Raw genomic sequence first — 62,981 nt, 5'->3', positions numbered from 1 at the left:
ATTACTATAATAATTATTGTGATATGATATATGCGAAATAACAAAGTAAATAATAAAATAAAGATGGTACCGAAAATGTATTTATGGTGTAATTAAATAATTTTTTTACAAAAAATTTCTTATATTATAAACAAGGTATCCATGGTATAAAAAAAATAAAGAAAAAAAATATCACGCACACAAATTACAGGACTATAATGCTGCAAAATGAAGCACGTTCAATATCTTTTTTAAAAAAAAAAATTTAATTGTCATCATTTATATCTATTCCTACTCTAACCTATTCTAAAGGGGTGACCCACGTAAAATCGATGGAGATTAAACCATCATCGTACTATACGACTACTCTAACCTATTCTAAAAGGATGACTCAATAGGATCACTGAGAACCGACGAGAACTGAATTACTATTGGATCATACTAGTGTATTACCAATGGAGACTGAACCATCATCGTATAGTACGACTACTCTAATCTATTATAAAGGGATGACCCAACAAGATCACAGAGAACTAACGAGAACTGAATTACTATTAAATTATACGAGTACATTATGCATTTATATGAATCTAAGAAAAACTACGGCCATGCTTGGATTGCTTGTTTCCGTCGGAAAATATTGTCGTTTTCCGTGATCACATTTCTCTATCATCTTTTTTCCTCACATATATCAAATCGCTACAGTAATTTTTTCATGAAAAATGACGAAAAATACAATTCAAACACAAGACGTAGAGGAAAACAAAGTTTGAACCTTGACTTCCCGTCCTACAAGACGGACGTGGTGGGGGACTAATCCAGAGGTAATTGGTTATTCATGGTCCAACGATGCACGGAATCCACGCCTCTCTCTCTCTCTCTGCACGCACTTGAATGTAAAAACAGAACTCAGAGAGTCGGCTGGGCCACCACTGACCGCACACTAATGCTCTGCTCCATTTATTTATGCGAATCTTCAGATTCATAGTGCTCGCGTAAGATTAGCCCACGTTGAGTAAAAGCTCCTTTATTGGTTGTTTCTATCCCCAAAGCCCTCGGCCCTCCAGAAATTTTTTTTTAAAAAAATGGAGATATAGTAAATTAAATCTCTTTATTCACTATAATGCCTATGAACAAATTACTCGAGCAATCACTAAATTTTTTCAATAGTTAAAATTTGGTCATTTAATTATTAATTATATATTTTTACTCACTGAACTATCTAAAGTATGAATTTTTTATCATTTCACCTGGTTCTACCTTCAACTTTGCCTTAATGCACCACTTGCTAATTTCTTGGCTTTACATCCAGAGGGTGTTTTAAGTGCACTCGTCTCATTCATGATCAGTCCCCTTTCATTGGTAGAGGACCAGTTATAATTATATTGTATTCTAAAAAAAAAAAAGAAATGCTAGTTATGATAGTTGGATTTTTTTTGGGATAAATTGATAGTTGGATGGATATACATATACGTGTGTGTGTGTACGCGGAGCACCCTACGAATGATTGAAGCTGCAACTCTGACGCAAATTGTCATGCAGGGCCTACTTGTATATGTTATTGGCGTGCAGTTTTTCACAGAGTTCGTCTTTTACCCGGAACCCCTCCACTTACTCCTGTACCAAACGTTTCCCAAGCCTCTCCCCCTGGCCCATATGGGTCCACTTCATCAATTTTGGGCTTATTTCTTTGTGAGAGGATCGACTACTTTTTATTTTTATTTTTTTCTATACGGTAGTTTCTATTTTATACGTACTCCTACTCTGTACTAAGAAGGAGGAGGTAGGTTCAAATAGATCAAGGGAGAACCTGAAGGTGACTGAATTATCATCGGATTAAACGAATGCCTCTGCACCCACTTGTGAAACTTTCAGAAAATCTTGAAAATGAATGCAAGTCAAGAAATTTGATTCCTTTGACCTGCACTTAAAGAAAGCCTTAAGATTCTCCTTGGCGGTCAACTACTCTAAAGGTAATTGATTTTTGGGGATCGATTACTTGCACCCGGTGAATGTGTCGGTATAATTTGTTTCCCAAATTCCAAAGAAATAATGCTTGTTTGCATTTAACTTTTACTCAAAAGTTATTTCTGTAATATCACCCAAATATTTTCATAAATACTTTCACGAAAGAAAATGCTAAATAATACTTAATGCGTTGGTAGGATGATTTTAATGTAATCATGGGTGATTTTCTGCATTATTGGAAAGGTAAAAAAAAAAAAAAATCACATAATGATGAAAGGAGTGAAACGCGTGGAGAAGGTAATGTACAGTATTATCTTCATTATGTCTAGACTTGGATGAAATGGCGAAAGTGTTCCCATAAAAATAGCCAATTGAGACGAATTCCGTCTAACTTGACCAATTTGTTTGAGTATGTGGTAAAATTGGAGCAATTCATGTGTTTAACGGGCCAATTGAGACGAGAAAATGTATAGTGAGTTGGATGAAACTTTAAAAAAGATGGGTGAACTGTGGTACACCTTAATCTAAAATTAACTCGTATCTACATCTTAGTCCAGTATTGACTGGATGGTCACTCAGAGTCCGTTGGATTTTTTTTTTTTTATTTTAGTCAAAACGCCAGAATTGTATTTAGTATATCATTTTTTTAGACCGTAACATATGTGTGAGGTAAAAAGAATGATTGAAAAACATATAAAAAAAATATTCACAAAAAACAAACGCAATATAGATTTTTCTTCGCAGGGATCGAATAATTAATTTGAATTGATTAAAGATTTGGGAAGCCGGCAGACGCATGAACTAAAAATAATGTGTAACTATGACTTAATTTGTCCTCTTCGTGGGGAGGAGTTGGTCAAGATTGAAAATCATTTATTACAAATGCCGTTTCTTCAGATGAGAAAACAAAATTGAAAATTCCTATAAGTTCATATGGTGGAACTCTGGATAACGATGCCGACCTCATAAGCATAAGCCGGAGGAAAACGGAAGGAGCACGACAACCGCGTTTTGGGTTTTGAGGACCCCGGCCCGAAAGTAATATCTGGAGGATTGAAACTGGGTGTCTGAATTTTCCGTTTTAGTAACCCTTTTTTTTTTAATTTTCTTTTAATTCTGGGATTGAATTATAAGTAGTGCTTCATTAATAAATATGTTCAAACTCAATGAAAGATTGCAATCTTATCATCAGAAGGCAAATCAATGGCATAATACGTTTCTGGAGAAGCAAAAAATGGATGTGGTTGCACTGCGCCCCCACATTCATTGTTGGCGAAGGACTCCTTTATGTGAAAAATATATATATAAATTACTAATTTGTCACTTTCCCTTTCGCCCAAGTCTCATCATTATCATTATAAATAGCAAACAAACAAAAGATCGGGAGCCCCCCAAATGCGTCGCTTAAAATTTGTCGTTTCGGCTCGTATTGGTAGCCCCCAGCCGGCCGGTTGTTGATTGGGGCCGCTATTTCAGGCTTCACTGATTTTCTGTCCAAGACCACAAACATATTTCGATCCACTAGAGTCCAGATCAGCAAACCCCACCATCCATCCATCCGTCTACGGCATTCATGACGGCTATGACGCACTTATTGACATGCTAGTTTAGGTGAGGTTTTGACAATTTCACTCCTTAAGTTTTATAAATTATAATTACCTCTTTTAATATAGTAAAATACTTGTAATGCCCTCCACTCAATAAATAATTTTAAGGTACAAAATTAATTGTCAACGAGACTTTGTGTATATATATATATATTTTTATCGTAACAGGTATTGATATTATTAAATATGCAATTTGAGATATTTTGAATGACTATTTGATTTTAAAACTTATACTTAGATAATTGTTAAGAATTTATTTTATTATTTTATACAAAATATGGAAGAAAATAATTGAATATATAATAATTTTCTTTCTTAGTTTTGTACAAAAGAGCAATTTAGAATTTTTGAAAAAAAATCTAAATTCTTGAACCTACATTATTACTAAACAATCAAAGTATAAAAGAAGTATATGTAATTTTCAACGCTTGAGGGGAGCTCTTTGTAATTGTGAGAAAGCTCGGGGGGATTGTGAACTTATCCCTTTATTTAATACCGGCACAGCGTTAAACTGATTTCTGACATACAAATACAGAAGGAAAGGATCCACAAAAAAATAGTAGATATCTCAGAACATTTGCATATTTAGCAATCATCCACACCACCGAATTCTCGACCCACATTTTGCCATTTAGTCATCTGTGCTTATTTTTTCTGTCATTTCTGCCTCTCTTTCTGTACTCTCGCTTTTCGACGGGATAGTGCTTCTTGATTAAAAGATTCCGCATGGCTGTCTTCACAGCCTCGGCAGCTGATGACAACACTTCTTTTTCGATTGAAAGAGTTCCCTGCAACTTTTGAAGGACCAACTCTCTTCCTGGGATGTCCTTATCATCTAAGAGCGAAGCCTTGTGCTCTTCTAGTGTTGCTATATTGCTTTTGCTGAAACCGGAGAGAACCCGAACCCTAGCTAAAGATGCTAAGTCAGAACCTTGTAAGCTCGATACACCCATCACCATCCATAAAAATTGTTTCAATGAGTCAGATCCTAAGCTTGTAGGTATGAAAGGGTCTTCACTAATGGAAACCACCTGTAATTTTATTGAAGAAACTTATATTAGGACATCACCTTCCCGGGATAAGCAGGAGAGGAGATGTATCACCATCATAGAGGAACCTAAGGTAAATGATATGCCACAGCTCAAATTATAATACCAAAGCGAATTCTTGCCAAAATGACGATACTCCTTTCAAGTCCACATGCATCCTTAGACTTGAGAAGATTAAGTTTGAAAACTACTTCAAATATTGCTTTAGCATCAAAATTTGAGCTCGGGCATTAACATCAGGCAGAACTTAAAAGAGTCGAGAAACTGTTTAGAAAGCTAACCAACTTTCAAAGTTAAAGGTACTCACTTTAAGAACTGAAAGAGTTCGAGCAGAAATATCACAGCTCAACAGCATAATCCCTGGCAAGCTACACAAAGAAGAAGAAATCGTTCAGAAAAAAGATTAGGTGAAAAAGGAATCAACTGAAGCTTCACATTTGTGGTAAGGAGAACTAACCTTTGTAGGGCGACTGCAACTAATGAACCGTCTTTGGTGGCACAAAGATCAGTTACTGCAGGTTGACACTCACCTTCTTTCCCATCAGTCTCTAAATATCCTGCCTTCACGAGCATAAAACAAAACAAAACTGAAACTTGAGAATGATATAACTCATCAGCGCCATGTACCTACTGAGGAACATTAGACTTGAAAATTCCATTAGATAACTCTACAACTCCTCAAGGGCAAAGAATCACAATAGTTAATCTTTTTCACTATGAGTGCTCAAACACAAAATTCGTTGGCATGATAAGCAAAAAAGGGCCATAAAAGGCAGTACACCACATAGAACAACTAAGTACTAGGTTTTTAATCGAAGCATGGGAAATGTGACAAGACAGGTGCACAAAATGTCATTTAGAAAGAGAAAGCAAGGCTACCTCTGTTCCAACAGCACAGGTATCAAGAAGAGCACCACAGGTGAAGTCCCATAAGCGAACCTAGAAATGTTAGCAATTATATGAGCATTTCAGGAAAAACTCTTATCAAGTACATTGCACAGAAAAGTTTTGAAGTATCAGTCTTCCAGTCAACTCACTGTTGAATCACCACTTCCAGATATTAACAACCCCTGAGGGTAGTCCTGACCAAAAACAAAGGCAAGACAGGACACAAACCTGAAAATAGACATTTAAACAAGTAAATTACTATTACATCTTTTGAATTAATAATCTCATAATACAACAAGCTCCAAACTGTGAAAGCAAAACAGAAAATAAAATTCAGAAGTGTCATTTCAAAGGCTATTATATGCTTACATTCAACTTTCGTGGAATAAGATCCACCTACCATGTTTCGCTAGTTTCCTATTGCAGTCAAGGTTGCAAAAATGACTAGCATTCAAGTTTCCTGTAATGGAATAAAGACAAACTACAGGCATAACTATTAAAAAAAAGGTAACTTTTGCTCAATACAACTCTTAATAATATCCTTAATTAAGAAGAAAAATTCTTGATTCAATTCTTAGAGGACAAAAAGCAACCGACTTTTAATGTTTACATCAAGAAACTCATTTTCCAGGCTCTAATAATCGGTATCTGAACATTAAGGCACTTACTCTGTATGACCTAGACAAAAGCTTTGTATCTCATGAGCTCCATCCAACGGATTCTTCGGAAACACAGAAACCTGTCATTAAGGAAATACCCGATCCTTCCTTTAAATACAAAATACAAACCTTTTGAACATTAACATCATATGTTGGCATCTTATAATCTAATTTCCTTCTAAGTGCTGGGAAAGTAATGTTACACGGATTTTGAAGTCCCGATCAGCACTAATGATGAACCGACCGTCTGGTGAAAATTCCTGCTAAATGAAAGTTCCATTAAAACAAACTCACCATGTTTCTAATAACAACAAAATATTGAGCATAGCGTTAATGTGATCTCAAAGATAATAGATTTTGCACTTATCCAGTTTTACAACGTGCAAAAATTTTAAAAGCATAACAATGATTAAAAAAATATAATGGTAGTAACAAGAAAGGAGGACCCCTTATGCCCTGTAATTGGATGTTGGTAGGACTCGAAACCGTGTAAAGAGAAAGCAACAACAATGTAAAATAATTGAAACATGACATACCAGGCTAGTTATGATGCTACAATAGTGAGAAAGAATCGGGATCCCTTTCTCATTCGTAGAACCCTGTTCTCCGCTAATCCCTTGAGTATCCACTACATATACAACGCCAAATTTGTCGGCAAAACATACAAACAAACCGTCACTGCTTATGGCAACAGCACTCACCTTCTTCTCCGACACCCTGAAATGCATACAGATAAAATTTATTTTACCGGAACAGACAAAATATCAAACACATCGACCACATATGACAGTAAATTTGGTGTTCCTGATTAAGGGGAAAAAAAAACCAAAAAATTTCCTCGAAAAACCATCATCCAAAGGCGTAACTTACACCGTAGAAATACAACGCCAAGTAGTAGTAGCCCAGATTTTAACAAGTTTGTCATCACCGGCCGATACAAAGAGCGTCCCATTGTTGGCCCCATAACGAATTGCTCTTATTGAATCTTTATGCACATTGGTACTCGATTTCCCATCCAGGTCGTCGCTATCACCTAACGTAACCGCGCAACCTTCTCTGCAATGAAATTTTTATGTGGTAAGCAGCCATCTCATGACTAACTTCAAATTTTACACCGATGTTTTTTTCAAGAAACTGAGCAAAACGAGAAAGGCGTAGTACTGGAGATTGAAGACGCGGAGGTCCGAGCCGACGGCTACGGCCACTGATTGGTGGGCCGGATGGACAGCTATTAGGGCTGGAGCTATCTCCGTCTCACGGTTCTGGTCGCCGTCGTCGATGTTGGGATCCTCCATTTTCACCGCAACTCAGGCGGCCTGGCGGGTGTTAGGGTTTAAACTTTCGCCGGGGTTTAAATTTTGTCTTTGCCTTACCTTTATCAAGTTATTAGGCCTATCGGACCATCAATTTCAGAATGGGTCGATTCTGTTATCAAGGGATTCCAATGGTGATACATGAGAGCCCAAGTTTACATGGGCCAAGTCTAAGAAAGAAATAATAGGAAAGCCCACACCTTGCGATTAAGAATAACAAAGGACAAAAATTTTCGAGGAAGCAAAAGAAAGAATCAGCTACAGAGCAACAAAAATTCATCTCGTTCCAACAACAGATAACAAAAGAAGTACCGAAGCTATGAAAAAACAAATATGAAAAGGGCGACCATATCCATATCCTTCTTGCTATCACTACTGGTCTAACACAGTAATTCCCAAAAGTAAGCATCACAATTGACTGACATTTGATCAGTTGCAAACCATAACAATGACACCTTCTAAATATTCAACCAGGGAGCACCATCAACACAAAGCAATACAGAGTCAAATACATTCACAAGAGGGTGACTGCCAAAGGAGCACACTTCCCTTCTTTGAAGCAAAGAATATCCAAAAGCCCCACATAGCAGGATCTCATCTAAATAGGACAACATCATAAAGTCATGATTTTGCTGGGAGCAGCCTAAATTCTCAGCTGTGTGCAGCCAAGGATGGTACCCCGACACCTAGTCATAGGAGCAACCTGACGCCACACTGGTCTGTCACCTCCGAGGCTCAGGACATCGACATCTGACATTAACTTAATGTCCCAATTCCACCTCTCCGGACCAATTACCCCTCCGATCACATAAATATCTCCCGCCACCCCAATCATTGCAAGCCCAATTCTTCTGCGGAACTCTGATGCTGAAACAACTATTTTTCTTGATTCTCCTTCCTGCTTGTAGATGAGGCCATGGCCATGGCTCATTACATAGAGCTTCCCCTTGACAACTGTCATGGGACCTTGAAGCCAGCCGTATTCATGTACTGTCCAACCTTGCTTTGCACTTTCTAAAACCTGCACAGTCGCCAACCCCTTGTGCAATACATGAACCTTGCCCCCAATAACCACTCCTGAGCAAGCAGAATTATGTGTATGGTGCAATTCAGGAATTGATGCCCAAACATCCTTTTCGGGATCATAAATCTCTGCTTTAGAGATTGATTTCCTGCAGCTGGTGAAACCACCTGCAACAACTATTTTTCCATCCAACACACCACATGCAAACATTGCACGCGGAACAATCATGGATGCACACAGGGCCCAGTGCCGGGTGACAGGATTATATGACCAGACTTCATCACTAGCAAAGCTTCCATCCTGATCACCAGTCAACGGATCCACTGCATCACTGCCACCACCAAGCACAAACAACTTTCCGGCAGTGGAGACAACACCGAAGTGGGCGAGATGCCTTATGTTTGATGGGAGAACCGGAAGAGTAATCCAAAGGTCACGTAGAGGATCGTAAAGCTGCCACAAATTGTCAGGCTCAAATGCACAGACACACAAAAACTCCTCAGTTGAGTTTACTTCTTCTCGAGCTTTGAATAGTTCGGTGCTACGAATGGCAGCTCGCCACGAGCGAGAAACAAGTTCTAGCCTTGGATGGAGGCAAAAAGGAACCCGTGCAAGACACCTTAGAGCAACAGCATCAGGGAGACCTTCAATTAGACCAGACATGACTACGACACTGGCATGTATTGAGTTCTTCTTGTAATAATCGTGACCTTTCTGCCTGAAAATGGAATATAAATCAGTGTCAGAAACAGGTTAATCAATACCATATTTGAACCAAAGTCGTCCCTGAACAACTGAAACTTTATGTGCAACTGTCAAATTGTTCCTGCCTGAAGTATGTAAGCATATATGCGAAGATATTTGGGAAAGAGGAGGCAATACATTTCCTCAGGGTATCAAAGATAAGCATAAGACATTCCAGACCAGAATCCTATTACTAGCAAGAAATACACAGATAGGCTGGCTTTGTTTAGTCGGTAAATTACTTTTCTAAGAAAACATGTCTTGATAGATGTACTTGGTCTCATGCATGAGACAAAGCAGAGCTAATGATCCTGTTCGCCAGAATCAGATATAATAGATACAACCACAATCTAGGCTAAAAGATGAGGAGAAAAGGAAAAGAAGAGGCAACCAGAATGCAGAGCCTTATTCAGTATCTCCAATGAAACAAGAGCATTCTAGGAAGAACATTGACGGAGTTTGCAAGTGTGTTAACAGCTAACATGTATTCAAGCAACCCATGAATCAACAACATCCAATACTCCAATATACACTTGTGCAATCATCATCCACCCAAAATAGCATGATTTTAACAAAGAATTACTTCTTTAGTCATGAAAGTTGGGCAAACTGTGCCTATACTTTATATAACTTACAAACAGGATCCAAAACTAAAAGCACATTTACTTGTTCATGACAAAGAAAACAGCAGCTTTAATTGTCATCTTCTATAACAGCTGCAAAAGCAGGAAAAAAGAAAAACCTTCCTTCTTGGAAAGGAAATAGCATCACAAGAATACATAAATGAACGACTTATCAGAACCATAATTTGACAGCACATGCTACTGTTTTAAGTTTAACTATCTTATATATACACACATTAAATTAATTTAATATTATAAAACAAACATAAAGGAGCAAATTAATCATCCATTCAAGAATGAAATCCAAGAAGTTCAGAAAAATTAGTGTGCTCTAGATATATGGCCAAACACAATCATCAAGGAGTAGACAAAGAAGACCGCAATCAGATAGTCATAAACACAGAACCTTCAAAGTAACTATCTACAACGGTTTAATCAATATCCTAACAGCAATGTTTTAAATAGGATTGTTTCTACCCAGTTCAACAAAATAAGTCTTCCGATTTGTGCATGGGTATGAAGAGTTGCACCATCAGCATGATTAGTTTTTATCCCTATCTGGAGAAATTGGGTCTTATAAGTTTGTTCTAGTTAAGAAGCAATAGAAAGTGCAATTTTATGAGATCAGTGCAAAGATTCTTCAGAGATATTTCACCAAATATTATTATGAAGGGAACCCAACTACATACTCTTGCTGTGATACTAAGTAATTCCCAAACTTCAAATCACAAGGTGCCTAAATGAAGTTTCTCTTTATGCTCCCCCAACTGAATCTACTTCAAGTATTGCATCTATAAGTTATCTATATACATCAAGTATTACATCACTTACTTTCACCTGAACTTGGATTGAAGGAATTGACCACAATTACATTGAATTCTGAATCAATAACAATACATAATTAGTTCTTCAGTTTCATGCAAGATTTCATACCTTTGGTAAACTAAAGTATAACCGTTAGATCTGCAGGAGCCGATCTGGAAAGCACCCTAATTTCTATCACTTTCCGAAACCAGAAATGATGAGTACTATATAGAGAAAATGGTTTACGTGACAAAATGAAAAAGTGAAAGGAGAAGCCACGCTGCACTGTTGCTAAGTAGACTTCACTGGTGCATCATTTGTCGGTCCTTTTGATAAAAGTTCACCAACATGTCGGCTTAACTACACAAGATAACAAATCCAAATGGGCATCCTATTCAAAATGTCGGCTTCAACACCGTTCCAGTTGCACTTTTTCTCAATATCCTGAATTTTCTAAAAGGAGCACGTCTGTATCCTACAGAAAATAGAGTAACACTTGGAGGCACAGAATCATCCCAAGATGCATGAACAGATTCATTTTTGCCCTTTGTATTCCTATGGAAACTATGTACCTAAACATGCATGGATATGTAATGAAAAGACATTAGAAGCTTAATTATGGAAAAATTACCAAGACAATAAAGGTTAGCTTTGAAAACCAATGAGATTTTTGAATAGGTTATCCATTCAAAAAATGGCTAAGTTTCTTGATTGGGGCTTCCTGGGAATACCAGATAAATCAAATCAAATAACAAGGCAAAAGAGTAATGCTTTACCACAAAACCATGTATCATCCACCTAGGAAATAAATCTTTGCTTCCAACGCTCTTTTAATCCCCGGATAACCATTCAGGAAATTTGTATGCGGTCCAATAAATGACTTGCCCATATTGCTTGCAAGTTAGAAGTCTAGGAACATTAAATTCTCCCTAAAGATAGCCTCGGATTGAAGGTTCAAGAAATCATGGACTTTAGTGAAGGAGAGCAATCTCAACAAGTAACTAACTACAAGTTGCAGGTGGGTTTGTTATTGTCAAGTGCAAATAACATATGATCAATTTTTAATCAGGAACAAGATGAGAATAGCTGTATCCTATGCTCTAAATATGCTAGGAAAGAAAAACAAAAACTTTCTAACTGAACAACAGAATAAGATTTCTACTTCTCATTTTCTGATTCAGGCCCTATTTTCTGAAACTGAGAGCTAAACCTTCAACTCAACAGAAAACCTAGTAGAAACAACTTCCAACAAATGTCAACAAAACAAACCTGCATAACCAGAATTCAATAGCAACACCTATCACGATAGAAGTGGTATAACATTAGGGTCAAATTTACGTGCTAATGATCAATCCACAGAAAGGCAGAACCTACCATCAAAAAAATTAGTCGACAATTTCGCACTCCAAAATCCAATTGATTCCTGATTCGACTCTCCACATCTTTTATCATTCAATCAAACCATACAATCCCAGAACCAAAATAATTAATCAGACGCATGCAATTGGCCCTAAACAACAAAGAAAGAAGTATGCTTCAACCAATTTCATTACAAGCAATAACCCACCTTCAATTCAACGTAATGACAATTCGGTTTAACAGAATTCCACAAGGAAACAGTAACAACAATACAAAAACCCAAATGGGCTGACGCAATTCATCTTAAATCCAATTTCAGATAGTCTGATTCCTTACAGAAATTGATTCCAAAAAAAAAAAAAGGAGTCCCTTCAGATGGAGAAAACGATTTACCTGAAGAACAGACGTCAAATTTATCACAGAAGAGATAGGGAAAAATGAAAATCGTGCGTTGGGAGGCTCTTGTTCCTTACTCTCTGACTTGAATTTTCGGTTGCTTTAATTTAATTCAAGAAGCAATAACAAAACTAGTAGTAATACGGAAAAGGGAAACGCAAGAAAATGCTCGTGGGTGTTGTATTTGTGTGTAGTTTATGTGTAAAAAGGATAAACTTTTTTATAGACTGATAGTATATATATCATCAGTATTGGATATAGGATAATTCATTTAAAATTAAAATTAAAATTAAAATTTTATTCATATATTATGTATTTAATTGAAAAAAATGTGAAAAATGTCATCCCCAATCCTAGAAGATTTTGGTTTATTTTACCCTAAACAGACAAAATTACCAGACTTTGAAAAAAAAAACTTTTTTTAACAACAGAATTTGAGTGCGCTATGCGGATATTCCATACCGTCTGTGCAAGTTATTTAGAATTTTGGACAACCCCGGATTGGAACTTTGTAAAACACGTTTCTTCCAGTTGACTGTTTACATGAATTTTTGCTCCTTATTTCTATTTTTCTTTTTGGCTTTTTTGTTTTGACCTCCCTCTCTCTTTTTTTTTTTTAATTGATAATTTTTCTACTCTACGAGTCTACGACTACTACTAATCCTCTTTGTATGTGTAGGATTAACAAATGTATTTATTTCTGTTGGATTTGGAGGGGAGGAATGCAAGCTGGTTCCAGTGAGGATTATGGGGCACTAAAGTTGTCACAATCAGCATTTATATAGTTGTACCATATAGTACAAGTGCAAACGTGACTTTTTATATCCCATGAAAAATTTGGCTTCCTATTAACCAAAAAGTTAAACACCAGTCTTTGATCAGTGGCCACCACTAAAGTATTAAAGCTTGGCAGGATGGGAGGTTCCTTGCCTTCCACTAATTACCACATTAAAAGTGGCTTTGCTTAACAAAATTCAGACGGGTGCGTAGTGCACCCGTTTGATTCAGTGGTGGTTCAATCCCCTCTGAATTATTCTTGGACCTCCTTAGATCCGTCTCCTCCCCGTAGTGTAGGATAGATTAGATTATACAATAGTTATCGGCTCTGGAAAAAAAATATATTAACCAAAAAGTTGTGATTCTAGACAATAAGAGCGTACACTACTAAGAGCGTACACTTGAATATGTTATAACTGCCATTAAAAAAAACCACTTCTCATATATTTTTATTGGATATTACCAGTTTCAATTCTATTAATCTGTACTTTTGTGGACAAATTGATGTCATCTTTTCTCCTTGTGCCGTGTTTCTAATGTCTAGCATCAATTGCACAAACTAGTAGAACTGTAGAAGCGTCTGTTTTTAGCAAGCCAGCCTGCACATTTGGTAAAAACATGAATTTGGTGATATCTTTCATCACATCCAAGAAGATGTGGTGGGGTCAGGGGTGGTGCGCTCACTGAAATCTGAAACAACAAAAATACAAGGGCCAAGGGGATAAACTATAAGGCAAGGTCTATTTGATTATATAATATATAGTATAAAATGCTATAAATTAACAACCACCATGACTCCATCTTACTTTTTTTTTTTTTTTTTTTTTCGACGGAGTGGGAGTCCATCTTACTTGTTTCCACAACTTTGAAGGTCAAATCTTCGGTCAACGGTAGTTCCTGTATGAAACATATATAAATATATGAGGCCTAGCATAGCATTCACGAGTGGAAAATCTTCTTCACGACTGTTATGTTATACACTAGCAAGGGGGAGGGCCGAGTCAATTAGCGATGTGGAGAAGGAGAAGCATCTGAGATGGAAGTAGACAAAACTCAGGCAATTGATGCCAGGACTCTTCAAATAGACTCCATTGTATAAGAGCTGAGGAGAGGACAGCTTGGTGCTCCTCCATCGCTTGATGAACTGGATCCGCCTGCGTACATACTCAAATTACAAACCCAAAGTCGATGAGAAATGGGATGGAATGATTGTCACTTGTCACTACTCAGGCGCAATAAATAAACTGAGGCATTTCGTGATCTCCATTGATCATTTAGTAGAGAAAACTCGTTACTGCAATCGAGAGTTGAGATGTACAACATTCTTATCAGTAGTTGAAACATTATGTCGAAATCCCCGCATCAAACGTTATGGTGATAAGCCACATGTTGTATCATCTATGCATTCAGATACGAAGAATTCGTACGGACAGAAAGATGACAGAAAATGGGAAAACACTCACTCACGTACCTTAGGGATTGTCGTTATAGTCTAGAGGCTGATGGTCCAGAAGGACTCTATGAATTTGGGGCAGGAACCGTATTCCTGGAAGGGTTAGGATTGGCCAAGAAAACAAAAAATTTTAAGTCGAACTTTGATTGAGCTGACTTGCGAGTGCTCAAGATTCGATTTGACGTACAGAGTACTGGTGTTTCAATGGTTATTGTGAGTGGTTAATACGAATTTGGAGACGGACTCTTAATGGGTTTTCGTACGTAATTGGAAATTTAATGGCTGCTACTTACCCTTCTGGGACGAACCGGGGCCGGAATTTGTAACCTAATATAAATACGTCTATACACATTTCAACAAGGGGTAAATAGGTTTATTCAGAATGTAAATCATTTTCTTAACAAAAAAAAAAAAGAGTGTAAATCATTTTAAACACAGTGTAAGTTTAGTATATATTTTTATGGAACCCAAACGTATTCTTAAAAATGATTTATAATTTAGAAATCAACATCGATATCGAGTTGAACTTAAGTTAGTTTGACGAGCTGAGTCGAGTGCGCAGATAGTCAACTTGTTAGCTCGTTCTGCCAACTCGAATTTGTATAGTTTTAATAGTGAAATTACAATCATATCCCCTATATTTTTATTATTTAATAGGGTAAAATGTCTATTTTATCCATTTTAAAAATATATATAAATTATTTTTATTTTATTTGAACTCAAATACACTCGAACGAGTTCGAGTACTCTTGAATTAAAGTTCTAGCTCGAACTCAAGTTTTAGAATGAGAGTTTGTCAAATTTGAATTTAAATTTAAACTTAGTCCAAATCAAGTCCCGCTCTCCTCATTTAAAGTAAAACTTGACTCAGTTTGATTCGTTTTTAATCCCATAATATATATACTATCACGGACAATGCTACAGTGCCTATAGTTATGATAACGATGTTAGGGAAACCTACTATTACAGGTTTCTATTACCTTTAGTGACAAATCGAATTTTTTAGTGACTTTTTAAATATTATATTAAATTAATTAATATTAACTTTAGTAAGTTTTTAATTAAAACTAGTAAATATATGCCTGAAAGATAAGTTTTAGTCAAAAATAGAAATTTACCCTTTCAGTAATTTAATTTACTTATTATTTGACAAATGTTACTTTTGTTTAATTTAAACTTACTAATACTAAAAGTAAAAAATTGACATATTAAAGTAAGAAAATAATCGGTTTCTGAAAACGGTTTGGGTTTCCACATCTCTCTAAAGTTGCTTCCCTTCTTTTTATTTTCTTCTCACCTCACGGAAGATTGTAGAAATTTTTTCCTGGATAAGGAAGGAGTACGATCATCATCTTATGGAACGGGATTAGCTTTTGCTAAAATTTAGAAAATTGATCAAGCGGGCTAAGCAATTCTATCATATCTTCAGGCTGAACTCTTCTGGTAGGTTTCATGCCTCAGTCTCTGTTTCTGCCTTCTACTAAGCATTGATTCTCATTTCGGTCAATCAATTGGCCTGCCTAGGCGCGGAGGAAAAGCTAAATATGCTTTATAGATAGCACAAGTTCAGGAGAAAGGTTTCCCCCCTATCAGACACAACAAAAGGGTTAACAACGGTGGTAGCCAACCAAAGAGCATATGAAAAATAGCGGTGACGAGGTTAGACCATCATGTTCTCTTGAAATCGTTTGATTATATTGCTGTAATTTATTTATATTTCATTTGTTTTGTTTGTCAAGATTTTCTTGCGAAATCAGGGCTGAGAATTTGAAGAATTTATTGCAATTTTGGGGCTGAAATTGTCCGTTGAAACATCTAGGAAATGGTTGTAGTTTTGATTGTCTACGGGTAAAATATTCTTAATAGCCATATGAAACATCTAGGAAAGGACTTGAGACAAGGTGTTTAAGTTAAATGTGATTAATTTGGGAATGCATATAAGATGTTCGGTGAAATGTCAAAGAGAAATTTGTATGTTATGATTGCTACTCTGTGCGGGTGAGAAAATTAAAAGTTCTAATTGCCAAATGGACTGTTACTATAGTTACTCAATTCCCAGTTTTACTTGGTCCTAGGAATCTTCACCGAAGAAAGAATGACATCTTACACTTCATCAATTATGAGAACTTAGCTTTAACAGATCTAACTCATTACACACCAATTGCATAATATATATAGGCTCAAGAAAATTTGTAGTGCAAGGAATAATGACATATTCATTTCATGCATTGAGTTTATATATATCTACGCCAAATGGGCAAAATATAAATCTCAAAGAAGTTATAACAAAGTTATGAGCATTTCAATCATAGAATTGTGTGGCAAACTCATTGGTTTTATATGAAGTTTAACGTTTTGGATATGAAAAAAGGTCGTAGTATGATAAGGTGTTGTCAATCGTGCTCGATATATTCTTTATTTAATATCGAATAATTTCTTCTCACTCAAATGTCGACTAACTTGATATAAATTATTTCTTTAATTGGACAGCATGGTCTGTACACGGATATTTAAATTCAGGATTACACTTCATGTTGCAACTACAAAGACATTTTGACATATAAAGCAGGGATTTTTGCTATTTTTGTGAGTGGTAAACATTCAAACTACATGCATGAACCTCAGTCTAAAGGCAATAGAGACATAAGCCGATGTAAGCATCAAATGATTGATTTTCCTTATGATGATATGCTCTGATTCTCTGCAGGCTGTTGCTTCTTTCAGATTAATCTAGTTGCTGCAAGTGCGGTTCATTATAATTAGGCTGGAATTCCGATATTTAAGGCCTGAGGTGGAAGAACACGTTGCATGGAAAATTTAAATCCAGCATTGCATTTCAATGTAAGGAGGTGAAATTTTATTTTCTAGTGACTTGTTGGCCAATTTGAATTAGATGGACCTTTGTTTAGTCCAAGTACTAAATAAATAGGTGAGTAGATTCATTCTGATGCTCAAAATGGGCCGTTTTCTCCTATTGTGAAATACCAATTTCATATCAAATGTCTTGTGCATGTGGATTTTGTTGTTTACTTCAAATTGGACTGGCTTACTTGATCAGCAGAACTCGAAAAGCAACTCAGATACTCATGTTATACAATACTCAACACACGGTTTTTTAGGCTTTAAACTGGATAGATCCCGGAAAACTTGAAGATGTGTTGTGGAAGTGTTGTGACTGCTATGCTATACTAATAGTCTGCAATTTCCTTCTACGAAATAAGCACGACATGAACTTTCCCGTGGAGTTTTTTGCTGTTTTAACCAAGTACCTGGGCGTTTATGTGCTTTGCTTGTATCCATAAAGCCGGAATTTCGAAACTCTGGAGCTTGCGCAATGAGTTTTTGAGTTTGAAACCAAGCATATGGTTTGTTTCTATTTGTGATTTAAGTTCACTGGAAAATGCCCTTACCATATTAATGGCGGTGTAGCATCCATTCTGTTGTGGGAGCACGTACTCTTTTTTTATTTCTGCGAGCATTAGAAGTTTTTACTCCTAAACGAGTGTATCATTTCGACCCAAAAAAAAAATGTGTGTTGCGATGCCTATATAGGCTAGCGACAGTTTAACGAGAGAGCATTGGCCTTTGTGAATTTAAGTGCCGCGATTTCCTCAGTAAGCCCTTACTAGAAGTCCAAACAAATAGTATCTTCCAACTTCCTCTACGAATAAACAACTAATCCACCTTTCTATTTAATGACAATCTGCCGTTAGGAATGATGGGACCAACTTTTAGCTAGGCACCTGCCTCATATTAAGTTAATTCCTACATCCCCGGACACAGAAGAACCAAGCTGCTCAAATTAGTGGTTGTCATATGCACTCGAGAGAACACTGCTTCTCTCTTCAAATATAAAGCACATTTAGTAAGATAGGAGAATATTCTATCTTCTGATTTCAAACTGAAGCTAATTACTTTTCTTATGAATAAGGATGAATTCAAACAAAAAGCTCAATAAGAGACGTACAGTTACAACATGGAAAAAAAATACTTAATAGTAAAAAAAAAATTGATAAACTCCAAACACATTACCGAGACAGCCGTTCTGTTAATTCTCCATGGCTCTTAAGCACATTTTAAATTATTAAGAATAACAGTTATGAAAGTGCTCATAAATTAGAATTTTTCCCAACTATGAATACTTTCATAGTTCATCTTCTCTGCAAGTTACTTTCATACTTTCATACTTTCATAGTTGACTTTCATACTTTCATAGTTCATCTCCTAAGTTGCACATTTTAAATTATTAAGAATAACAGTTATGAAAGTGCTCATAAATTAGAATTTCCTAAGTTATTCTTTTTTTCCAAAGGCATTAATCACTTAATCCTAAATGAATTTATTTAACTTGTATGAAATTGAAATTATTATATTTGGACAAATAATGTATTATATTTTTTTTTACTTTTATACTGCTTTAATTTATTTTATATTTGTTTTGAGATAAAATACTTTTACAGTGTTTTAATTTATTTTAGTTTCGGTTTGGAATTATTTATTTAAATTTTTATTACTTGATTATGTAATTAGTCTTGTGCAAAATTGACTTTATTAGAAATTATAGTGGTAAATAAATAAATTAAAATTAAGTTTCGGGTCATTCGGGTCAGCCCGTCAACCCACCAACATGAAATTTTTTGATTCGGGTCAGATATCCTGACCCATTTCGGGTTGGTAGGTTAGGTTTGGGTCAGCGAGTTTTCTATTATACCCGGTCTCAACCCGACCCACCAATCCGATTTGGATCCGATTGCCACCCCTAATTATATTAGTAAAAAAAATAATATATTTTACAAATTATTCCAATTTATTTAGAAAACGTTATTAATTTCATTACAAATTATGAAATGTAATCACGGTTTACTAATTTTTTACTAAACATAAATACTCCATACAAAAGAAAAAGATATTTGACTTCGTTTTACTTTGATTAGAAAAACTTGTGGTAGTAATAACGAAATAGTGAAAGTGGTGCAAATTTCAAATCAACAACCAATGTACACTTAATTACGGTAATTTTTTAGTTGATTAGACTAATATATGCCATAAAGTAGTAAGATTTGATCATTTATAAATTGACAATTTTAGCAGTTTATATACCATTAACCTATAAAAATTATGATTATTATAAAATGACATTTTATAATAATTTACATATGATTTGCCAATTAAAAGTAAGTTTGACAAAAAAATGTGCATATAAATCCATATTGTGAATGATACAAAATATATTTGAAACTCACGAAACTTAATATATGGGTAAATTTACTATAATTTTAAAAGATTATGCTACATTAGTACAACTTTACCTTTTATACTTGTGACCTAAAAAATAAATTTATTAAAACACATAACATTTATAAATGATACATACATTTATTAAAATGTTTAAAACACAAAACATTTATGAATGAAACATACAATCATCTATTATACATTTACGTTACCAACAACTACTAACTATAATATTAAGTTTCAATCATTAATAAAAAAAATCGTAACACTAGTTAAAATAAACTTCCTAATTCTTGTTTCATATAAGTTTCTTTAAGTAAAATAGTAAATTTATGCCACAAACTAGTAAGTTTTGATGATTAACCAAATTTACTATTCTATCAACAAGATTTACTATTAATCTATAAAAACTTACTATTACTTGAACTAAACTTACTCTCCAAAAACTAAGTTTCGAATATAGAGTAATAATTTATTGTTAAAAAAAAGTAGCTTTCATTTTTATTTCAATTTACTTTTTGAGACATAAATAGGATAACACTTATATGACCGTTTTCGATTTACTTTTAGCGGCCATTTGACTATTTGATAGGCCTATTCACCTAAATAGGATAACACTTAAAGATAAGAAAGTAAGTTTCCCATCTAAAATAGTAAGTTACCAGTAATAAATTAGTAACTTTTATACTTCAAAACGTAAATTGTAATAACTATTAAACTTACTTTTTAAATAAATAAATTACTACTTTATATCCCAAACTTAATTTTTTGAGTGTAAGTTTAATTCAAGTAATAGTAAGTTTTTATACATAAATAGTAATTCTTACTGATAAAATGGTAAAATTGATTAATAATCAAAACTTACTGATTTATGAGAGACATGCACTATTTTACTTTAAAACATATTTCAAACTAGTATTAGGGAATTTATTTGAAATAACGATAAGATGTTTTATTAATGATTAATTTTTAGTACCTTAGTTAGTAAGTACTCATAATATATGTGTATAATACATGATTATAGTTACCATTTTAAAAAAATTGATTTACATATTTTAAAATACTATGAAAAATAGTTTGACTTTTCACATAATCTCGTAAAATATGTAATAAAATTTTGAAGCATTATAAGTTTTTAATCATTTCAGTTTTTGAAAAGTTTGAAAGTTTGGATAACAATAACAACAAACCTTCCTAGTTATATATAGAATATTACTTGTTTATATATCAAAATTTTTATGAATGAACACCTATGAATATAATAAGATGATAAAGTTTTAATAAATTTACATCTGAGTCACAGGAAATAATAAGAGTAAAAGCCCAAACAAAATGAGAAATAATATAATAATAAAAATGATAAAATTAGTATAACATTTAATATAAGAAAATCAGTATGATCTGGATTTTTTTTCCTTGGGAAATTGTTCATAAGATTAGGATCCAATAATTATAAATGAAAATCACATGCATATATAATCTATTGTATAATTTAAATTAAATTTAGTTCATGTATAAAATGGTCCTAAAATAATTAGTACACTATGATACAATGTTATTTTAACAACAAAAATTTTTTTTTACTAAAAGTCTGAAATATCCATGACATACGTATGAGGGATATTTTACCATATTTGTATCTCACATCTAATCATGAAAGTTAATTTGAGAAAAAATATTTTTGACAATAGAACTATTTTGAATTTAGTCAACAAGTTGAGATTTTTTAAACAATAAAAGTGAAATATTTTGGGAACTTAGTTGTTTATTTTCCCATAATTAAAAATTGCTATATTTTAGCAATTGTTGCCATTGACTTTTCATTATGTAGACTAATTTTTATCAATGCAATATTAGTTTTATTAGCAATCATTGCGGTTCCATTGATCCGAGGATGGGCATTTTATTGCTATTATTTTATATCTAAATATTTAATCTAAGTAATAAAATAAATAATAGCTACTTAAAAAAAAGGAAATTGGTGTTCAATTGATTGTGGTGTAAAATATTAGTATACAATTCACTAGAGTTTGAAATGGAATTAAATTTATTTAGTATTTTACTGCTAACAACTTTGACCCCTCCCCCCCCCATTTAATGGTTAAACAAAAAATAAAAGAGACGTAGAGACTGTGATTGGTTCTTTAGTGTGAAAAAGGAAAGTTCTTCTAAAGGAATGCTGCATAAAATTCTGAATGCATATGAAATTAGAAATGTGATAACTTTGCAATTCATTTTCATTCATGATGAATTTCTTCGATTCTATATAGAATTGCAATTTTTTTCGTTCAGCATGAAAACATTCTTTTTTTGTCATATTGATGGCTTTTGCTTTTAAGATTATCTACATGTCGGTGGTTAGTATTATTGACAAGGTTAGAGGTCATGGAAAATGTTACTAATTTTAGGCGAAATTATGTATTGTAAACTTGGTTTAATAATTTTCTATTAAGCATAACTATTGCATACAAAAGGAAAAGATATTTGATTTTATTTTGCTTTGATTAGAAGAACTTGTACTAGTAATAAAGGAAATTTCAACTCAACAATCAACGTGCACATGATTACAGTAATTTTTTAGTCATTTAGACTAATATATGCCATAAAGTAGTCAGATTTAGTCATTTGTGAATTCATAATTTTAACAGTTAACATAAAGTTCATCTATAAAAACTTATGATTTTTATAAAATGACCTTTTATAATAATTTACTTACCATTTGCCAATAAAAAAAGAGTTTGATAGAAAACATATGGATACAAATCCATAATGTAAATGATACAACGTATGTTTGAAAGTCACAGAACTTAACATATGGGTAATTTTACTATAATTTTCAAAGATTATGCTATGTTAATACAACTTTAATTTTTATACTTGTGACCCAGAAAATAAATTTATTAAGATTTTACCATTTTAATAAATTCATAGGCATTAATATATGAAAATTGCGTACCATTTTATTATATTCATAGGTGTCCATATATGGAAATTGTGATGTATAGATAAGTGCAATTCTATATATAACTCGAAAGATTTGTTGATACTGTCATCCAAATTTTCTAACCTTTCACAAATTCAAAAATAATTCAAAATTTATAATATGACAAATTATTCTTACATATTTTATAAGGTCATATGCAAAAAAATAAGTTTTCATAGTATATTTAAAATGTTTAAAACATATAATATTTATAAATGATACGTACAATTATGTATCATACATTTACATTACGAGTAATTACTAACTATAATACTAAGCTTCAATTATTAATAAAAAATCTTAGCATTATTTCAAATAAACTTCCTAATACTTGTTTCATATAAGTTTCTTTAAGTAAAATAGTAAATTTATGCCACAAACTAGTAAGTTTTGATGATTAACCAAATTTACTATTTTATCAACAAGATTTACTATTAATCTATAAAAACTTACTATTATTTGAACTAAACTTACTCTTCAAAAAGTAAGCTTCAGATATAGAGTAGTTATTTACTTCAAAAAAAAAAAGAAAGTTCCATATTTATTCAAATTTGCTTTCTGAGACATAAAAGTTACTAATTTCTTGAGTTAACTTACTATTTTTAATGTAAACCTTACTAACCATATTTTTAGGTACTATTTTATTTAGATGACCAGTACAATAGGTAATCAAATGGTCGCTAAAAGGGTTTTTACCTGTTATATCAGGTAAAAACAGTTTCGTTACCCTAACGCTCGTTACTTCAGACTTTTCCATACTATCACATCCCTCCTTACATCTTTCTCATTCTCAACCTCCACACACAAAATCTAACTGTGAACGTAACAGTGGGAAAGATTGCATGAGCGCTCCTACCTTACTTGGTACTTCCAATGGAGCCCTCCCCTCAAGGAACCGTCCCCAGTGGTCGGATGTCTCCGAAGAGGCCCCTTTGATTTTCTATAGTACCATAGCAACGGGTAATGAAGGGGTTGGGCACATTGCAAGACGTGGGTGGGGAAGTTCCAAGGCCCGATTCAGCTAAATGCTAACACTCCGATGACGACCCGCCACAGACATCGGGCTTGTGATCAGACAACGGCAACGCTAGCAAGATGAGTGCAGCACGCCGAAGAGGGGGCTGAGGAGTTCCCTTATGTGTAGTCAAAGCAAGGTAGTGCTAAGCTAACTATCACATTGCTGCAATCTGATTGAGCCATGGTTGATGAAAGTACTGTAAGAATGTCTGCATTCTGCCAGTGCCGTCTCACCTTATCTGATACTTTAGGCTTCTAATTGTTGTAAGTTGTCAATGTGGAATATTGCGGAGTATGCACGGCTTTCTTGAATTCTGAAAGTTAAATGGGATACTGATCTGCCACTGAAATTTCTTTGTGATTTACAGAAACAGAGTGAAAGACAGAGGATCAAGGCCTTTTGGATCACAAACTTATTCCGCTTTCTTATAGATACTTTGGTAAACAACAAAATTTGTCGCCTTTTTCAAACAATTTACTTGGAGAAGCTTATGAATGCGTGTGACTTCATAGATTTATTTGTGAATTGAAACATTTTTTTAATATTGGACCATTACACGTTTCCAACACAAGCTTGTACGATTATTTTTGTTTTATTTTTGATAGCTTCTTTCGTTTGATTGTAAAAGCCAAGGATGTCCAGAGCGTATGTACCATGCGCGTACGTACTGGACTTTCCCTCTTCCTCTTCTTCTTCTTCTTCTTCTTTTTGTCTTTTTTCTGGGTAAGGAGGCTTGGCCATTCATTCACTGCGGTGCAAACCGTGCAGACAGTATTCAAAGATTTCAGATTTAAAAAAAAAAATTTTATGTGGTATCAATTCAGATTAGTCGAATTATGGTACAAGGAGACTGCAATCTCACAAGATGACATCGACTTTATTAAAAATTCTTGATGCAACCCATGGTTGAGTTGAACTACTTACCAATCAAATTCCATATCCATCATGATCCATTCCAAACCATCTATGTATCAGATAAAATTTCTCAGAGAGGTGGGTTCGGGGGGTTGATGTCTTAATATTAGAGATTTAATGTTTTTGTACCTTTTCTTGGACGATGGTTTTTGGTGTTCAGAATGTTTCATGCTCATTTCTTGGGGAAAAAAGTTTGTATTTTGAAAATGGAGTTTGGAATATTTACGTGACTTAACGGTAATCTCATGGGCAAAAAAAAAAAAAAAAAGAAACTTCATTTTTCCTCAGCATTTGCGAACAGATTTGACCCGCAACGTTGGATAAATATGGCTCGACTCTGAACAAGTATTGATTCAACTTTGTGTATGGTTGACTAAATTAGTTTGCCTATATTTCCACATTCTATATCTAGCATAAGCAAAATATGATTCTCACAAGTGTCATTGCATTCTTGAGAGTTTCATAGTACTGCCTTGTGACAATTGGCTGCAGAAATGGATTTTCAACACTTCTTACAGAACTGCCGGCGAATGCTTTCATCTTGACCAATGTTTATGAAACATGTCCCATGTACGTTTATGGGTTCTATCTAGGGCCATTTAGCCAAAAATAGGATAACAGATTTCGTGAAAAAATAATCCATGTTCTTTTATTCATTCAACACACAACAAATTTCGTGAAATTCCATAGAAATAAGCAGCAATTACAAATAGGTAACCCCGAAGTAGCCTCCAGGCCAGAGGAAAAGAAATTACTATAAATAACCACCACTTGGTCAGCTGGAAAGATGGGGGGATGGGGCCGCTCATTAGCAATAACAGATCGAGAATGAATCAAGTCCGCAATTAAGAAGTTCACAAATCGAAGACAGCAGTTGAAGCCAATGCAGCGAGGAGGAGGAAAAGAGCTGGCTTCACGAGGCTTCCATCAGATGTGCTTCCAGGGGCTGCTGGGACTGCCTTTGATGTTGTTCCTGTTGGAAAAATGGCTATATTCATTGTAGAGTGAATGAGAAAATTGTTCTCATAATGGCACTCTTGAAAGAATTCAGGATAATTATCTATCATGTATATTAATTATTGATACATGATTTTGGATAGGATTCATGTGTATTAATTATTGATACATGATTTTGGATAGGATTCATTTGGGGTTATCTTATTGAGATACATGTATGTACATGAATGTGATCCTTTGATAAACGTGAAGATAATTATCTGGAATTTAACACTTGTTGCCAATTTCTAACAGTCGCTAGCATCTATAAATATCTCTTTTGTTTCAAAAGAATGCGCTCTCTCTCTTTTTCCTTCTTGCATCTTTTGAAGTGTTTCATATTGCTCTAAGTTCGAGTTCGCTAGAACGTTGGGTGCTGACATACTCACCTTTAATCCGTTGTATCCTGGGAGACAGTTGTTATTATTGTTATTTTCAATCATTTCTTTCTTTCTGGGTTGTATTTATTCTTCTCTATTGTGTATCAGCCTATATCTTTTATTATTTCACTAACAGTTCCTGCATCATATTATTGATGCATTGAACTAGTTTAGTTACATGCATTTCTTTTCTTTTCTCGCCGGAAAAGTAGATGGAAGATTAAGCTTTAATTAACTGGGTTTGGAGAGGACAGTCGGAAAGAAATAAGTCGAAGTAGTTACGCAAGACTTGCTGGTAACTTGAAACTTCAGGGGAAAATTAATAATTGCATTTATGCTTGGAACTGTTTTGTGTACCTGAAGGAAGGGGAGGAGCTGTAGTTGGATTCGCCGGAAGTGTAGTTGGACTCTCCGGGGTTGTCTGAGGAGCGTCCGCTGAAGGACTTGCTGGAGAGGTTGCCGCAGGGGCAGCCGCTGGCGAACTTGCTGGAGAGCTTGCTGGTCCATTAGCAGCAGCTGTGAACAGCGGCATCGTTAGCCCATTCAAAATCATTACTCATTACATAATAATCGTATAAAACAGTATGATCATTTAGTCAAAAAAAAAAAAAAAAGGAACTGACAATTGCACTGGCTAATTGGAGGGGTTCGCACGTTGCAGGCTCCAGGAAGTGCGAGGGCAAGAGTTTGATTGATATTGAGACCCATAAAATTGCTGGCTCCATTGGTCAGAGTACAAAGGCAACGCGGGGCCGATTGAACCGCGCCGGCAAGCTGTGTACAACACGCTGGAGATGGTGTTGATGAATTTCCGGTGACATAACTTAGACACGGGGACAAGCCCACGAGTGTGTTAGCGCAGCTGGAACCTGATTGAGCTTTTGCTCCACTCCATAGCGATAGGATGAGCACTAGAACCAGGACCAAGCACGTCTCAGTTCTTTTCGATGCCATGATGAATATTGTCTCAACTTCTTCCAGGAAAATTAGGGAGAAAATGGTTTAAGCAGTTAGGCTTGAAATCAAGGTGTGTTGATTGTCAGAACTGGGAATGGGGTGCTGTCAACCGAAACATGGCAATGCATTTATACAAGAAATTTCGAGGGGAGATGGTATTGATTGGTAATCTGGTTGGCCAACTTTTCCTAAATCAGTGTATCTTCGTTAACTAAACTGTGCGAAGATGTTGAAGATTAAGTGACAAAAAAATTCAGGAAAATGGTTTCTTTTTGTTTTTTGATTGGAAGGAAAATGGTTTCGAAAGCCAAGTTTTGGAATTGTACATTTCGAAGCTTGTTATGTCATTGCGATAGCGAGAGTTTTAAATTATGTATTTGGTGAACTTCTTAGTTGTACCTTACAACTGAATGGATACTTGACTCTACTCTTTGACGGGAGCAGGTAGTCCCATTCATCAATTAGTGAGCAAGAATGGGGTCCTCTTGCACCAAATCGACTTTTCCAATAACATATGCAAGACGAATTATTGCTTTTGCCCGTAATCAGAGTTGGAAATCAGGGATTATGAGTTCTGAGAAATCGCTTTCTTTTCTTTTTCTATATTTAGCTTGAATAAAAGGCAGAAAAATAATATTTAAAATGGAAAGTAGGTATTCAACATCCCAATCAAAATGTTTACCGAGCCTACAACTATATGGCATATGATTTACAAAACTGGAAAGGTAGAGTTTATATGCAAAAAGGAGATTTGCTTAAATTCCCAACATCACCTGCAAAATCATTCCATTGAAAGGTATCGGAGGAGGAGGAATTAGGGCAAAGCAACTTCAAGCTCGACTAGTGATAGCTTTTTAAAGAATGTGGCCTCAAATCCTTCGGAATCAGCAACAGAAGTTTATTGAGGAAATGACGAATATTACAATGGAGGTCTAACTGTGCAGTGCCTTTGCCATGAAGAGTGTTGAGTAGTAACTTCATGTACAGAGTCAAATCCTTTGAGAAGATTTGATGACTACAAAAACGATGTGGTAATTTTTTGGTGTAAATAATGAGTAGTTAATTGAACAGATTTTCCAATTCTGAACTAGGAATTGGTCATTTTCCAGAAACATGGAGCTTCTGATATATATATATATTGGTGGTATGATCCACCCATACCCTAGAAGATGAAGAATGTAATGGCTTTATTGTTAGACAAGACTCTACATAGTTTTAGAGAATTAGCATGATCAAAAGATTAGGATATTCCTAAGTGAAAAAAAAAATTACAACCAGATGCATATATTGCTTTAACACTATTCTGAAAATTTTGAAGATACCGATGAAGGATTGAAACAAAAAAGTCCTTGTTTTGATCAAGTCTTTCTGAAGAACACAACAATATATTACATTCCCATTGGCGGGTTTGCAACCTGTCACGGAAGTTGGGATCGTTTTAAGTTCGAAAACAAAGTGCTGCCACAGTACTTTATATATATATATATATATATATATATATATATCAACATCGCAACAAATGAAATGTCTCAAGTCTCGGCCTTTTCAGGCACAAGGCGCAATGCCGGCTTTAACGCCGGCATTTTACAATGATCCACACCACAGTTTTGACCCCCCGAAGTCAGTCCTTTATAGTTTCACCCGATTGGTTACTGAATAGTGCCCAAAAAATGTCTCGTATTAGCGGGGATGAAATTAATTAACTTTAACAATTAATTAAGTCACAAATCAAGCGGTTTAAGGAGTCGTGGTATCAGTCTGTCAGAGTTGCGGATGAAACGTGTTATGTAGGACTGGTGCAAGGTGATGGATCAGATTTCGGTCCATTTTGGGGTTGATGCCACTTATCTGCCTCATTAATCTGATTATTGCCATGTTTTGAAGTTCTTGAAAGCCAGATGTGTGTATGCATGCTAATGGATTGAATATACAAATTGATTCTGAATAATGGGTTCGGCTCATCTTCTTATGATGACAAAAGAAAGTAATAGATACTAACTATCTTTTCATAAATAATTAATCCAGGTACAGCAGTAGCCATCCGACTCCTACTAAATCAAATCCCAAAAGCAGATTTTTTTTATATGTATTAAAAACACACGCACACACACACACTAGGCCAATCACCGTCACTCCAAGAATTGAACACGATGAAGAAAGAATATGGAATCAATGGTCTTCTGTTCCTTCATGGCAGAGAAAGGAGACATTATTACGATACTAATCGTCACCTACAATTCAAGGCATTGTCCAATTAATGTTCAGAACCCTGCTCCAGATAGAACGCAGGACGCAACGAAGAGAAAGAGAGCTATAAGTGGGAATGAGGCATTAATGTTGCTTCCGGCAGATGTTGAACCGTCTGTCGCAGGGACTGTTTTCGACCCGTTTCCTGCATTAACACAGCATTTCAACACTTGAAACAAACTTTTCCTTAGAGAGGGTTATGGACCCAAAACACAGAAAAGCGAAAAGACAAACAAATGTACACCTATAGATCGACTTCAAAATTGAAATGCGCCAATGAATAATTACCTGCTGGAGTATCTGACACTGATGGTATCTTCGGAGTGTCAGGTGATCCTTTTGACGGTTCTGCTGGAGGAGAAGTTGCTGGTGTAGCGGTTGAAGAAGTTGGTACATTTCCAGCTGCTAATGTTACTTACGTCTTAGATTGGTTCTATATATGTATATATATAAAGACAGATGATTAATCAAAAAAAAAAAAAAGTTTCATACTGTTACCGTTGCATTTGCTGCTTGGGAGAGTTTGCACCTGACAAGCACCAGGCAACGAGAGAGCCAGAGTTTGATTGATGTTGATACCCACGGAGGATCCACCACCATTTAGAAGTAAGCAGAGGCACTGCGGCTTTGATGACACGACGCCAGCAAGCTGTGAACAGCAGGTCGAGCTCGGCTTAGATGAACTTCCGGTGACGTAACTTAGACAGGGATACAAGCTGGTGAGCTCGCTGGTGCACCCTGACTGAGCTAAAGCTCCAGTCAAGCGCATCACAACAAGGACTATGGCAAGAAGACACATTTGAGTCACTTTGGAAGCCTTTCCCAGCTAGCTCCTTGAATTGATTACTCTTACCTGCAGGAATATGCCGACAATTGACGCTTCTAATAAGGCATTATTAGATGCTGGTATTTGATGTTCGAAATTGAGCGATGAGGTTCTAGCGCAGGGCAGGGACTTAAATACAATGAGGTTTGCTTGGGAATAAACAAAATGGATATTAGGTGCTTTAGCTCGCCAACTTCCAACTGAACAAGGCTGTTTGATAACTAAACAATTTATTTGAAAACCTATATTGCTTCTTTGAATTCAGGTTATGTTTATAGTAATGTTTCATTTGCTCAAATGACTGTTCATTTTGTGCAAAAGAATAATATTTCATGATTGACTATAGCTTGCTCAAAGTTGATAGGCTGTATATACAACTTCATTACATGGCTCCAATGTGCTACGTAAAAAACTTCTGCACTGTAATGAAAGGCATTGTTGGGGTTGAGGGAGTGATAAATAGAGGAAAGGGCAGGTAAGGAAAGAGTTGGAATTGGATCTAGTATTTTCTTCAAATTTGGCAAAAAAATTGATTAACTTCCAAGAACTCCAATGGTAGCGGCCTTAACTTGTTAGCCGAAGAATATTAGCAGAGTACAAATTCGAGAAGTTAAGGGGCAAGAAATATGCAATACAAGAATGTCTTCGTATGCTTAGCCACGACACAGAGGCTTAGTGACAACCATTTTATGTGCTAATTATTTACCATTGTAAGTGCTACTTACTAGTTAATAATGCAAATTTTTAGTTGTCATTAAAGTTTTTTTTTTTTTTTGTGAATTTTCCATATTTCCCAGGTTATTAATATAGTATAGGTAAAAGGTTTACTTTTGTAAGGGGCAATTAGAGAATGAAAGAAATTTAATGAAAATTAGGGAGTAATTTAAAAAGGTAATAAACGATTTAGATAATTTAGAGGGTGTCTATTTGAGTAAATAAAGTGAAGTCTTTATAAAAAGAATAATTCTGCAAAAAATCGTGAGGTTGATTTCTTATTCTTTTTGAATAGTCGTACCTAGGATGTCAAAGGGGCCAGGCTCTGGCATCCGGGCCTAAAATTTAAATACTGGGCTAAATTGGTATATGAACTGAATTGGTTTGAGCTTGAAGAATAGGCCCAATGTTAAAATGGATTGCCTAAACTCAGCCCAATGTGATCCCGCCCATGTCTTTTTATAATGAGTTTAAAAGAAATAAATATAGATATTTGTTAAATATATTAACATTTACAGTATATATTACTAATTATTTAAAATTTAACATTATTTACCAAGTTTGTAATCCCAATTAAGATAATTCTCGTGTTAATTATTTAAACTTTGTTGTATTTAATTAAAAGTTTGTAATTTTGGTGATTTTTTTTTAATGTAAGTAGGATTTTTTATTATCTTATTATCTTAAAGTATGAATTTTAGAATTGACGCCACTTCGTTTATTTTGCCCCAAACCTGATATCATAAAGAATTGAGTTTGGGCCTTCCTTTTTAAAAACCCAACCTGATTATGATGTTTTCATATGGACCTAGGCTTGGACATTTCAAAAGCCCGACCTGTTAATGGTGAATGTCCTCGACTGCCTTCGATAGGTAATGGTGAATGTGTACCCTCGAATCGCACGAGCGATAGCTATCGGCCTTGGCAAGCAATAGTGAACGTGACAGGAGAGATAGCTAAAGCCCAAGATTGGTGTAGATACTTTTGCTGGATAGGAACAACAACAATAATAACAAAATGAGTAAATCTTACGTGTACTGATATTGTATATATTATCATTGTTGAATTCATTATATATGTACAAAAGTTAAATTTTAAATTTAAAATTTACATATTTGTCATTCATCTAATACTGACAGTATCAGTGTAGGAAAGATTAATTCTAATAATATATATATGTATAATGAGCTATTTTTTTGAAAAAAGATAACTAAAGGCCGAAGTGCCCAAAGAGCAAAATGTAATGATTTGGGCTGAAGAATTAAGGAACTGAGGAAGATAGAAAGAGAGGAAAGAGAAGAAGCATGGGGGAAGAAGAGAACAAAAATGATAGGAAAGATAGAGTTCAGAATAAGGAGAAAACAGAGTAAAATTGATTGTTTGGATGAGGAGATTACAATTCACATACAAACCGATCTTCATTACATCCAATCTCCTATATATAGATTCAGCATATAAAGTAGTTACACATTCCTCTTGAAACTAATTGGTCTACTTATCAGATTGGGTCATAACACAAAACTTGCTTATCCCTGTAATATCTACCATGGATGAGATTTCAGGTCCATGGGTAATGTTTCAAGCGTTCCACCAAAAACACCTGCAGTATCCTCCGTAGTAACAGTCAACGAAAGATCAACTAACTCTGCAGGGACTAACTCAAAATTCCTCTCTACAAGGACTAACTTAAAATTCCTCACATGCGGCAGCTATATAAAATAATTGGTGTTTTTGAGACGTAGGTTCTAGAAAGAGGCTTATTTTTCTAGCTATACTTGATGTTTTGCATATGAGTATTTCCCTCCTTCGGTTTGATAGAGAATCAATACTGCACAAGAATATAAGATTGGTAATTAGAATTACCTCTGTAATTCTTTCACTGAATATAAAAGTAATTAGAAATACTTTTTTATATGGTATCAAACGTTTTTAAAATATTTTGTATCAAATGTTAGTGATGTTTTTCAAAAAAAAAAATCATTCAAAATGTCTTTCACATTTTACTAAAATAAAATTTTTCATCCCTAAATTTTAAAATGCTAACTTCAAATTTGGTTCAAACTCAGGTTTCTGATCACTTTTTAATTTCAATACACCATATGACCCATATATAGTCATTTTTATGTGCAAAAAGGTCGGATATTTGTAGTTAAACAAATTGCTCGACCCACATTCATTTTTGCTCCTAAAAAAGATTTGTAGTTAAATAAATTACCCAACTCATATCCATTTTTTGCCCTTAAAAAGATGAGTTTTAATCTTGTTGTCCCTAAAACAATGATTACGTATAGGTCACAAGATGAACTCATGCCAAAACTTAGTTGGAAACCTAGGGATCAAAATTGATCGACATGATTTTGTAAGAAATGTAAAGTTCAGCATTTTAAAATAAGGGATGAAAAAATTTATTTGCTGAAATGTAAGAGATGTTTTGAACGATTTTTCATGTTTTTCTCAATAGGTCATGCAATTAGTTATAAGTTTCAACTTTCAATTAGTATATATATATTTTTAACACGGGGGCTAAGCCCTCGTCAACTATAGTATTATAAATATGTAAAATAAACATTTTAATGTTCTACTTAATGTTATCTTATAAACTATAAGCCATATTCTATATAATTGGGGCTGAATTAGAACTAAAAATATTTACTTAGCAATCCATGTTTCTTTTTCTTTTTTGGAACAGCAAATAACGAATGCATAAGAAATGTCTACAGTTTTTTCTTTTTTCCTTTTTCCCTTTTCTGAGAAGATATACATAATTTGATCTCCTTGAACCAATTAGTCATCTCTTACCGTTGTTAGAAGTTTAAATCGGCATCCCTACCTAGTAATTTCGTCACGGTTTTTGAGCTTTGTTCCAGGCCCATTACTTTTTGCCCAAAATAATAGCTCAAGAGTTCTCTTCTTCATTTTCTTTTTGTTCTTTTTAACCACTGTTCTGATGATATGCAGGAATTAGCAACTAATGGCAGATGCATCTTGATCATCACAGTTCCATTCTAAGCTCAAATCTTTATTTATTGTTCATATGATTCCGTGCATCCTAAGTCACGATATTCTGCTACTGCAGAAATAGCAGGTTTGGTTTCATCAAATTGCGCTGCAAGTTAAGTGTACACTACAAGTCTTGAGTACCATTAGTCACTTCTACAAGTTCTCCAACACCCATCTTTCATTCAGGTCAAAACTGTGCATGGAAGATTTGCCCGCTAAAAACAATTAGTTTAAAGTAGTTGAGCTCCATAACCCACCTCAAATCTACCAGCTATTTTGCCTACAAATCCCCATGAACAATCAAGTCTACAAATCATCCGCTTCAATACGTTCAATTGAATTCTATTAAAGCCCAATTGATCTGCAATCCGTTGTTCAAGAAAGAGCAGTTGGGGGTTGTTACTATCTTAATTCTCTCAATTCAAAGCATGGAGAAAAATCCCCTACTGAAAGCAGTCGTTCTCACTCTAGTTATTCTCTCGAAATTTAAGGCAAATGGTCAAATTAGCACGCCGTGTACAAGTTCAATTATCAGCAGCTTCACCCCCTGCTTAAATTACCTCACCGGAAGCAGTGCAAATGGGGGGTCGCCGACCCTTACAAATTCAACTCGGAATTGAGCATGGTTGGTAGAGTTGAAAACTAGATTCATAGGGCTACAATTTCTTAGAAGAATCATTTTCAAAATCTGTCCACAACTATCTCACATTTGAGCATCAATTCACTGCTTAAAACAGAGCTCCCAGTGTAGACGTGAAATAGGATAGTTATATTTAAACAATTGGTATGGACTATTCAGATGGAATCATAATGTGCATTTTATACCGCTGGAAAGCTAGAAATGTCTAGTTTCCAGTGCCATAAACGGCACTCGATTTTGACATCGGAGTAAAACGTTATGGCTGTTTGAAAAACACTGCCAGGGCAGTGAGGGGAAAATTTCCAGATTTTCCGAACTTCCGAAATCACAACGTTTGGCCAACCAAATCACGTTATTTTTTTTGATGAAACTTTTTACACAACTCACACAACATATATACATCATGAATAAGTCATTAGAACCACGAAAAATCACCCTAAGGGTAACGGACAACATAGGGGCAGAATTGGTAATCTAAGTAATAAAATAAATAATAGCTACTTAAAAAAAAGGAAATTGGTGTTCAATTGATTGTGGTGTAAAATATTAGTATACAATTCACTAGAGTTTGAAATGGAATTAAATTTATTTAGTATTTTACTGCTAACAACTTTGACCCCTCCCCCCCCCATTTAATGGTTAAACAAAAAATAAAAGAGACGTAGAGACTGTGATTGGTTCTTTAGTGTGAAAAAGGAAAGTTCTTCTAAAGGAATGCTGCATAAAATTCTGAATGCATATGAAATTAGAAATGTGATAACTTTGCAATTCATTTTCATTCATGATGAATTTCTTCGATTCTATATAGAATTGCAATTTTTTTCGTTCAGCATGAAAACATTCTTTTTTTGTCATATTGATGGCTTTTGCTTTTAAGATTATCTACATGTCGGTGGTTAGTATTATTGACAAGGTTAGAGGTCATGGAAAATGTTACTAATTTTAGGCGAAATTATGTATTGTAAACTTGGTTTAATAATTTTCTATTAAGCATAACTATTGCATACAAAAGGAAAAGATATTTGATTTTATTTTGCTTTGATTAGAAGAACTTGTACTAGTAATAAAGGAAATTTCAACTCAACAATCAACGTGCACATGATTACAGTAATTTTTTAGTCATTTAGACTAATATATGCCATAAAGTAGTCAGATTTAGTCATTTGTGAATTCATAATTTTAACAGTTAACATAAAGTTCATCTATAAAAACTTATGATTTTTATAAAATGACCTTTTATAATAATTTACTTACCATTTGCCAATAAAAAAAGAGTTTGATAGAAAACATATGGATACAAATCCATAATGTAAATGATACAACGTATGTTTGAAAGTCACAGAACTTAACATATGGGTAATTTTACTATAATTTTCAAAGATTATGCTATGTTAATACAACTTTAATTTTTATACTTGTGACCCAGAAAATAAATTTATTAAGATTTTACCATTTTAATAAATTCATAGGCATTAATATATGAAAATTGCGTACCATTTTATTATATTCATAGGTGTCCATATATGGAAATTGTGATGTATAGATAAGTGCAATTCTATAACTCGAAAGATTTGTTGATACTGTCATCCAAATTTTCTAACCTTTCACAAATTCAAAAATAATTCAAAATTTATAATATGACAAATTATTCTTACATATTTTATAAGGTCATATGCAAAAAAATAAGTTTTCATAGTATATTTAAAATGTTTAAAACATATAATATTTATAAATGATACGTACAATTATGTATCATACATTTACATTACGAGTAATTACTAACTATAATACTAAGCTTCAATTATTAATAAAAAATCTTAGCATTATTTCAAATAAACTTCCTAATACTTGTTTCATATAAGTTTCTTTAAGTAAAATAGTAAATTTATGCCACAAACTAGTAAGTTTTGATGATTAACCAAATTTACTATTTTATCAACAAGATTTACTATTAATCTATAAAAACTTACTATTATTTGAACTAAACTTACTCTTCAAAAAGTAAGCTTCAGATATAGAGTAGTTATTTACTTCAAAAAAAAAAAGAAAGTTCCATATTTATTCAAATTTGCTTTCTGAGACATAAAAGTTACTAATTTCTTGAGTTAACTTACTATTTTTAATGTAAACCTTACTAACCATATTTTTAGGTACTATTTTATTTAGATGACCAGTACAATAGGTAATCAAATGGTCGCTAAAAGGGTTTTTACCTGTTATATCAGGTAAAAACAGTTTCGTTACCCTAACGCTCGTTACTTCAGACTTTTCCATACTATCACATCCCTCCTTACATCTTTCTCATTCTCAACCTCCACACACAAAATCTAACTGTGAACGTAACAGTGGGAAAGATTGCATGAGCGCTCCTACCTTACTTGGTACTTCCAATGGAGCCCTCCCCTCAAGGAACCGTCCCCAGTGGTCGGATGTCTCCGAAGAGGCCCCTTTGATTTTCTATAGTACCATAGCAACGGGTAATGAAGGGGTTGGGCACATTGCAAGACGTGGGTGGGGAAGTTCCAAGGCCCGATTCAGCTAAATGCTAACACTCCGATGACGACCCGCCACAGACATCGGGCTTGTGATCAGACAACGGCAACGCTAGCAAGATGAGTGCAGCACGCCGAAGAGGGGGCTGAGGAGTTCCCTTATGTGTAGTCAAAGCAAGGTAGTGCTAAGCTAACTATCACATTGCTGCAATCTGATTGAGCCATGGTTGATGAAAGTACTGTAAGAATGTCTGCATTCTGCCAGTGCCGTCTCACCTTATCTGATACTTTAGGCTTCTAATTGTTGTAAGTTGTCAATGTGGAATATTGCGGAGTATGCACGGCTTTCTTGAATTCTGAAAGTTAAATGGGATACTGATCTGCCACTGAAATTTCTTTGTGATTTACAGAAACAGAGTGAAAGACAGAGGATCAAGGCCTTTTGGATCACAAACTTATTCCGCTTTCTTATAGATACTTTGGTAAACAACAAAATTTGTCGCCTTTTTCAAACAATTTACTTGGAGAAGCTTATGAATGCGTGTGACTTCATAGATTTATTTGTGAATTGAAACATTTTTTTAATATTGGACCATTACACGTTTCCAACACAAGCTTGTACGATTATTTTTGTTTTATTTTTGATAGCTTCTTTCGTTTGATTGTAAAAGCCAAGGATGTCCAGAGCGTATGTACCATGCGCGTACGTACTGGACTTTCCCTCTTCCTCTTCTTCTTCTTCTTCTTCTTTTTGTCTTTTTTCTGGGTAAGGAGGCTTGGCCATTCATTCACTGCGGTGCAAACCGTGCAGACAGTATTCAAAGATTTCAGATTTAAAAAAAAAAATTTTATGTGGTATCAATTCAGATTAGTCGAATTATGGTACAAGGAGACTGCAATCTCACAAGATGACATCGACTTTATTAAAAATTCTTGATGCAACCCATGGTTGAGTTGAACTACTTACCAATCAAATTCCATATCCATCATGATCCATTCCAAACCATCTATGTATCAGATAAAATTTCTCAGAGAGGTGGGTTCGGGGGGTTGATGTCTTAATATTAGAGATTTAATGTTTTTGTACCTTTTCTTGGACGATGGTTTTTGGTGTTCAGAATGTTTCATGCTCATTTCTTGGGGAAAAAAGTTTGTATTTTGAAAATGGAGTTTGGAATATTTACGTGACTTAACGGTAATCTCATGGGCAAAAAAAAAAAAAAAAAGAAACTTCATTTTTCCTCAGCATTTGCGAACAGATTTGACCCGCAACGTTGGATAAATATGGCTCGACTCTGAACAAGTATTGATTCAACTTTGTGTATGGTTGACTAAATTAGTTTGCCTATATTTCCACATTCTATATCTAGCATAAGCAAAATATGATTCTCACAAGTGTCATTGCATTCTTGAGAGTTTCATAGTACTGCCTTGTGACAATTGGCTGCAGAAATGGATTTTCAACACTTCTTACAGAACTGCCGGCGAATGCTTTCATCTTGACCAATGTTTATGAAACATGTCCCATGTACGTTTATGGGTTCTATCTAGGGCCATTTAGCCAAAAATAGGATAACAGATTTCGTGAAAAAATAATCCATGTTCTTTTATTCATTCAACACACAACAAATTTCGTGAAATTCCATAGAAATAAGCAGCAATTACAAATAGGTAACCCCGAAGTAGCCTCCAGGCCAGAGGAAAAGAAATTACTATAAATAACCACCACTTGGTCAGCTGGAAAGATGGGGGGATGGGGCCGCTCATTAGCAATAACAGATCGAGAATGAATCAAGTCCGCAATTAAGAAGTTCACAAATCGAAGACAGCAGTTGAAGCCAATGCAGCGAGGAGGAGGAAAAGAGCTGGCTTCACGAGGCTTCCATCAGATGTGCTTCCAGGGGCTGCTGGGACTGCCTTTGATGTTGTTCCTGTTGGAAAAATGGCTATATTCATTGTAGAGTGAATGAGAAAATTGTTCTCATAATGGCACTCTTGAAAGAATTCAGGATAATTATCTATCATGTATATTAATTATTGATACATGATTTTGGATAGGATTCATGTGTATTAATTATTGATACATGATTTTGGATAGGATTCATTTGGGGTTATCTTATTGAGATACATGTATGTACATGAATGTGATCCTTTGATAAACGTGAAGATAATTATCTGGAATTTAACACTTGTTGCCAATTTCTAACAGTCGCTAGCATCTATAAATATCTCTTTTGTTTCAAAAGAATGCGCTCTCTCTCTTTTTCCTTCTTGCATCTTTTGAAGTGTTTCATATTGCTCTAAGTTCGAGTTCGCTAGAACGTTGGGTGCTGACATACTCACCTTTAATCCGTTGTATCCTGGGAGACAGTTGTTATTATTGTTATTTTCAATCATTTCTTTCTTTCTGGGTTGTATTTATTCTTCTCTATTGTGTATCAGCCTATATCTTTTATTATTTCACTAACAGTTCCTGCATCATATTATTGATGCATTGAACTAGTTTAGTTACATGCATTTCTTTTCTTTTCTCGCCGGAAAAGTAGATGGAAGATTAAGCTTTAATTAACTGGGTTTGGAGAGGACAGTCGGAAAGAAATAAGTCGAAGTAGTTACGCAAGACTTGCTGGTAACTTGAAACTTCAGGGGAAAATTAATAATTGCATTTATGCTTGGAACTGTTTTGTGTACCTGAAGGAAGGGGAGGAGCTGTAGTTGGATTCGCCGGAAGTGTAGTTGGACTCTCCGGGGTTGTCTGAGGAGCGTCCGCTGAAGGACTTGCTGGAGAGGTTGCCGCAGGGGCAGCCGCTGGCGAACTTGCTGGAGAGCTTGCTGGTCCATTAGCAGCAGCTGTGAACAGCGGCATCGTTAGCCCATTCAAAATCATTACTCATTACATAATAATCGTATAAAACAGTATGATCATTTAGTCAAAAAAAAAAAAAAAAGGAACTGACAATTGCACTGGCTAATTGGAGGGGTTCGCACGTTGCAGGCTCCAGGAAGTGCGAGGGCAAGAGTTTGATTGATATTGAGACCCATAAAATTGCTGGCTCCATTGGTCAGAGTACAAAGGCAACGCGGGGCCGATTGAACCGCGCCGGCAAGCTGTGTACAACACGCTGGAGATGGTGTTGATGAATTTCCGGTGACATAACTTAGACACGGGGACAAGCCCACGAGTGTGTTAGCGCAGCTGGAACCTGATTGAGCTTTTGCTCCACTCCATAGCGATAGGATGAGCACTAGAACCAGGACCAAGCACGTCTCAGTTCTTTTCGATGCCATGATGAATATTGTCTCAACTTCTTCCAGGAAAATTAGGGAGAAAATGGTTTAAGCAGTTAGGCTTGAAATCAAGGTGTGTTGATTGTCAGAACTGGGAATGGGGTGCTGTCAACCGAAACATGGCAATGCATTTATACAAGAAATTTCGAGGGGAGATGGTATTGATTGGTAATCTGGTTGGCCAACTTTTCCTAAATCAGTGTATCTTCGTTAACTAAACTGTGCGAAGATGTTGAAGATTAAGTGACAAAAAAATTCAGGAAAATGGTTTCTTTTTGTTTTTTGATTGGAAGGAAAATGGTTTCGAAAGCCAAGTTTTGGAATTGTACATTTCGAAGCTTGTTATGTCATTGCGATAGCGAGAGTTTTAAATTATGTATTTGGTGAACTTCTTAGTTGTACCTTACAACTGAATGGATACTTGACTCTACTCTTTGACGGGAGCAGGTAGTCCCATTCATCAATTAGTGAGCAAGAATGGGGTCCTCTTGCACCAAATCGACTTTTCCAATAACATATGCAAGACGAATTATTGCTTTTGCCCGTAATCAGAGTTGGAAATCAGGGATTATGAGTTCTGAGAAATCGCTTTCTTTTCTTTTTCTATATTTAGCTTGAATAAAAGGCAGAAAAATAATATTTAAAATGGAAAGTAGGTATTCAACATCCCAATCAAAATGTTTACCGAGCCTACAACTATATGGCATATGATTTACAAAACTGGAAAGGTAGAGTTTATATGCAAAAAGGAGATTTGCTTAAATTCCCAACATCACCTGCAAAATCATTCCATTGAAAGGTATCGGAGGAGGAGGAATTAGGGCAAAGCAACTTCAAGCTCGACTAGTGATAGCTTTTTAAAGAATGTGGCCTCAAATCCTTCGGAATCAGCAACAGAAGTTTATTGAGGAAATGACGAATATTACAATGGAGGTCTAACTGTGCAGTGCCTTTGCCATGAAGAGTGTTGAGTAGTAACTTCATGTACAGAGTCAAATCCTTTGAGAAGATTTGATGACTACAAAAACGATGTGGTAATTTTTTGGTGTAAATAATGAGTAGTTAATTGAACAGATTTTCCAATTCTGAACTAGGAATTGGTCATTTTCCAGAAACATGGAGCTTCTGATATATATATATATTGGTGGTATGATCCACCCATACCCTAGAAGATGAAGAATGTAATGGCTTTATTGTTAGACAAGACTCTACATAGTTTTAGAGAATTAGCATGATCAAAAGATTAGGATATTCCTAAGTGAAAAAAAAAATTACAACCAGATGCATATATTGCTTTAACACTATTCTGAAAATTTTGAAGATACCGATGAAGGATTGAAACAAAAAAGTCCTTGTTTTGATCAAGTCTTTCTGAAGAACACAACAATATATTACATTCCCATTGGCGGGTTTGCAACCTGTCACGGAAGTTGGGATCGTTTTAAGTTCGAAAACAAAGTGCTGCCACAGTACTTTATATATATATATATATATATATATATATATATCAACATCGCAACAAATGAAATGTCTCAAGTCTCGGCCTTTTCAGGCACAAGGCGCAATGCCGGCTTTAACGCCGGCATTTTACAATGATCCACACCACAGTTTTGACCCCCCGAAGTCAGTCCTTTATAGTTTCACCCGATTGGTTACTGAATAGTGCCCAAAAAATGTCTCGTATTAGCGGGGATGAAATTAATTAACTTTAACAATTAATTAAGTCACAAATCAAGCGGTTTAAGGAGTCGTGGTATCAGTCTGTCAGAGTTGCGGATGAAACGTGTTATGTAGGACTGGTGCAAGGTGATGGATCAGATTTCGGTCCATTTTGGGGTTGATGCCACTTATCTGCCTCATTAATCTGATTATTGCCATGTTTTGAAGTTCTTGAAAGCCAGATGTGTGTATGCATGCTAATGGATTGAATATACAAATTGATTCTGAATAATGGGTTCGGCTCATCTTCTTATGATGACAAAAGAAAGTAATAGATACTAACTATCTTTTCATAAATAATTAATCCAGGTACAGCAGTAGCCATCCGACTCCTACTAAATCAAATCCCAAAAGCAGATTTTTTTTATATGTATTAAAAACACACGCACACACACACACTAGGCCAATCACCGTCACTCCAAGAATTGAACACGATGAAGAAAGAATATGGAATCAATGGTCTTCTGTTCCTTCATGGCAGAGAAAGGAGACATTATTACGATACTAATCGTCACCTACAATTCAAGGCATTGTCCAATTAATGTTCAGAACCCTGCTCCAGATAGAACGCAGGACGCAACGAAGAGAAAGAGAGCTATAAGTGGGAATGAGGCATTAATGTTGCTTCCGGCAGATGTTGAACCGTCTGTCGCAGGGACTGTTTTCGACCCGTTTCCTGCATTAACACAGCATTTCAACACTTGAAACAAACTTTTCCTTAGAGAGGGTTATGGACCCAAAACACAGAAAAGCGAAAAGACAAACAAATGTACACCTATAGATCGACTTCAAAATTGAAATGCGCCAATGAATAATTACCTGCTGGAGTATCTGACACTGATGGTATCTTCGGAGTGTCAGGTGATCCTTTTGACGGTTCTGCTGGAGGAGAAGTTGCTGGTGTAGCGGTTGAAGAAGTTGGTACATTTCCAGCTGCTAATGTTACTTACGTCTTAGATTGGTTCTATATATGTATATATATAAAGACAGATGATTAATCAAAAAAAAAAAAAAGTTTCATACTGTTACCGTTGCATTTGCTGCTTGGGAGAGTTTGCACCTGACAAGCACCAGGCAACGAGAGAGCCAGAGTTTGATTGATGTTGATACCCACGGAGGATCCACCACCATTTAGAAGTAAGCAGAGGCACTGCGGCTTTGATGACACGACGCCAGCAAGCTGTGAACAGCAGGTCGAGCTCGGCTTAGATGAACTTCCGGTGACGTAACTTAGACAGGGATACAAGCTGGTGAGCTCGCTGGTGCACCCTGACTGAGCTAAAGCTCCAGTCAAGCGCATCACAACAAGGACTATGGCAAGAAGACACATTTGAGTCACTTTGGAAGCCTTTCCCAGCTAGCTCCTTGAATTGATTACTCTTACCTGCAGGAATATGCCGACAATTGACGCTTCTAATAAGGCATTATTAGATGCTGGTATTTGATGTTCGAAATTGAGCGATGAGGTTCTAGCGCAGGGCAGGGACTTAAATACAATGAGGTTTGCTTGGGAATAAACAAAATGGATATTAGGTGCTTTAGCTCGCCAACTTCCAACTGAACAAGGCTGTTTGATAACTAAACAATTTATTTGAAAACCTATATTGCTTCTTTGAATTCAGGTTATGTTTATAGTAATGTTTCATTTGCTCAAATGACTGTTCATTTTGTGCAAAAGAATAATATTTCATGATTGACTATAGCTTGCTCAAAGTTGATAGGCTGTATATACAACTTCATTACATGGCTCCAATGTGCTACGTAAAAAACTTCTGCACTGTAATGAAAGGCATTGTTGGGGTTGAGGGAGTGATAAATAGAGGAAAGGGCAGGTAAGGAAAGAGTTGGAATTGGATCTAGTATTTTCTTCAAATTTGGCAAAAAAATTGATTAACTTCCAAGAACTCCAATGGTAGCGGCCTTAACTTGTTAGCCGAAGAATATTAGCAGAGTACAAATTCGAGAAGTTAAGGGGCAAGAAATATGCAATACAAGAATGTCTTCGTATGCTTAGCCACGACACAGAGGCTTAGTGACAACCATTTTATGTGCTAATTATTTACCATTGTAAGTGCTACTTACTAGTTAATAATGCAAATTTTTAGTTGTCATTAAAGTTTTTTTTTTTTTTTGTGAATTTTCCATATTTCCCAGGTTATTAATATAGTATAGGTAAAAGGTTTACTTTTGTAAGGGGCAATTAGAGAATGAAAGAAATTTAATGAAAATTAGGGAGTAATTTAAAAAGGTAATAAACGATTTAGATAATTTAGAGGGTGTCTATTTGAGTAAATAAAGTGAAGTCTTTATAAAAAGAATAATTCTGCAAAAAATCGTGAGGTTGATTTCTTATTCTTTTTGAATAGTCGTACCTAGGATGTCAAAGGGGCCAGGCTCTGGCATCCGGGCCTAAAATTTAAATACTGGGCTAAATTGGTATATGAACTGAATTGGTTTGAGCTTGAAGAATAGGCCCAATGTTAAAATGGATTGCCTAAACTCAGCCCAATGTGATCCCGCCCATGTCTTTTTATAATGAGTTTAAAAGAAATAAATATAGATATTTGTTAAATATATTAACATTTACAGTATATATTACTAATTATTTAAAATTTAACATTATTTACCAAGTTTGTAATCCCAATTAAGATAATTCTCGTGTTAATTATTTAAACTTTGTTGTATTTAATTAAAAGTTTGTAATTTTGGTGATTTTTTTTTAATGTAAGTAGGATTTTTTATTATCTTATTATCTTAAAGTATGAATTTTAGAATTGACGCCACTTCGTTTATTTTGCCCCAAACCTGATATCATAAAGAATTGAGTTTGGGCCTTCCTTTTTAAAAACCCAACCTGATTATGATGTTTTCATATGGACCTAGGCTTGGACATTTCAAAAGCCCGACCTGTTAATGGTGAATGTCCTCGACTGCCTTCGATAGGTAATGGTGAATGTGTACCCTCGAATCGCACGAGCGATAGCTATCGGCCTTGGCAAGCAATAGTGAACGTGACAGGAGAGATAGCTAAAGCCCAAGATTGGTGTAGATACTTTTGCTGGATAGGAACAACAACAATAATAACAAAATGAGTAAATCTTACGTGTACTGATATTGTATATATTATCATTGTTGAATTCATTATATATGTACAAAAGTTAAATTTTAAATTTAAAATTTACATATTTGTCATTCATCTAATACTGACAGTATCAGTGTAGGAAAGATTAATTCTAATAATATATATATGTATAATGAGCTATTTTTTTGAAAAAAGATAACTAAAGGCCGAAGTGCCCAAAGAGCAAAATGTAATGATTTGGGCTGAAGAATTAAGGAACTGAGGAAGATAGAAAGAGAGGAAAGAGAAGAAGCATGGGGGAAGAAGAGAACAAAAATGATAGGAAAGATAGAGTTCAGAATAAGGAGAAAACAGAGTAAAATTGATTGTTTGGATGAGGAGATTACAATTCACATACAAACCGATCTTCATTACATCCAATCTCCTATATATAGATTCAGCATATAAAGTAGTTACACATTCCTCTTGAAACTAATTGGTCTACTTATCAGATTGGGTCATAACACAAAACTTGCTTATCCCTGTAATATCTACCATGGATGAGATTTCAGGTCCATGGGTAATGTTTCAAGCGTTCCACCAAAAACACCTGCAGTATCCTCCGTAGTAACAGTCAACGAAAGATCAACTAACTCTGCAGGGACTAACTCAAAATTCCTCTCTACAAGGACTAACTTAAAATTCCTCACATGCGGCAGCTATATAAAATAATTGGTGTTTTTGAGACGTAGGTTCTAGAAAGAGGCTTATTTTTCTAGCTATACTTGATGTTTTGCATATGAGTATTTCCCTCCTTCGGTTTGATAGAGAATCAATACTGCACAAGAATATAAGATTGGTAATTAGAATTACCTCTGTAATTCTTTCACTGAATATAAAAGTAATTAGAAATACTTTTTTATATGGTATCAAACGTTTTTAAAATATTTTGTATCAAATGTTAGTGATGTTTTTCAAAAAAAAAAATCATTCAAAATGTCTTTCACATTTTACTAAAATAAAATTTTTCATCCCTAAATTTTAAAATGCTAACTTCAAATTTGGTTCAAACTCAGGTTTCTGATCACTTTTTAATTTCAATACACCATATGACCCATATATAGTCATTTTTATGTGCAAAAAGGTCGGATATTTGTAGTTAAACAAATTGCTCGACCCACATTCATTTTTGCTCCTAAAAAAGATTTGTAGTTAAATAAATTACCCAACTCATATCCATTTTTTGCCCTTAAAAAGATGAGTTTTAATCTTGTTGTCCCTAAAACAATGATTACGTATAGGTCACAAGATGAACTCATGCCAAAACTTAGTTGGAAACCTAGGGATCAAAATTGATCGACATGATTTTGTAAGAAATGTAAAGTTCAGCATTTTAAAATAAGGGATGAAAAAATTTATTTGCTGAAATGTAAGAGATGTTTTGAACGATTTTTCATGTTTTTCTCAATAGGTCATGCAATTAGTTATAAGTTTCAACTTTCAATTAGTATATATATATTTTTAACACGGGGGCTAAGCCCTCGTCAACTATAGTATTATAAATATGTAAAATAAACATTTTAATGTTCTACTTAATGTTATCTTATAAACTATAAGCCATATTCTATATAATTGGGGCTGAATTAGAACTAAAAATATTTACTTAGCAATCCATGTTTCTTTTTCTTTTTTGGAACAGCAAATAACGAATGCATAAGAAATGTCTACAGTTTTTTCTTTTTTCCTTTTTCCCTTTTCTGAGAAGATATACATAATTTGATCTCCTTGAACCAATTAGTCATCTCTTACCGTTGTTAGAAGTTTAAATCGGCATCCCTACCTAGTAATTTCGTCACGGTTTTTGAGCTTTGTTCCAGGCCCATTACTTTTTGCCCAAAATAATAGCTCAAGAGTTCTCTTCTTCATTTTCTTTTTGTTCTTTTTAACCACTGTTCTGATGATATGCAGGAATTAGCAACTAATGGCAGATGCATCTTGATCATCACAGTTCCATTCTAAGCTCAAATCTTTATTTATTGTTCATATGATTCCGTGCATCCTAAGTCACGATATTCTGCTACTGCAGAAATAGCAGGTTTGGTTTCATCAAATTGCGCTGCAAGTTAAGTGTACACTACAAGTCTTGAGTACCATTAGTCACTTCTACAAGTTCTCCAACACCCATCTTTCATTCAGGTCAAAACTGTGCATGGAAGATTTGCCCGCTAAAAACAATTAGTTTAAAGTAGTTGAGCTCCATAACCCACCTCAAATCTACCAGCTATTTTGCCTACAAATCCCCATGAACAATCAAGTCTACAAATCATCCGCTTCAATACGTTCAATTGAATTCTATTAAAGCCCAATTGATCTGCAATCCGTTGTTCAAGAAAGAGCAGTTGGGGGTTGTTACTATCTTAATTCTCTCAATTCAAAGCATGGAGAAAAATCCCCTACTGAAAGCAGTCGTTCTCACTCTAGTTATTCTCTCGAAATTTAAGGCAAATGGTCAAATTAGCACGCCGTGTACAAGTTCAATTATCAGCAGCTTCACCCCCTGCTTAAATTACCTCACCGGAAGCAGTGCAAATGGGGGGTCGCCGACTGCCCAATGCTGTGATTCGCTAAAATCCCTCATGACTGACAGCGTTGAGTGTGGATGCTTAATAGTAACAGGAAACGTCCCTGTTTCAGTACCTTTTATTAGCCGACCCTTGGTAATTTCACTCCCACGAGCATGCAAAACTGGTGTGCCATTACGCTGCAAAGGTACAGCCTCTCCTACGGTCCACCTTTTTCTTAGCATTTCTTCTCCATCAGAAATAGAATCATTTTGCATTCAAATTAAGCTATATGAGCAATATACTTCCAATTCTAAAAGAGAACCAAACGCAACATCTGCATTTGTTCCTGCCAAACTAATGGTTTCCTTTCTTACGTTTTCTGCAGCCACTGGCGTTCCTTTACCCGCTCCAGGTACCCCTTCAAACTAAACTAGCATGATTCTGGCCGTGCATTGCACGGCCTACCCACTGATATGATCAAACAACTTAATCACACCTGGGCAATCAGGACCATATATGTATATATATGATATGACCAACTGAAAAATGAAGAGGTAAATAATGAATATGCAAATCACAACCATAGATTACATAAACTCAAACATTCATGTCTTAGCAAAACACACACTTCAGTTCAACCCACAGTTACATATTAGGGGGTTTAAATAGGCTTCATTGCCTATTGAGTTACAACATTGATGGTTAAACCATTCATAGATATATTAGGATCCATTACTTTCTAAGTCAAAAGAATAATGGATCATAATATAATTCAAAAGGCATTGTCTAAGCAATCAAGATAGTCATCAAGGCAATGAACAAAAGATATAACAAAAGTGCAGAAATCAGGCATATCAGTCTTCCTTTGCTTTAGGTTTCTTGGCTGGACTGTCTTTGATATTTGCAGGTGGACCATACGGTTTTGCAGGTTCTTTGGCAAACTCTTCAGGAGCCTTTGTTGGTTGTTTAGGATCTGTGTCTGCTGGTAAATCTTCTGGAAATTCAAGGCTTCTTTTTGCTCCACTGGTTGCAGATGTCTGGCTGTCTTTGTAAGAACTGGCTCCAGCAATTTCTTCAAGTAGCAACTTTGTGCTTGGTGTGAACAATTGATCCTTTGATGATGTTTCTGCATGCCTTGCTGATGAACTGCCAAGTGCAGAAGAAACTTGAGTGTTTTCTGGAAGTTCCAGAGGAAGGGGACGGTCTGATAGTTCAGCTGCAGTATAAGCCTTGATGACAGTATTCTTTTTCTGCAGTTGACCTTGGAAAGGAGTCTCATAGGATTTCAGAAAACAGACCACTGTGTACTTTTTCAAGGCATCATTAAGTTCAGTATCTATTTGAAAGCCCTGCACCAGAAAATTTTTTTAGTTAGGTTCAGCGAATTCCTTTCTATGTATATCTGTATTTATGCCTGAATATAAGACAGAAAATTCATACTTACATCTTCTTGTGCTTGTTTAAGCTGCAATGGAGTGAACTCAATCAATTTTTCAGCATCTTCTCCAGATATAATGCAATGTATTGAGCTCGAAGCATCAGTTATAATAATTGGAATGCGAGCCCTTTAATTGAGTGGAGGAATTAAGATTAATATATGGTAACAAATGCGAATAATATTTAATTTAGAAGCATAAGTTAATGATCTAACCTGAGTTCAACTTCACTTTGCTGTTTGCATGAAGGACAGTGGATGATCCAGTCAATGTCAGCATTCACAATTTTGTGACAATTCGCACAAGCTGTAGTCCAATATTTGCTGAATCCATATGCAAGTTTGACAGTTCCTTGCACCCAAGCTGCCTTTTGCTGAGGCAGGCAACCATGAATGGTATTTGAATGTGAATTAGACAGAAAATAGTTATATTTAACCAAAATTGTAGAATAACAATATGGTACTTACAACTGGAAATGATGCCTGAAAATTGCTGATTGCTTTGATATCTTCTTCATTTGGAGGAGGAAGTAAACAGTTTGCATCATTGTATGTTTTAGCATCAAGCAAATTCCTGATTTCTTCCTTGTTCAAGCTGAACCTGAATGATTATGTTTAGAGCACAAATACAAAATTTATCAGTAAAATAAGTTGATAATTTATGGAAAAAACTAAAAAGAAAATTATACTTACCATTGCCTCAAAGATAGGTCATCTGGAAGTGGAGGACTAATCAGAATTCCAGATGAATACCTTGTAGTGAATGACAAAGCTGTAAAAATGATGAAATGGTTTAGTAATTATAACATCAAGTACTTAAAAGACACACAATAAAGAAATCATAATGCATAATGAAAAATTTACTATTGAATGTGGTAACTTTAACACGGAGAGCTATGATTAGAGGGGCAGTGCTAATCATGTCTGCTATTTTGCTCCCTTCATCATGTTCAAATTCATTCCAGAGAGTCATAAGCATCAGTTTCTTCCTGTCAGGTATAACAAATAAATTATAACTACTGCCATTAATCTAAAATGAGTTAATAAAATGGTAGTATTCAGGTTTGATTACTCTTCATTCACTATTATAATGTCTCTAGAAATAGAAGCCGGATCTGGCTGTTTTATTGGGAATGCGTGAATGACAAAGCCTCTAATATCTGAAACAAAAGTGTTGATATGAATGTAAGAAATCAATAAAATGTCAAATGACTGTCAAGTAAATTAAAAAATAATGTAACAAAAATTACTGCAAAGGTTATCTGAATCAGCATATTTGTGCAGATCAGAGAAGTTTGTCAGCTCAAATATGCAAGGCAGCATAGGTGGCACAGGTTCAGCATAATTTTCAATCAAAGTCTTGTAGTTCAAAATCCAGGAGCATTCATAAGTCCCAACTCTGTATGTTGGGTCAGCAGGAACCACAATTGCATTAGAAACATAATATCTTTGATAAGGCTGCAGAAATTTGCTGAAGGTCTTGATGTGTTGTTCATAAGTCACAACAGAAACTTTTGTTCCCTGATTAGGATTAGGAAAAGTTAGTTATATATATATTATGAGTTATAGCTATAACTATAATGTTGATGGCTAACACTATATTTATGACACAGAAATTAAAATTATAGGAATGCATACTTTAATAGTTAGGCAAGTATTCACTTGTAATGAAACTATAGTTTTGATATCAGTAGATGAAACTATGGTTTGTATAGATGAAAAGGTTAACTGCCATAAGTATATCAATTGTTCCAGTTCATTAGTCCTGTGCAAATTTAGAGAATTAACATATTATACTCCCACATGCTGTCTGGTACAGCGTGTCTTGATGACCAGCAGAAATATGCAATTTTTTCTCCCCTTAAGCTTTTACAATTCCATTATCTGTTTAGTGTGTGTGTTTTTTGTGAGATGTAATAAGCAATAATATAACAGGGTAAACTGGAATTGCATATGTATATGTTTGTGATATGCTCATAACAAAGGTTTGTAATGCAAGAATAACTTCGGTATAAGGTAAAATTTTTTGGTATAAGTTTGAAAATTGAGTTCTCATTCACTCTTTTTTTTTTGATGTCACAGATTGAGAACATTCTTCTTTTTCTTCTAGACCAACAAAGCCTACTTGCTAGCTGGATAGAAAAACTTAATGAACAGCAAGATTCCCTTCAGGAGCAGGTTGATATAAGTAAGATATCAGAGGTCTAAATTCACTGATTACTATGTCAAAAGTGGTGCTAATCATCCTTATTCTCAGCTTCAGCAAGTTTTCAACCATGTGGTAATGAAGAGGCAAATCATAAAATGTTCGTATACAGAATCTAAAATGTTCTCATCTATGAATTTAATTAATGACCAGAGAGATAGGAAAGAATTGCTGACCTCAGTATCTGTGAGCAGAAACCGCATAATTCGCCTAGGTGGAACTTCACGAGTTAATTGACTGTGGCCTTTGTGAACAACTTGTGCTAGAACAGTCCACTTTTCTGCTCCTTTCTGAATGTTTAGTACCGAAGATATATGTCTAGGCATGATGGGCTGTATTTGTAGAGAAATTAGATAGTGAATTAAACAAAATAATAAAGTTGAAAAAAAAGCCATGAATATTAAAACCTGATAATGTAATCTGGGAAGCTTCAAGAACTTCTTTATATACTATATTTTTAGTATGATCAGTGCATGATTCATCAAAATAAGCTGGCCTAATAAGTACTTTTACAGCCGAAGCTGTTTTGGCTCTTGAAAGTGCAACATATAATTGGCCATGTGAAAACACAGGTTCTTTCAAATAAATACCAACAAAATCTAAAGTTTGGCCTTGTGCTTTATTTATTGTCATTGCAAAGCACAAACGAATTGGAAATTGTGTTCTCTTATATGGAACTGGATATTGTTCATCACTTGGTGGCTGCAAGGAAATTCTATGTATAAAAACTTCTTTGCCACAAAAATCACCCACTGCAATTTTAGCACAAATAACATTCTTGCTCAAACTCTTTATTATGAGTCTAGTTCCATTGCATAATCCTTCAGCAGGATCAAGATTTCTTAAAAGAATTATTGGGGCATTGGATTTTAAGAGTAACCTATGTGGAGGTAAATTGCTTGGCGTAAGAGTATTCAAAAGATCAATATATTCAGATTGATGATTTTCATTCAGTGTTTCATCATAGCTTAGGTACTCAGTCAAATCTCCTGGAAATTTTTTGATCAATTGATCATTTATTTCATCTACAAAGTTATTCTTTGTAGTTAGAATTGCTCTATTTTGTGAGCAATACAGTTTGTTTGAAGGATCTTTAAATTCAGGATACACAATATTGATTAGCTTTTCAATTGCATCAGTCTCATTATTATAGTTAACTATAATTGAAGATGGAAGTTTTACTATGTCATTCTCATTTGTTTCTTGTGTCCCATCTCCAATTCTTAAAAGAAACTGCGTGAATGAAGGATCTAATTTTGCTCTCATGTTCTCTATTAATTGCAATTTCTCTAATTTGTGCCATAATGGAGAATTTATCAAACATGCATTTATCATTTCAGCTTTTGTTCCTTTTCTAACAACTGGCAACGTTTGTCTAAAATCTCCACCAAGTACAACTACCTTTCCCCCAAATATTTCTTCTGAATTCATTAAATCTCTTAAGAGATCATCTAAAGCTTCAATTGCTGCTTTTTTAGCCATTGGTGCTTCATCCCAGATTATGAGTTTTGCTTCTTTGATCATTGCAGCTAAAGAAGTTTGTTTACTGACCCGACATGTTGCACCATCAAAGATATCTATTGGAATTTTAAATCTGGAATGTGCAGTCCTTCCACCTGGTAAAATGGAAGCTGCAATTCCTGATGTAGCTGTAGCAAGAGCAAGATAGCCTTTAGATCTAACATCAGCTAACAAAGCTCTATAGAGAAATGTTTTTCCAGTACCACCTGGACCGTCAATGAAAAAAACACCAGGTCTATCTGAGTAAATTCTCTCAGATATGACTACGAATGCTTTTTTCTGTTTTTCATTGAGTAGCTCAATTGAATTTAAGTCAATTTCTGAAATGACAATGTTTCTTTCTGCTCTTAATTCTCGAGTTTCATTGTCTATATTTTCATAAGAGAATCCAATGGGAATCAAATTATATGAATGTATACTTTTTCCCATCGATTGCAAAAATCCATCAATTTGTTGCAAGACATTTCTTTTCACTTGTGTAGATGTCATTGCTGAACATTTGGCAAAATCTTCTGACATAGAAGATTCAAAATTTTGCCACAATGCCTTTGGGTCATTAGGGCAAGAATAAACCAAAAGTGTTGCAAAGAGTCTCCTCATTTCATAGGGCATATGAAAAAGTGAGGCTTCTTGTAAACAAATTTCTTGGCTGTTATCATTTTGTAACAAGCCTCGAATTAATGCTGCTTCTTGGAACGTTTCTACTTGAACTCCATTAAAGGTTCTTAGGTCATCAAATGAAATTGGACATCGAACCTTTGATAAGAGTAATCTCAAGTAGTATCGTTCTCCTTCGGAAGGATGAGCAGTCATTATTCGACCTATTGATTCACCTCTTTCTCTCAATTTCCAGTATTTTTGCTTAGGTAACCAGACAAAATGATCAGGAAACTCTACATAAGTACAATTTAGATCCTGAGCTGCTTTATCTGTCCTATTCATGTAAAAAAATTCAGTGAGCATTGTTTTTTTCAAATGATAGTTATCGACAACATTTTGAAGATTAGCTGTTTTTTTGAAACTCATTGGCTGATAATTCTCCAAATGTAATTGTAAATGAATAATAGGTGGCTTTATTTCACTCATACAGAATCTAAAAATTCTCCATGCTGCCTCAGGTGGAGAAACCCACCTAGCTGATACATATTGTTTAATTTCATCAATTTCTGAATCAGATTTATTATTCACTACAGAGAAGCTAGTTCTATCATGACCTTTATAGATATACTTGTAAATGTATTTGACTGCTTTAATTGTAGAGCATATTTCAACATTAAGATGGCAATCAAATTTAGCCAAAAGATATGGATTGTATGGTACAACCCATCTGTTATCTAAAAGAGCTGATTTAATCTTAATTTGAACTCCATCATCTCTTCTTCGATATTCAGGATATGCATTAAGAGTTTGGATAGTTTCCTCACAGAAATTTTTAGGAAAATTATTCTTGCAAGTTCCATTTTTTCTCATGCATACATTTGTTGGATCAAGTGAACCACATGGTCCATGAAGCATATGTTTAATGACCAAATTATATAGATGTTCATTTTTCTCTTTATTTGGTATCTCAGCACAGACAATTTTATCATATTCTTCAGGGGTATACATCTTGAATTTTGACTTTAAAATTAGCAAGAAATGTGCATGTGGCAGTCCACGTTTTTGGTATTCAATGACATAAGTGTAAGCTGCCACTTCACCGAAGATGCATTTTTTCAAAAGTTCATCTTTAAGCTGTTCTAACTTAGCATGAAATACTCTAGCAAGCAAATCTGGTCTGTTTTGTGCCTCTTCTTTGTCTATTAAGTGTTCTTTTATTTCTGGCCAATTAGGATTGCAAGTCATGGTCAGAAATATATCCGGTTTACCATACTTCTGTACTAATGTCATTGCATCCATGTATTTACGTCTCATATTTCTCGGCCCTCCAATAAATGATGGCGGTAATATGATACGTTGGCCAACATTAGATGCTTGACTCTCACCTGATCCTAAAGCATCTATTATGCCTTTCAAGAACTCTCTCCTAATTTCCTCTTGTTGTAATCTATAGAAGTCAAGTCTTTGTGTCTCAAGCTTCACATATTGATCAACAATATATTGTTGTAGGAGGCGAGCAAAATGTAATAGCCAAGATTCATCATTGTCTCTAATCTGAAGTTTATAACAATAGTATTCTCGAAGGGACACAAAATTTGGATCTTCATGTATGTTTTCCATTGCTGTGGAAAAAATAATAGTACATTATTAAATGTGTAATCATAAATATTAAATAGGTAAAATGAAAGATCATGGTATATAGTTATTATACTAACCATGTTCTTCATTTTGGATTAATTGTTCTGCTGTAGCAGCATTTGCAGGGGAAATCAAATCTGCTACAGGTTGTTTTTTTTTCCTCTTTCTTCCATATACTTTTGCTCCTTTCTTTGGTATTCCTTGGTGCCAGCCAAGATCACCAAAAGGAAAAAGTATTGGATATTGGAGTGGATCATAACATCCATAATAGTACTGTATATTTTTTGAAGCACCACTATGGGTATGAACTCTAATATCACGCCTGCCGGTTTCTCCATTTTCTTGCCCCTCAACCCACAAACCAGCAACTTGTGAAGTTGTCGGTCTATTATAAACTCTTTGATCAACACCGGGCAGAGTTTTTAACACAATGTAGTAGTTATCTAAATTAGGTACCTCTCTCAAATTTCTAAAAAATTTTGCATATGGATTAGACTCAAGAACTTGCATAATTTTTCTAATCACACTTTCAGATAGTCTAGGACAAGCTGCTAATCGATTGCTTACTTCAGTTTCAAAATCATTGAAATATAACTGTAAATTATTACTATGATCATTGCTTGAATTGAAATCATTCAGAAAATGATATATTTGTCCTTGAATTCTAAAAGTGTAAATTCCTTTATTCCTTTTTGAGAGAGTCAGATCAGCTTTAACACCGAAGGAAGTGAATCCAAAATGATTATTATACGTTCTAATAAGAGCTCTAAAAGATTGTGCCTCTTGTGAAGATGAAGTCAATAGCTCTTTAAAGATATCTGGAATTTTATTTTGAGCTAAAATAACTTCACCATCTTGGCAACAAAAATACGCTGTCTCAGAAAAAAACTTCTTCGCTCCACAATGAGGACAATCTAGTTGGCGTGGTAGGATATCAGCTTTGTCAGGAATTATATCCAACAAAGCTCTTCCTGTTTTGTATCCTCTTCCTAAAATATAATTATTTTAGAGCACTTAGTAGTCAAATCATTCAATTGATTTTAATGCTAGTTTAAAAACAGATATTAGAAAACTTAAAAATATTAACTATAGACCTGGCTGAGTTTTTTTCAGAGATGATCTGCGATGTTTCGAACGAGATCGAGAAGTACACTGAACATCAACAGCTGAGGAACACTCATTCACAATCGTGATGCTTGTTCGATTTTCAATTATATTTGTAGAAGCAATAGATTTAGATTTTGCTCTCAATCTTTTGTTTTTCCATCTAAAGTAGGCCAGTCTCCTATATTCTTTCTTATTTATTACCTCTCCATGATATATTTCAGAATATTCAAGAGGGCTCTTATCATAAGGACCAATTGATCTAGATTTTCCTCTCAATTTTTTCTGTTTCCATCTAAAGTAGGCCTGCCTCCTATATTCTTTCTTATTTATCACCCCTTCATGATATATTTCAGAATAGTCAAGAGGGCTCTTATCATGATATATTTCAGAATAGTCAAGAGGGCTCTTATCATAAGATATAACAGATGTACTACCTATTATAGGTATATGGCTATTCACAGAAAGGGGAGGAATATAATTAGCTAGTTCCATATCTAGATTTGATATTTCAGAATAGCTAATTTTTTCTTTAACGTTTGCAACTTGTTCACTCTGAAACTGATTTTCTATAACAAATGGTTCCTCATTGCAGTTCACTTGTGACAAAGTAGCAGGTTCAACACCACAGAGGTTGATTAAAGATGAATTCATTGTAGGCAAACAATGCTTGTCAGTAGAATCAGAGGTATAATGAACTTCTCCAGTATTTTTTGGAGGAAAGTAAACATTTTTACCTCTGCAGTGATTTGGCAGAATTACATTCCTATCGATGTGATTTTGTGAAGCACATGTTTCAACAGAGTGCTTTTCACGGATGTCATTCTCACAGTTGATTACAATAGGAGAATATGGTTGAGAAACAGAAGAATCAAGAGTAAACTTCATATGCTCAGTCAGCATATTTAAGTTTCTCCTTTTGTTTCTTTCCAACATTGCTAAATCAAGGGAATCATCAAACATCTCATCTATCAATCTAAAACCTGAACTAAATTTTCTTTTTTTCTTCATTTTGAAACACAGAAGATCAAAATCTAATTTTACTATAAATAAAGCAAGATACTAAACCAAAGGTACACAAAATGACAGAATCAAAGCATCCTAGAATAGCTAAAACTAACTAATATATATAAAATGACATCCTTAATAACCCGAAGTACAATGATACTAAATGATGTAATTATTGAATAGATAAACAGCTAACAGCATCATGCAACATTTGAAATTAAAAACAGAGGCAAAAGTAAACCATCATAGCATAACATCAAACACATCGCATTTCTTATAATAATTAAAAGAAAGCAATAAACAGAGGCAACAACAATGGGAAAAAATTGCAGTTCAAATCAGAAGGTGAGAAAACAGAAACATACCTATATTTTCTTTGCTCGCCTGAATGTTTGCAAAAGTCCGGCAGCATTTGAAATTAATATAAAAACAGAGGAAAAAGTAAACGTAAGCTAATCGAAAAATTAGCATCATAATTATTCTTTTATGCATAAAATAAAAGACATGGCAGTCTTTAATTAACGGAAGGCAATAAATGAACAGAAGGTAAGAACATTCATCAAACTAAAAAATTGCAGGTTGAAATAAAAAGACACAGAATAGAAAATACCTAGATTTTCTTCGGTCGTCTGCTGAAGACCGGCAAAACTGAGGAACAAAAGTATATATAGGACTGGGAATAGTAAATTTTGAAAGCTGCATCATAGCATACGTCGGTAGAACAGGCATCCCTAAAATGAGCTGATTTTGGGGAAAAAGAGATATCAGTGAACTGTTTTTGGGGCAAAAGAAGAATTGACGTCAATTGGGCGACTTTTTTAGAGACAATCGAAAGGAAGTACAGTTAATTGCTCGAGGAATTGACAGAAAATCGAAGATTTTGCAGGGCCGTAGATTTTGGGGAAAAGGAATTTTACTGACCTAATTTTTGGGGCAGGCCAAAAATTCACGTGCGTGTGGAGGATTTTCTGGGTCGAAATCAAATTGAAGGACAATTTAGTTGTTGAAGGATTCGGTAAGAAACTGAAAATTTTGCAGGCCGATATAGTATAGCGGCCTATTCGATCGAGAGAAAGAAATAAATGAAGAAAGAAGGAAGTTCAATAAGTAATAAGACAATTAAGGTGCTGTTGACTAACTTCAACATCAGTCATCAGTCATATACTAACGGCTAAGCACATTACTTCTAACGGGCATAACTCCATTAATTTATATTAATTATATAATGAATCATATAATCTAATTCAAAACAGCCCATGTGATAAAAGGGCCCACAAATAGTTTACAATTATTTGCACTTGATCAGAAAATTATAAAAGAAATATTTTCAAAAATACAAAAATAACCCTAAATAGTTAGCAACTATTTAATGAGTTAGTTTTCATAAAAGCATTCAATTGACCTTTCACATCAATTAAAAACCAAACAAAAGGAACAAATGCAAATAACTAAACCATTGTTACCAATTAGCCCCTAAATAGTAAGGAACTATTAAGACATTGAATTTGAAGACCATGTCTGAAATAGACATTTCTCACTTTTTGGTAGAAAAAACCAGGAAAAAAACTCCTTTCTCTAACAATATAGTGACACTTGGCATTCAATTGAGAACTCCAATTGTTCTCTTATCTAGTTGGTAGATATATATTTCAAATTTCAAATAAAATGTAAAAAAATAAATACAAAATAAAGATCATATTTTAATTTTATTATTATTCTACAAAGTAAGAAGTAATAAATAGATAATATAAATTTTATGAAAAGTATATTACATTGTCAAATTAAAAAATACATTACACTATCAAATGGTTGTCATGTGTTGACTTTCTTGAGTTGAACAATCATCAATGTTGAAGATTCCATTTGAAGAAATATTTCAAAAAATATTTTTTTGCTTGCTTGATTTTGAAGATGAGCTACTACCATCAAAACTTGTCATTTGATAGCAAATAAGCAAAAAAAAAAATTGTAAGTAATAATTTAATACTTACAAATTATAATGATAGATATTAGTTGAATAGAAATAATTAAATAATTAATAAAATATATAGAAAGTCCATAAAATTTAAACTTTCTTAAAACCTATTAAACACAACTAATTTTTTTTGAATTATCTCACTACTTATATTAATTTTTTTTAAATTATTTTTAACGGTTCTGGAACCGGCGGTTCTGGTCTGGTTCTATTTTTTAGAGAATCGGAACCGGAACCTTTATCCAAAGTTCTACCACAGTTCTGGTTCCATAGTTTTGATTCCGATTCTGATCCGGTTCCAAACTGTCCGGTTCCCGATTCCAAATGGAATCATGGCCATGCCTACTTTGAGGCTCGTTGTGCCTTTACCACAGTGGCTTGAGATATCATATTCACTGCAGTAGACACGGTAACAAAGCAAAGTCAATGAATTAATGTAGTAATTCAATGACCAATGCAATCAATGTGTACGAATTTTTTTAGACTTACTTGTAAAAGTTTTTAATTACTTTGATGAACAAGGACACGACTTGTACTTGGGCAAAACTCAATGATAGGGTTATAATTGAAATCCATTTTTTTTAAACAAAAGAAAAAAAAGGAATCTTGGATATGTACCACATTCACTTGTTCATCAAACAGAATTTGGGCCGTTGGTCACCATAAAATTCTTAAGGTTTGATGAGATGAAAAATCAAGAATTCAAATTTTATTTCCTACCAATTATTATAATACGTGATTTCCCTAAAAAAAAACTCATACGGCGGGCAACGACGAAGCGATTGCCATCCACTATGCCATCGGGTGCGTTTGGATCTCTGCCTCACTGGGAAAGATGTGCTTTCGGGAGGGATCTTGACTAGCTACTTCGTTTTCTGTCTTTGTTATTACTTATTACCAAATCCAATGGGCCAGTTCATGAAAGCCCCATGGCTTAGACAATGGGCTGCGCAGTTTTCTTGCTGGCTATTTTCACCCCAATAAGACAATCTATATAAACAAAGATTCACAAAGACAGACGAAGGCAAGATAACATAAAGCATTGATGGATCTCAAAGAAACTCGAAGCCTTGCGGGCTTTCTTTTTTTCTCTCATTTTCTTAAGCGAACTCAAGAATGTGTAAAGAAACATAATCCTCGTGCTGTCGTGCAACCTTCAAAAGCCGGTAACTTTTGAAGGCACCCGAGGGACTTATCTACCCATTCCTAAACCCCCCAGTACCGATGTGGGAAAGAAACCCCCACAGGAGCAAGCCCAGCAGGGCGGCCTCTACTAGGCCCTAACTAGGAACCCACCAACCCCGGTATGGCACCCCCATAATTGTTTTTTTCTCTCATTTTCTTAAGCGAACTCAAATCGCTCATTGTCCTTGCGGACTTTCTTAAACGACTTAGATAGTTTTTTATTCCACAAATCCCTCATACGGTCTCATTCATGCTGATATAGGAGACGGTGAAAAAATGATTAAAAAAAATTAAAAGGACAATAGATGAGAACTGGTAATTTCTCACAATAGTTAACTTTTTGCGCTAGAACAAGCGTTTCGCCTAACCTTAGAAAAATTGAAGTACTAGAACAAATTGGGAAAAAACTACGCCAATCTTTGAATTGATAAATATACCTTTAGTTTTTTGACGTGTGCATGGCACACGCATGACAATGGTCTAGTTAATGGTGAAATAAAACGAAATGGCCATAAATATCTTGAATTCAAGATGTATACCCCTGAAGAATATGATAAAATTGTCTGTGCTGAGATACCAAATAAAGAGAAAAATGAACATCTATATAATTTGGTCATTAAACATATGCTTCATGGACCATGTGGTTCACTTGATCCAACAAATGTATGCATGAGAAAAAATGGAACTTGCAAGAATAATTTTCCTAAAAATTTCTGTGAGGAAACTATCCAAACTCTTAATGCATATCCTGAATATCGAAGAAGAGATGATGGAGTTCAAATTAAGATTAAATCAGCTCTTTTAGATAACAGATGGGTTGTACCATACAATCCATATCTTTTGGCTAAATTTGATTGCCATCTTAATGTTGAAATATGCTCTACAATTAAAGCAGTCAAATACATTTACAAGTATATCTATAAAGGTCATGATAGAACTAGCTTCTCTGTAGTGAATAATAAATCTGATTCAGAAATTGATGAAATTAAACAATATGTATCAGCTAGGTGGGTTTCTCCACCTGAGGCAGCATGGAGAATTTTTAGATTCTGTATGAGTGAAATAAAGCCACCTATTATTCATTTACAATTACATTTGGAGAATTATCAGCCAATGAGTTTCAAAAAAACAGCTAATCTTCAAAATGTTGTCGATAACTATCATTTGAAAAAAACAATGCTCACTGAATTTTTTTACATGAATAGGACAGATAAAGCAGCTCAGGATCTAAATTGTACTTATGTAGAGTTTCCTGATCATTTTGTCTGGTTACCTAAGCAAAAATACTGGAAATTGAGAGAAAGAGGTGAATCAATAGGTCGAATAATGACTGCTCATCCTTCCGAAGGAGAACGATACTACTTGAGATTACTCTTATCAAAGGTTCGATGTCCAATTTCATTTGATGACCTAAGAACCTTTAATGGAGTTCAAGTAGAAACGTTCCAAGAAGCAGCATTAATTCGAGGCTTGTTACAAAATGATAACAGCCAAGAAATTTGTTTACAAGAAGCCTCACTTTTTCATATGCCCTATGAAATGAGGAGACTCTTTGCAACACTTTTGGTTTATTCTTGCCCTAATGACCCAAAGGCATTGTGGCAAAATTTTGAATCTTCTATGTCAGAAGATTTTGCCAAATGTTCAGCAATGACATCTACACAAGTGAAAAGAAATGTCTTGCAACAAATTGATGGATTTTTGCAATCGATGGGAAAAAGTATACATTCATATAATTTGATTCCCATTGGATTCTCTTATGAAAATATAGACAATGAAACTCGAGAATTAAGAGCAGAAAGAAACATTGTCATTTCAGAAATTGACTTAAATTCAATTGAGCTACTCAATGAAAAACAGAAAAAAGCATTCGTAGTCATATCTGAGAGAATTTACTCAGATAGACCTGGTGTTTTTTTCATTGACGGTCCAGGTGGTACTGGAAAAACATTTCTCTATAGAGCTTTGTTAGCTGATGTTAGATCTAAAGGCTATCTTGCTCTTGCTACAGCTACATCAGGAATTGCAGCTTCCATTTTACCAGGTGGAAGGACTGCACATTCCAGATTTAAAATTCCAATAGATATCTTTGATGGTGCAACATGTCGGGTCAGTAAACAAACTTCTTTAGCTGCAATGATCAAAGAAGCAAAACTCATAATCTGGGATGAAGCACCAATGGCTAAAAAAGCAGCAATTGAAGCTTTAGATGATCTCTTAAGAGATTTAATGAATTCAGAAGAAATATTTGGGGGAAAGGTAGTTGTACTTGGTGGAGATTTTAGACAAACGTTGCCAGTTGTTAGAAAAGGAACAAAAGCTGAAATGATAAATGCATGTTTGATAAATTCTCCATTATGGCACAAATTAGAGAAATTGCAATTAATAGAGAACATGAGAGCAAAATTAGATCCTTCATTCACGCAGTTTCTTTTAAGAATTGGAGATGGGACACAAGAAACAAATGAGAATGACATAGTAAAACTTCCATCTTCAATTATAGTTAACTATAATAATGAGACTGATGCAATTGAAAAGCTAATCAATATTGTGTATCCTGAATTTAAAGATCCTTCAAACAAACTGTATTGCTCACAAAATAGAGCAATTCTAACTACAAAGAATAACTTT

General features: G+C 34.7%; 9 protein-coding genes and 1 long non-coding RNA gene across 17 annotated transcripts in view; 2 read left to right on the top strand and 8 right to left on the bottom strand.

Moving 5' to 3' along the window:
* Window positions 1–4,021: 4,021 nt before the first annotated feature.
* Window positions 4,022–7,552, bottom strand: LOC113716233 (uncharacterized). Its single transcript, XM_027240530.2, has 10 exons — window positions 7,312–7,552; window positions 7,021–7,206; window positions 6,687–6,867; window positions 6,354–6,410; window positions 6,160–6,230; window positions 5,641–5,719; window positions 5,483–5,542; window positions 5,061–5,164; window positions 4,911–4,971; window positions 4,022–4,585 (listed from the first exon to the last, which is right to left on the bottom strand). Exons 1-10 carry the CDS (start codon window positions 7,443–7,445, stop codon window positions 4,190–4,192), a joined length of 1,329 nt encoding a protein of 442 aa, XP_027096331.1. The 5' UTR covers window positions 7,446–7,552; the 3' UTR covers window positions 4,022–4,189.
* Window positions 7,553–7,693: 141 nt separating this feature from the next.
* On the bottom strand, window positions 7,694–12,631 carry LOC113716223 (F-box/kelch-repeat protein SKIP30-like). 2 transcript variants are annotated; one of them, XM_027240521.2, is made up of 2 exons: window positions 12,411–12,631; window positions 7,694–9,205 (listed from the first exon to the last, which is right to left on the bottom strand). In XM_027240521.2, the coding sequence occupies exon 2, from the start codon at window positions 9,148–9,150 to the stop codon at window positions 8,107–8,109; it is 1,044 nt and encodes a 347-aa protein (XP_027096322.1). In that variant the 5' UTR covers window positions 9,151–9,205; window positions 12,411–12,631; the 3' UTR covers window positions 7,694–8,106. The 2 variants fall into 2 exon arrangements, with proteins under 2 accessions (XP_027096322.1, XP_071920414.1); XM_072064313.1 differs by lacking the exon at window positions 12,411–12,631 and adding an exon at window positions 12,033–12,391.
* A 3,237-nt stretch (window positions 12,632–15,868) lies between these two features.
* LOC140014019 (uncharacterized) lies at window positions 15,869–17,654 on the top strand. Of its 2 annotated transcripts, XR_011820877.1 has the most exons (3): window positions 15,869–16,086; window positions 16,168–16,302; window positions 17,351–17,654. It is a non-coding gene; the product is annotated as an uncharacterized lncRNA (long non-coding RNA). The 2 variants fall into 2 exon arrangements; XR_011820876.1 differs by having other exon boundaries at window positions 15,869–16,302.
* Window positions 17,655–25,416: 7,762 nt separating this feature from the next.
* On the bottom strand, window positions 25,417–27,308 carry LOC113689989 (non-specific lipid transfer protein GPI-anchored 26-like). Of its 2 annotated transcripts, none has more exons than XM_072072892.1 (3): window positions 26,794–27,308; window positions 26,528–26,686; window positions 25,417–25,782 (listed from the first exon to the last, which is right to left on the bottom strand). In XM_072072892.1, the coding sequence occupies exons 1-3, from the start codon at window positions 27,122–27,124 to the stop codon at window positions 25,649–25,651; spliced, it is 624 nt and encodes a 207-aa protein (XP_071928993.1). In that variant the 5' UTR covers window positions 27,125–27,308; the 3' UTR covers window positions 25,417–25,648. The 2 variants fall into 2 exon arrangements, with proteins under 2 accessions (XP_071928993.1, XP_027063620.1); XM_027207819.2 differs by having other exon boundaries at window positions 25,417–25,767; window positions 26,794–27,277.
* A 1,804-nt stretch (window positions 27,309–29,112) lies between these two features.
* Window positions 29,113–30,290, bottom strand: LOC140021618 (non-specific lipid transfer protein GPI-anchored 26-like). 2 transcript variants are annotated; one of them, XM_072072882.1, is made up of 3 exons: window positions 29,873–30,290; window positions 29,663–29,779; window positions 29,113–29,519 (listed from the first exon to the last, which is right to left on the bottom strand). In XM_072072882.1, the coding sequence occupies exons 1-3, from the start codon at window positions 30,171–30,173 to the stop codon at window positions 29,389–29,391; spliced, it is 549 nt and encodes a 182-aa protein (XP_071928983.1). In that variant the 5' UTR covers window positions 30,174–30,290; the 3' UTR covers window positions 29,113–29,388. The 2 variants fall into 2 exon arrangements, with proteins under 2 accessions (XP_071928983.1, XP_071928988.1); XM_072072887.1 differs by having other exon boundaries at window positions 29,663–29,776.
* Window positions 30,291–38,626: 8,336 nt separating this feature from the next.
* On the bottom strand, window positions 38,627–40,515 carry LOC140004343 (non-specific lipid transfer protein GPI-anchored 26-like). 2 transcript variants are annotated; one of them, XM_072072873.1, is made up of 3 exons: window positions 40,004–40,515; window positions 39,738–39,896; window positions 38,627–38,992 (listed from the first exon to the last, which is right to left on the bottom strand). In XM_072072873.1, the coding sequence occupies exons 1-3, from the start codon at window positions 40,332–40,334 to the stop codon at window positions 38,859–38,861; spliced, it is 624 nt and encodes a 207-aa protein (XP_071928974.1). In that variant the 5' UTR covers window positions 40,335–40,515; the 3' UTR covers window positions 38,627–38,858. The 2 variants fall into 2 exon arrangements, with proteins under 2 accessions (XP_071928974.1, XP_071928977.1); XM_072072876.1 differs by having other exon boundaries at window positions 38,627–38,977; window positions 40,004–40,485.
* A 1,807-nt stretch (window positions 40,516–42,322) lies between these two features.
* LOC113689974 (non-specific lipid transfer protein GPI-anchored 26-like) lies at window positions 42,323–43,500 on the bottom strand. Of its 2 annotated transcripts, none has more exons than XM_027207800.2 (3): window positions 43,083–43,500; window positions 42,873–42,989; window positions 42,323–42,729 (listed from the first exon to the last, which is right to left on the bottom strand). In XM_027207800.2, the coding sequence occupies exons 1-3, from the start codon at window positions 43,381–43,383 to the stop codon at window positions 42,599–42,601; spliced, it is 549 nt and encodes a 182-aa protein (XP_027063601.1). In that variant the 5' UTR covers window positions 43,384–43,500; the 3' UTR covers window positions 42,323–42,598. The 2 variants fall into 2 exon arrangements, with proteins under 2 accessions (XP_027063601.1, XP_027063608.1); XM_027207807.2 differs by having other exon boundaries at window positions 42,873–42,986.
* Window positions 43,501–48,240: 4,740 nt separating this feature from the next.
* LOC113729487 (replication protein A 70 kDa DNA-binding subunit B-like) lies at window positions 48,241–58,263 on the bottom strand. 2 transcript variants are annotated; one of them, XM_072064297.1, is made up of 11 exons: window positions 57,801–58,263; window positions 57,556–57,574; window positions 51,496–51,651; window positions 50,364–50,634; window positions 50,186–50,273; window positions 49,978–50,102; window positions 49,807–49,885; window positions 49,582–49,714; window positions 49,330–49,487; window positions 49,123–49,243; window positions 48,241–49,027 (listed from the first exon to the last, which is right to left on the bottom strand). In XM_072064297.1, exons 3-11 carry the CDS (start codon window positions 51,643–51,645, stop codon window positions 48,533–48,535), a joined length of 1,620 nt encoding a protein of 539 aa, XP_071920398.1. In that variant the 5' UTR covers window positions 51,646–51,651; window positions 57,556–57,574; window positions 57,801–58,263; the 3' UTR covers window positions 48,241–48,532. The 2 variants fall into 2 exon arrangements, with proteins under 2 accessions (XP_071920398.1, XP_071920400.1); XM_072064299.1 differs by lacking the exon at window positions 57,801–58,263 and having other exon boundaries at window positions 57,556–57,696.
* Window positions 52,011–57,145, bottom strand: LOC140020314 (uncharacterized). The gene is made up of 4 exons (XM_072071562.1): window positions 56,173–57,145; window positions 55,156–56,067; window positions 52,069–55,062; window positions 52,011–52,021 (listed from the first exon to the last, which is right to left on the bottom strand). The coding sequence occupies exons 1-4, from the start codon at window positions 57,143–57,145 to the stop codon at window positions 52,011–52,013; spliced, it is 4,890 nt and encodes a 1,629-aa protein (XP_071927663.1).
* Window positions 58,264–60,881: 2,618 nt separating the features above from the next.
* Window positions 60,882–62,981, top strand: part of LOC140020298 (uncharacterized) — a 2,438-nt gene continuing 338 nt past the window's right edge. The window contains exon 1 of the mRNA XM_072071561.1: window positions 60,882–62,981. This exon is cut by the window's right edge and continues 280 nt beyond it. Within this exon, the coding sequence (XP_071927662.1) occupies window positions 60,882–62,981 (2,100 nt within the window).

This window comes from Coffea arabica, chromosome 1e (genome assembly GCF_036785885.1).
Source record: "Coffea arabica cultivar ET-39 chromosome 1e, Coffea Arabica ET-39 HiFi, whole genome shotgun sequence".
Taxonomy (NCBI): Eukaryota; Viridiplantae; Streptophyta; class Magnoliopsida; order Gentianales; family Rubiaceae; genus Coffea; species Coffea arabica.
Note: the sequence above shows the minus strand (reverse complement) of the source record. Positions and strands in the feature narration are given on the sequence as shown.

Excerpts from the sequence above, each read along its gene's own strand:
- LOC140004343 (XM_072072873.1), bottom strand. The coding sequence starts at position 40,334 with ATGGCATCGAAAAGAACTGAGACGTGCTTGGTCCTGGTTCTAGTGCTC. Across the intron at positions 39,897-40,003 it reads TCCAATTAGCCAGTGCAATT|CTGCTGCTAATGGACCAGCA; the intron begins GTCAGTTCCTTT and ends CGCTGTTCACAG. Across the intron at positions 38,993-39,737 it reads AGCTCCTCCCCTTCCTTCAG|CCATTTTTCCAACAGGAACA; the intron begins GTACACAAAACA and ends CAATGAATATAG.
- LOC140021618 (XM_072072882.1), bottom strand. The coding sequence starts at position 30,173 with ATGTGTCTTCTTGCCATAGTCCTTGTTGTGATGCGCTTGACTGGAGCT. Across the intron at positions 29,780-29,872 it reads CCCAAGCAGCAAATGCAACG|CAGCTGGAAATGTACCAACT; the intron begins GTAACAGTATGA and ends AAGTAACATTAG. Across the intron at positions 29,520-29,662 it reads AGTGTCAGATACTCCAGCAG|GAAACGGGTCGAAAACAGTC; the intron begins GTAATTATTCAT and ends GTGTTAATGCAG.
- LOC113689974 (XM_027207800.2), bottom strand. The coding sequence starts at position 43,383 with ATGTGTCTTCTTGCCATAGTCCTTGTTGTGATGCGCTTGACTGGAGCT. Across the intron at positions 42,990-43,082 it reads CCCAAGCAGCAAATGCAACG|CAGCTGGAAATGTACCAACT; the intron begins GTAACAGTATGA and ends AAGTAACATTAG. Across the intron at positions 42,730-42,872 it reads AGTGTCAGATACTCCAGCAG|GAAACGGGTCGAAAACAGTC; the intron begins GTAATTATTCAT and ends GTGTTAATGCAG.
- LOC113716233 (XM_027240530.2), bottom strand. The coding sequence starts at position 7,445 with ATGGAGGATCCCAACATCGACGACGGCGACCAGAACCGTGAGACGGAG. Across the intron at positions 5,720-6,159 it reads TTTTGTCTAGGTCATACAGA|GTTTGTGTCCTGTCTTGCCT; the intron begins GTAAGTGCCTTA and ends GTCTATTTTCAG. Across the intron at positions 5,543-5,640 it reads CTGGAAGTGGTGATTCAACA|GTTCGCTTATGGGACTTCAC; the intron begins GTGAGTTGACTG and ends TAACATTTCTAG.
- LOC113716223 (XM_027240521.2), bottom strand. The coding sequence starts at position 9,150 with ATGTCTGGTCTAATTGAAGGTCTCCCTGATGCTGTTGCTCTAAGGTGT.
- LOC113729487 (XM_072064297.1), bottom strand. The coding sequence starts at position 51,645 with ATGCCTAGACATATATCTTCGGTACTAAACATTCAGAAAGGAGCAGAA. Across the intron at positions 49,488-49,581 it reads TTCAGGCATCATTTCCAGTT|CAAAAGGCAGCTTGGGTGCA; the intron begins GTAAGTACCATA and ends TGCCTGCCTCAG. Across the intron at positions 49,244-49,329 it reads CAAAGTGAAGTTGAACTCAG|GGCTCGCATTCCAATTATTA; the intron begins GTTAGATCATTA and ends ACTCAATTAAAG.
- LOC140020314 (XM_072071562.1), bottom strand. The coding sequence starts at position 57,145 with ATGTTTGATGATTCCCTTGATTTAGCAATGTTGGAAAGAAACAAAAGG. Across the intron at positions 56,068-56,172 it reads TCTGAAAAAAACTCAGCCAG|GAAGAGGATACAAAACAGGA; the intron begins GTCTATAGTTAA and ends ATTATATTTTAG. Across the intron at positions 55,063-55,155 it reads AATCCAAAATGAAGAACATG|CAATGGAAAACATACATGAA; the intron begins GTTAGTATAATA and ends TTTTTTCCACAG.
- LOC113689989 (XM_072072892.1), bottom strand. The coding sequence starts at position 27,124 with ATGGCATCGAAAAGAACTGAGACGTGCTTGGTCCTGGTTCTAGTGCTC. Across the intron at positions 26,687-26,793 it reads TCCAATTAGCCAGTGCAATT|CTGCTGCTAATGGACCAGCA; the intron begins GTCAGTTCCTTT and ends CGCTGTTCACAG. Across the intron at positions 25,783-26,527 it reads AGCTCCTCCCCTTCCTTCAG|CCATTTTTCCAACAGGAACA; the intron begins GTACACAAAACA and ends CAATGAATATAG.